The sequence below is a fragment of the Argentina anserina genome, chromosome 3 (genome assembly GCF_933775445.1).
Source record: "Argentina anserina chromosome 3, drPotAnse1.1, whole genome shotgun sequence".
NCBI classification, from domain to species: domain Eukaryota; kingdom Viridiplantae; phylum Streptophyta; class Magnoliopsida; order Rosales; family Rosaceae; genus Argentina; species Argentina anserina.
In genome coordinates, this window is record NC_065874.1 from 11,210,430 (window position 1) to 11,276,836 (window position 66,407).

The 66,407-nt window shown below is 38.0% G+C and overlaps 2 protein-coding genes and 2 pseudogenes across 4 annotated transcripts; all 4 read left to right on the plus strand.

Annotated features, from left to right (window-relative positions):
- Positions 1 to 3,115: 3,115 nt before the first annotated feature.
- On the plus strand, positions 3,116 to 4,856 carry LOC126788970 (F-box/kelch-repeat protein At3g23880-like; annotated as a pseudogene).
- Positions 4,857 to 19,845: 14,989 nt separating this feature from the next.
- LOC126788760 (F-box/kelch-repeat protein At3g23880-like) lies at positions 19,846 to 23,447 on the plus strand. 3 transcript variants are annotated; one of them, XM_050514772.1, is made up of 2 exons: positions 19,846 to 21,154; positions 23,301 to 23,447. In XM_050514772.1, exon 1 carries the CDS (start codon positions 19,846 to 19,848, stop codon positions 21,133 to 21,135), a length of 1,290 nt encoding a protein of 429 aa, XP_050370729.1. In that variant the 3' UTR covers positions 21,136 to 21,154; positions 23,301 to 23,447. The 3 variants fall into 3 exon arrangements, with proteins under 3 accessions (XP_050370729.1, XP_050370730.1, XP_050370731.1); XM_050514773.1 differs by having other exon boundaries at positions 19,846 to 21,149; XM_050514774.1 differs by lacking the exon at positions 23,301 to 23,447 and adding an exon at positions 21,355 to 21,443.
- A 1,163-nt stretch (positions 23,448 to 24,610) lies between these two features.
- On the plus strand, positions 24,611 to 37,228 carry LOC126787048 (F-box protein CPR1-like; annotated as a pseudogene).
- Positions 37,229 to 48,143: 10,915 nt separating this feature from the next.
- LOC126788581 (sodium/calcium exchanger NCL-like) lies at positions 48,144 to 57,416 on the plus strand. Its single transcript, XM_050514585.1, has 9 exons — positions 48,144 to 48,588; positions 50,216 to 50,416; positions 50,827 to 51,008; positions 51,132 to 51,277; positions 51,566 to 51,824; positions 55,646 to 55,791; positions 56,015 to 56,258; positions 56,735 to 57,037; positions 57,144 to 57,416. Exons 1-9 carry the CDS (start codon positions 48,144 to 48,146, stop codon positions 57,390 to 57,392), a joined length of 2,175 nt encoding a protein of 724 aa, XP_050370542.1. The 3' UTR covers positions 57,393 to 57,416.
- Positions 57,417 to 66,407: the final 8,991 nt, after the last annotated feature.

A 66,407-nucleotide genomic window follows, 5' to 3' on the forward strand; every position in this document is an offset into this window, starting at 1 on the left:
AGTACGCTGACAGATACTGGGCAACCCATCTGTTACCCAGTATCACACAAAAACATGGGTACTCATGAGACCCAGGCAACCCATCTGTTACCCCTCATGCAATACAACGGTAGACAGACTAGAGCTCTAACTGATCGTAACTGACATTCGGCCAAGGCTTGGTTCAGATTACTACCAACAACGTCCGAAGACCAGAAAAACGTTCTAACAAAACTCAATGTTAAAACCACGTACAATATAACAATCAATACATGTTTATTGTACTACAACTAAGCGACTCTTGCTCAATAATATAAATATAGTTGTCACAATACAAACTCATATAGAAATAAAAATAACATTATATAATATAGCAACTCATATATATATATATATATGTATCGTATTTACCATTTTTATACACATAGACAACCCACTATATTATATACATGTCATAGTTCAATCTTTATAAGAAATCGTAAATATGAGTCACCGCCAAGGGTAGACTTGTCATAGTGAGATTTACTCACTTTATTGCATGTGTGCAACTTCCACGACACCGAAAGTGTTTCTCTCAATCGTTTCGTCAGTTACCTAATAATATGATAAAGTGCATAGAAGAACGATACGTAAAATCCACAGGAGACAATTCATTACCATTAAAACATTGTTCATGAAGTTACTGTTCATAAAATACTATTAACTAGCTGCCGCAGATGACGGCGTGTGGGGCTCACGCGCCGCCCAAACTGGCGCGCGTGACCTAACACGCAGCCCCCAAACCCCGTAATTTCACTTCCTACATCGTCCTAGCTCGATAGCCTAGCCCCTACCGCCCTCACCTCCTCCCACGCACCGCCACAGACGGCGGCACGCGCTCTAGCACCACCTCTGCCCAAAACTCCTCAAATCAACAAACTTCCAACATGAAAGACGTAGATCACAAGGAGAGAGACACAACTATACCTTCATTTCGTCACAAGCCGGCCGGAATCGCCGTCGTAAGATCCCGGATTAGGAATTGGAGATCGGAATAACTACGGCTCAATTTGAGCCTCACCGCCGGTGGAATCGTGCTTAGGAGGAAGGAGGAAGACTCGTCGTCGTGGCCCTGAGCTCCAGCGTCGCCGGCAGCAACGATTCGTTGGAGATGCTGCTGCGTTTTCTCGGTGGCGACGCGTCACAGCGCGGGGCGGATCGCCATTACAATGGGTTGGAGCGTCTCGGCCGTGCAATTCCAACGACACCAGCGGTGTCGTGCACGGTGGCCAGAGGAAGGAGATCATCGGTTATGAAGGCGGCGAAGAAAAGTCGATCGGGGGAGAGGAGAGAGAGAGCTCGGGGAAAAATCTTATTTTTTTGGAAAGTTTCCAAAGAAAATCCTTTTATAACCTTCCAAAATTGGAAACCAACTTCCGGTGATAATAACTTTCACATACGATATCCAATTTAGGTGGGTCACGTGCTCACGAACGCATATCGATAAATTCTACAACTTCCATGAAGAAAGTTTACAGAAACGAGCGACATAATAAAGGCCGACTCTCAAGCCACTGAAAACATAATGTTTTCCATCTTAATTTTCCGAAGTCAGTGTCATTTCACACGACATCGACGAGAAGACATAAAAATGCGATTTTTTATTCAATTTACCAAGCTTAGTAGTTATAAGAATCATACGACTTAAACCCGAAAATTCGGGGTATTACACTTGGAATATGAATTTTCATATCTGCCTTGTGATGAAAATTTTGCTTACCAGCTTCCCAATGCTATATTCGTTACATTGATGTTGCCTATTAGTAATGTACTGTGTTTATCAGAACCATCTGTTTTGGTGTAAGAATTGATGCTCCTTCATTTTTCTTTTTATTTGCATGAAGTAACCTTATTCAGTTGTGATGACTATTAAGTTCTTTTGCCTAATTGGTTTTGTGAGTATCCATAAACTTGAGCAATTATTAGCAAACTATTACTGTACATTCCCCAACTTAACAGCTTAAAAAAATAAATACACAGCATCTAGTTGGGGAGTCTATTTCGTTTTTTTTTTAAAACAAAGGAGGGACTAATGCCAAAGAGACAAAGATTAAATGAGTAAATGGTATCAAGTTATCTCAAAATATCTTGACTACTACCACTACCATATTGTATGGGCTACTTCATTGCTGTGCAACATTGTTATTTTTTTTCCATCAGGTACAATCATATGCTAATCATGAACGAACTCTTCAACTGATTAGGTGATTAGGAATTGTTCTCTAACATTTAGAGGTAGAGGTGAAACGTAATTTGCCACACTTCAACATATATTGGTGGGAAGCTTTGATGGGGAATGCGGAAAAATAAGTTGTAGAATGGAAATCGAAATAACTCACAATCACAAGCAGAAAATAAAAATAATAGAGAACATCGAGATTTAACGTGATTCGGCAAAGTGTCTACGTTAACAGGGTAGCAACAATAAAAAACCTTTACTATACGAGAAAGGTTACACCGAGAGAAACACTACTTCAAGACTCATACTTGAAGGGATACACTCTCACACTCACTTTATTTTGCTACACACACAAAACTCTCTACTTAGAGTTTTCTCTCTATCTCTTACTCTTGATAACGCACAAGATGATCTCTCCGGATCCAGTATGGTATAACAATTGCACCACTTCTCATGCTTTTATATAGGCAAACCTTTTCATGAATTTCCCATGCAAATCCAATATGTTCATGCACAAGGAAGAGAATTCAAACTTCTTCCTTTTTTTCAAGCTTCAATGTTTGTATGCACCATTCATGCTTCTCCATGCATTCGTCAAACATTTCAGCCACCACCACTTTAAGGTTGTAACTTTGTTTCTTACCTTTAACAAAAGTTGCTCCAAGTTTCTTCAAAATCAACTCCATCCTATAGCTCTACTATATAGCTATAACTTCTTCAATTAATGGGTCACCAAAAAAATAGTTCCTCATGCTTTCTTCATGTGTAATTCACCACATGATTTCTCACCTCCGTTAAGGAGGGACTGACCCATCAAGCTTTGCAATTTTGAACAATCATTATCCTTAATTCTCTTCTGAATTCCACTGGGGCACTCTCTCTCTCTCTCTCTCTCTCTCTCACATTCTCATTTTCACGATGTGGGATGAATACTGCTTTGAAGGTAAGTCTTTGTTGAGCCCTGAATCCACCTCTAAGCTTAATTTGTCGATTTCTCATTTCATCACGAACTGGCTCAAACATTTCCCTCAAGAAATCATATTAAACATCCTCATCAGACTACCCATTAAATTAATCAAATTCACCTATGTCTGTGAACCTTGGAACTCCACCATCAAACACCCCAACTTTATTCACACCCACCTCACCCATAAGCTCAACTCCAATCACCTCATTCTCCTCCACACTGGGCTCAGAGAAAACCCCTTCTCTTTGTATTATGATAACAATGCTTTTACAGTGTATGGCCAGATTGAACTTCTAGTAGTTATTAGGGAAGAACTGATCAATGGGTGTTTTCGTGTTGCGGGCAATAAGGCGACACCGAGGCGTTGCCGATGTGCACTTTGGTGCGGGGCGGGAGGGAAAAGCCTCGCCGGGACGATCGCCGCCTCACTGTTGCAAAGGCGGCCGCCTCACTGTTGCAAAGGCGACCGCCAAGGCGTCGGGGCGGTGTTTTTTCTCAGAATGCGAAGCTTGGGGGCGGAGCTAGAGGTTGAAGACAACCGAATCTGATTTTATTTTCCACAAACGGCGTCGTTTTCTAATCTCACACGTGATGAACCCCTTTTTATGTTATTTGGACCCTTGGGCTTCACCGTATGGGTTTTTTGTTGGCCTTTGATTGGGCTGCTTTGATACTTAGAAAAGTACATCCTCTATTATAGTGAAAAAAAATTATTTATGTGTGTCTAATGTTGTTTAAGACTAATATATATATTTTTAATTAAATTAATATTTATTGGAAAGGCGATCGCCTTATCGCCTTATCGCTTCGTCTTAGCGAGGCGACCCTTAGTCGCTTTCGCCTTCGCTTTCGTCTTTGAAAACATTGATTGTGGGTACTTGTAATGGGTTGGTTTTGTTTACTGATGTTTTGAAGGATCATGGCTACAGTTTTGTTGTGTGGAACCTTAGTATAAGAAAGTATGTGACCCTTCCCAAGCCCAGTTTGATGTCTGGGTTGAATGAAACCTATGAGGCTACCATTGGTCTTGGTTATGATTCTGTTGGTAAGGACTATAAGGTTGTGAGAAATGCCACTCTTTTTTACCAGCCTAATTGGCCGGCTTTTGCTCAGGTTTATGCAATTGCATAGGGCTCTTGGGGAGACCTTATTCGTGCTCCTGAATGTCTTGTTGAATCTGTTGTTCAGGTTTTTGTCGATGGGGCACTTCACTGGGTGGCTCTCCATTACGGGAGTATGAGCTATTTTGTTTTGACATTTGATGTGGCTGATGAGTCATTTGGAGAGATAATGCTGCCCAAAAGCTTCAAATTTGAAGAGTCAGTGGACTTGACAATGTCATTGTCTGTTTCTCAAGATAGAAAATCTATTGCTTTGTTTGTGAGGCATGAGAAGCAGGGTGGTTGTTCTATTGAGATTTGGTTAATGGGAGAGTATAGTAAGGAGAATACATGGACAAAGTTGATGGTTCACACTCCACAAGGTCCTGAAATGAGTTTGCCCAAAGCATTGTTTTTTAGGAGGATTGGTCAAGTGTTGTTGGTACTTGAGGATAGCCATGAGCTGGTTTCACTTGACATAGTGAGTAAAGAGTTGAAACATTTGGGGATTTTCGGAGATCAGGGTTTCTCTGTTGACTTTTATCAAGAGAACCTTGTCTTGCTCTACAAGAAAGATGCATATTCGTACTGAGGGAAAGAATAGAGATGGTGGGTTTTCTAACACACAAATGACACAATCTTTCTGGTTTACTATTGTTCAGATGCCTCTGCCAATAATTTTTGCAACCTTTGTGTGCTTTTGTTGGACTACTTTTGCCTAGTGCTCCTTTGTTACAAAGTCATTATGTTCTTCGCTCAAGTTGTTATTGGTTTTATTGTCTTTTTTTCTATTTTAAAGTACGTCTTTTTGTCTTAGCTGACTGCTTTTCTTACTTCTGTTGTTACAATAGATTGATTTGATGGATGAAATCAAGTTATAACGAAAGAATAATAAAATCTTTGGATAGTGTAAATTTGGAAAGATACTCGTTAAAGACAAACAAACATAGTTAGGCTACTCGTAGTTTTATATTATGTTATTTGCTTGGTTTTACCTTACACACTTGACGGTCGAATTGGTCATGTTACTAACTTACTATAAATTTGTCACGGCTCACGAATTACTGTACACAAATCATTGTTCATACACCACCCTAGACCGCCGGGCGTGGGGGCTCACACGCCGCCTAAACAGTCGTACGTAACCTCACTTGCAGTCATCAAAACCAACCAATTTTGTTTCTACCACCGTTCTAGGGGCTAATACCCACTCTCTGCCACCGCACCTCCTCCCACGCGCCACCCTAGGTGGCGGCAGAACATCACAACCACCCCCACCGTCACCTAAACTTCAACAAATCACAAAACTTTCAACATAAAAAACGTAGATCACAAGGAGTAGATCGTAACCATACCTGCAGTTAGCTCTAATCCGCCCGGAAACGCCGTCACAAAAACCTAGATTGGAGGTTGAAAATTAGAGATGAAACAACTCGATTCGAGCCCCTCGTGCCCCAACCTCGACGGTGCCACAGTTGTGCTCTCTCAGTGGCGGATGAAACACGGCGCAGGGTATGGTGCCACTACCAGTGATCGAACACAACTGCCGGAGGAGGGAGATCGCCGGAGAAGAAGCTCGGTACAAAAATAGGGGTCCGGGAAAAAAGGAAAGTTGCGGGTCGGCAACCAAACTTTCGTTGTTAACAACTTTCAAACGCGATATCTTATTAAGGCTTGCCGCATGTTTACGAACTCGTAACGACGAGTTCTACGACTTTCATGAAGAAAGTTTTCAGAGATGAGCGACGGATTAAAAGTCAACTCTTGAGCCACTGAAAACGTAACGTTTTTCAACCTTAAATTTCTGAAATCACTTCCATTTCATAAAAATTTCGACGAGAAGGTGTAGAATTTGATTTTACCCGAATTACCAGGCATAATAATTTACAAGAAATTAAAAGAAATTAAACTCGAAAATTCGGATTATTACAAAACATAATGTTTTTCAACCTTTAATTTCCGAAATCACTTTCATTTCGTAATGACCACAAACGAGAAGGTGTAGAATGTGAAATTACTCAAAATACCAAGTCTAATAATTTACAAGAAATTATAAGAAATTAACTTGAAAATTCGGGTTATTACAAAGGTGCTTGTGCTTTTGTATTTATTTGCTGCTGTGGATAGGACTATAACATAGTTTCATAAACAAACAAAAAAGAAAAGAAAAGAAACCATAGCATAGTTCATGCAGTAGACTTTGTAGCCTTGATCTGTAAGATGGTCCATTTTCTTATAGCTTCATAACCCCCGTTGATGCTTAGCGTCAGTAGAAATTTACTTTCACCCTCCCAAGTCGTTGGAAAAGTTTGCTGAACTCTAATATTTTCTTATATAACCAATAACATTGTTGAGAAGTGTTTTTTTATATATATATATAATTGCTGTCTCTGCTTCAGGTGTTTGACATATGAAAAGGTTGTCTTCACGGTGCAACGAAGTTTTTTTTAGTCTTCTAGTCTATTGCTTTGAACTCAGGAACGGCACACATGGTACTGCATATTTAAGTAAAGTGAGGGATTATATCATACATTCCTACAACCTTAACTGGTCACATTCAGTGGCAGTTGATGATGTGTACTTGATAATTTCCCATTTGAGTAGGCATCACCATAATGTATGCTTATGTAGCAAATATTAGACCATAGAAGACCATTTTGTACTACAAAACTGCAACATCAGTTCTCTGATTGTAGAGCATAATAACGGTCACAAGTTATTATATTTCTGCAGATTGTTTTCATGGTTAAAATTGTTGGGTCGAAATGTCCTCATGCTACATAAGCCTTGGAAATTATGAGCAACTATTCATTCTACACATCTGCCTTCAACTGTAAAGCCCTCCCTTCAGTTTCTTTTGACATGCCATATCGATAGACTTGATGGAAAATAAAGTATTGAGGGTATCCTAGATCCAAATATATACATATCCAGTTCTGTGAAAAATTTATATCGTGGGATTTTGTATCCATTGGTTCATATACGCGCGCGCGCGCGTGTGGGCATACATCTTGCTAAAGCAATAATTGTTAAACTTCATTCATTCAACTTTTTGCAGGTGGGAGATATTGGCAAATGATTTTCATATGTTATGACTACTACATCTACCGTCTGAATTTTTGAAGTCAGTCTATCTAAATTTCCATGTAATATCTGTAGACATTGCTTTAAATATGAATTTTCTATGCCGCCTTGTGATGAATCTTCCCCCAGTAGATACGCAATGTTATCTTTGTTATATTGCTATTGCCTATTAGCCAGAAAGAACTGTGTTTACTGTTTATTAGAGGCTTATGTGTAGACTTTACATTATCAGTTTAGTGATTAGCTACAAGTGTAATAACCCGAATTTTCAATATTATTTGTTTAATGATAATTTAATTGAATTCACATTTTACGCCTTTTATTTTGTCGTTGTTCGAAGTAGAAATTGGTTTCGAGAGCCAAATGTGTGTTATTTGATTTAGTTCATTTGACCCAAGAGTTGACTTTTAATCCGTCACTCTTTTCAGAAAACTTCCTTCATGAAAGTCGTAGAGTTCGTCAATACGAATTCGAAATGCACAGCACGATTTAATCGGATGTTGTATGTGAAAGTTGTTAGCAACGGAAGTTTGGTTTCCGATTTTGGAATGAGTATAAAACGAAGAAGAGAAGATTAGAAATTAAAAAAATAAAATTTTCCCAAAATCAGCTCGGTTACTGTTCACCCGAGGAGAATCGACGATTTCTTTTTCTAGGTTCTGTGAATAGTGTCAATTTTATGTTCTTCGACGATTTGACTGTTTAGGCTTGGATTTAGACTTTGTTGTCAACTAGAAAGTTGTTGAAAATATTGTTTAAAGTGTCGTGGTAAATTTTGGTGATCATTGGTGGTCACCGGAACAATGGTAGTGCCGCCACTGTTGGCGGCGTGTAGCGGTGTGTTGGGTTATGTTTTAGAGTAATGGTTTACTCCATTGTGATGTGTTCGTCAATATAAGCGTTTACATAGGTCATTTGCATGTGTTAGGTTAATTCTTTAGTAAATTAGTTGTTGTTAAAGGTTTGGTGTTTTTAGGTTGAATTTGTTGTTGGTTGTTTCGGGAGTTAGACTATTCTCGGTTTGGTGGTTTACTGAGTGAGACTTGTGTCACTTAGGTACTTGGAGTTCGTTTAACCAAGTGAGTGAATCTTACTTGAGGTTGCAAGTTGCTAGCGGGAGCGAAAAGGTGAGTAAACCTCATGTTAAGCTAGTTACCCATGGCGGTAACTAGGCGTATTTAGTATGCGTTGATTGTTTGTATGTTATGAGATTTGTATATATATATATATATATATATATATAAATACCTCTAAGTGATAATGAAATCGTGCATATAATTCCATTGTTTATGTGTTGTTATATTTTATTTATCACATTGAGATATTGTGCGCGTTTTGTTAGATTATATTGATTGTGGAGGATGAGACCGAGAGAAAATAAAATGTACCTCTCGGTAAATTGGAGTTTTGTGGAGGATAATTGTAGTGTATGAGTGTTTTGTTAGCCGAAAGGGAAGAAAAATGTACATTCCGGTATTATTGATGTTTGAATGGAGTGGTGTGAGTAGTATTGATGTTGTGCTTTTGTGGTTTCGCCAAGTGACATGTGGTGAGTGTCAATGTGTTTTGCCTTTAGTGGCGGCCTTGATGGTAAAATATTGGTGAGTGTGTGTATCTCGCATAGTGGCGGCCCAAGGTTGAATGTTTTGACATTGTGTTAGTGTTGATGTACCTGTTAGTAGGGTTCTTGATCCACCAACCTTAAAATCGTTCTAAAAATATAATTATTTTGAAAATACATGGACTTAATCGTCAACGATCCATGGGTAAGTAAAAAAATGGAATTTTAGTAAAATAGTTTGAAAGGTTGTTGGATAGGAGGGTCATGTTAAAGGTGAGTTGTTTTATATTATTTGTTATTTGTAGTAGTAAGGGTGTTGACATAGTCTCAGGGCCATTAACCTAGTAAATCTTGATAAATATGTTTTGTTTTCAAGATATATAAACTTGATCGACTACGGTCCATGGGTAAGTAAACCATGATTTTATTATTATGGTTTTAAAAAGGGTTAATGGTTAAGAACTATGTTAAATGATTATGATGTATGATTCTTATTTCTTAGATTTGCCTGTTTGATAAGTGACTTCCTGAACTACGTTATTCTGCAGGAATCACTAATTGTTCTTATGTGCAGTGTAATCTCCTGAATTAAGTTATTATGCAGGGATTACACTTTTCTTATCTTATTTCTTCTTGTTATATGTGAATTCATGAACTATGCTTTCCTGCAGGATTCACTAATTGTTTTCTTATTTAGTGGTGTGCATATATATCATGCGTAGATTGATATATATTGTACGTGTTGTTTGTGGTGTGCATATATATCATGTATAGATTGATATATATTGTACGTAGTTTTAATATTGAGTCTTATTAAAACGTTTTCTGTTCTTCGGACGGTGATAGCATTTAAATCGGGAACCAAGCCTTTGGCCGGGTGTTGGTTACGATCAGTTAGAGCTCTAGTTTGTCTGCCTTGTACTGTATGAGGGGTAACCAGGTGAGCTGCCCGGGTCTCATGAGTACACATGTTTTAAAATAATATTTGGGTAGCCAGGTGGGCTGCCCAGGTCTCATGAGTACACATGTTAAGTGAAATGTTATTTGTTACATTTCCTTTGTTTGTATTTTGTTGTGTTTGTTGTTTGTTTACTTATCTCTTGTATCTTATTGTTTGTTAAGTGATTTCTGAACTAAGATATTATGCAAGAATCACTTATCTTCTTATGTGCTTTTCTTCTTATTATACGTGAATTCCTGAACTATGATTTCTTGCAGGATTCACTAATTATTTTCTCGTTTAGTGGTGTGTGTTGAACCTTGAGTAAGAGGTGGAGAGTGTTATAGGATGTGTATTTGTAATAACCCGAAAAAATCATATCTAATTTCCAATGAGCTCACGGATATTATTAAGTTGGTCATTGTCCAATTTTATTAGCCGAGAATGAAAACGAAAGAGTTTGAAATATTAATTGTTCGGAAACGTTTAATTTGACGAGTCTAAGAGTTGACTTTTGATTCATTGGGATTCTTAGGAAACTTCTTACATGAAAGTCGTAGAGCTCGTCGATACGAATTAGTGGACACGTGGCACACCTAAATCGGAGTTCGTATGAAGAAGTTACGAATCAAAAAATATTTGGACAATTTTGGAAAATAGTATAAATAGGGGAATTAAAGAGAAAAAGGGGAGAAAATCAGAAATACGGATTGGTACTGTTCACGGGTACTGTTCACCTCGAAAAAAAATCTAGAAATTTCTCTACCGAGCAGCCGACTTTGGGCCGCCGGATCTCCACCGTCCGGCCACCATAGAGCGGCGCACCGGTCACGTTTGAAAGGTTGCTGCATCCCCTGTCGATTGGTGGTAGCGTCACCCGCCATCTCGCCGCCATTTAGGAGCGGTGAAGCCCGGAAGTTCTCCCGAAAAGCATATTTCGCCGAATTTCAACTCGTCGGATCTCCCTCCTCTAGTAACAAATCAGTACGATTCTTGTTTCATTTTGAAAGTCTCATTCCATACTACAAACCCTCCAAAAGATTTAACCCCAATCGTTGTGTGCTAGGAGAATCGAAGAAAAGAAATTATAGGTTTTAAAATTGGGGTTTTTCGGTTCTTGTTAAATTGAAGTGTTTAGGCTCAGAATTAGACTTTGTGGTGAACTAGGAAGTTGTTAGGAATGTCATTTAAATTGTGGTGGTGAATTTTGGTGATCATTGGTGGCGGTCGGTGAACAGTGACGACGCATGAATAGTACTATGAACAGTGTTTTTAGTAAACAGTGTTTCAGTAAAACATTAACTGTGAACATTGCCATGGCAAAACAGTAAAATGTGAACAGTGTTTTAGTAAAAACATGAACAGTGTTCTGTGAACAATGTTTTATGAACAACATTTAGCTGTACTGAAATCGTCACATGATATTTTAAGTATCATTTTCTAAGCATTTATCATGCTATTAGGCGACTGACGAAACGAGTGAGGAAATTACTTTCAGTGTCGTGGAAGTTGCACGCAGGAAAGAAGGTGAGTAAAATCTCACTTGTTTACGAATCTACTCTTGCGGAGATTCAAGATTTTGCAAAATATTAAAAGAATGAAATATGACATGTATATAATATAGTGGTTTATATATATATTGTATAAATGGTAAATAGGTACAAATATATATAGGTTGCTATATTTTATACTGTTAGGATTTCATTCGGAAATTTGATCACAGTGGTGATGCGAATTATATATTGAGCATGTTGATGCGATTTGTACAAATAATGAGTAGATTATTGTACGTGGTTTTAATGTTCAGAATTGTTAAAACATTTGGTCTTCGGACGTGTTTATGAAATATGACATGTATATAATATAGTGGATTATATATATATTGTATAAATGGTAAATAGGTACATATATATACAGTTTGCTATATTATGTACTGTTAGGATTTCATTTGGGAATATGATCACAGTGGTGATGAGAATTATATATTGAGCATGTTGATGCGATTTGTACAAATAATGAGTAGATTATTGTACGTGGTTTTAATGTTGATAATTGTTAAAACGTTTTGTCTTCGGACGTGTTTATGAAATATGATATGTATATAATATAGTGGATTATATATATATTGTATAAATGGTAAATATGTACATATATATACAGTTTGCTATATTATATATTGTTAGGATTTCGTTTGTGAAGATGATCACAGTGGTGATGAGAATTATATATTGAGCATGTTGATGCAATTTGTACAAATAATGAGTATATTATTATACATGGACAAGGCCGAGGACGGACGAGAAGTCGCAGCCGAGGTAGGGTTGCAGGCCGAGTCCGCAATATGGAGAACCTTTACGAGAAGGCTGCTTCACGGGCAAAACAGGTTGACCCTACTGCTGTCATTAGAGACGATAGTCGTGTGTTAAGTTGATCAAGGACTTTAATGGTCTGTCAGCACCGATATTTCATGGAGGCTTGGATCATGTGGTAGCGGACCACTGGATCGAGAACATCGGAATCTACTTTGAGATGATTGAGTACTCTGAGAAAGAGAAGAAGATGATATCGACACTCTTTTATTGTTAGTTCTGTAGAGGAGATGTTAGGATTGATTCCTACATCTATGAGAAACTCTTTATGTGTCACTTCGCGTTTGGAGTGTTCCTCGAATTAGAGACAATGAAAGGCTTGTCCTATTGTGATTGGAGGTGGAGAAGTTCTCTGCTTATTTGATCGTGATTCTGGATCACACCTATGATGTGATCATAGGAATTGATTGGTTGAGTCCGCAATACGCGGTGATTGATTGTTTTGACATGGTGGGTTCATTCATAGACCCAAGAAACCAGTGTTTCGTTATCTTTGCCTCAAGTCGGATAATGCCATGAGAGCTTGAGTCTTGGGACATGTTGAGTCTGTGGATCTGGAAGTCGCTATCACAGACATTGTTGTGATATCCGAGTATAGTGAGACATTTCAGGAGATACTGAGTTTACCTTCTTGGAGGGTTGTCGATTTCTTTATTGACGATGTACTTGTTATAATATCTGTATCGAAGGCGCTGTATGGGATGGGACAGAATGAGCTTAAAGAATAGATGACTTGTGCGATCAGCTTAGAAGGGCTACAATACTCTCTGAGTTTGACATGAGGTCCAATTACCATCAATTCAGGGTGAAGAAGTTACTGGAATGTTAACTGGTTTGAGTATATACATTTCCATCAGGGCAGAGTCAAGAAGTCTTGATGGAGAGCGTTGTCCTTATATTGAGGGATATTCAGTGTTACAATGTTGAGGACTGGATTTTCGTTATGCGACTATTCTAAGTTGAAGTATTATGTTCAAGGTAAAGGGATGTAAAGACCATATGATGGAGGTAGTTTAACGAAAATTTTCGAGATTAGCATTTCTAACATTATTTGTAACAGAGTGGTAGGGTGAGTGATACATCCTTAAGGTGGTGATACAATTATCGAATTGAGATTCACATTACGTTGTTGTTGCGTTCCAAACTCGTTTTGTTTCGGACATTGACAATTGAAGTTACACAATGTTCTTGGCTGAGCAAGAAATCTAATGTGTTAGAGAAATTTCATTATGACGTCATGAATTAATTATTTTGCTAGATGAGCATTTAATTGAGAACACTGATCTTTCAGGATTTAATCATTTTGGTGTTGGGGATTGGAACTTCACAATACCACAAGTCCAAACGAGACGCAATGGCGGTGAAGTAACTCTATTGAAGGTAAGGTATGAGATGACCTTAGCTTAGTGGTGTTTTAACGAATTTGTCGTGACAAGCACCTTCCAACTGGTAAGGAAATGGTTGAGGACTAAATTTTCTTTTCAAGTGCAAGTGGTGTTAGTGTTGGAGACTTTGAGGTTCTTTTCCCTCTATGCATCAGATTGTTTATTGTTGGATAAGGCGAAGTTGACTGAAGTGTTCAACAAGGGATAAATTTTACGATAAAGAGTAATCAATTATATTGCTGCTTGCAGAGAAGTTATTTTGGCCGAATACGTTGGCCATGAGGGTTCTTAATGAAAGTAAAGAAACAACTGTTTAGAGTGGTGGTATACCGATCATTTTGGGTTAGTTTTGAGGAGATGGTGGACCTAATATCGGGTTCTGTTGAAGTAATTACTAAACTTATTAGTACTACAACGGTAGGGGGAAACCAATACTTTAGATGATGCCACTGGGGCGTTTGTGTGGGACCGTATGTCATGCATTTGAGGCATGTATGAACCAGGGGTAAAGTATATCTCAGTTGTGGTCATGTTGGACTTTGCGCTGTAAAGTTCACCTAATTTTCATGTTCCACCGTTGGGAGATAAATACCTTCTTTGTCTGAACCGCAAATTGTGGCATACCACTCATGGAAGCAGGAAGCTGTAATTAATTTTCGACGGTAAGTTTTAGTGAGGGTGGTAGGATGCGTGATGCGTCACTCTTGTGGTGGCGGTAGAGGTTCTCTACTGCCTTGTGCATATATTAGTCGATTCTCTGGTGAACTGTTTGAGAGTAATTCTTAATCCAAGGTGGTGTTCTGTGGTGGTTGTGAACTCAATGAGTTAAGATTTCTTTATCGTGTTGCCGATACAAATATGGTACTTGGGTGGGTATCATGCACGACAACTTTTTATAGTTATAATAAGATGATCATGAAAGGAGATTATTGTGTTGATTGGAAGGAATGGTAGGTTCGTTATTCTAGCGATGCATTGTGGTGAACTCATGAAGGTATTGTCGTGATAAAGCACGTTTATTTGAAAACCACTATGTGTGATGTAAGTAGTAGGCATGTGTTAACCATTAATTTGACTCATGTTAGATGTTGAAAGTTTTGACCATGCTTAGTGGTAGGAGCTAACCATGACATGAGGATAGCCTGTTAATCGCAAGGGATTGGTGAATTAGACAAAGGGGTATGTTGACGTCTCTATGTTGAGAGCATCATTAGATTTCGGGAGGATCATCTATCGATGGTCGGGTTCCATTACAAGCATGCTAACTTGGGTGGCTCACATGTGGCTATTAATGTTAGAACATGTGACATATTGTCTGTTTGGAAGAAGTTTGAGGTATGTGGTAGTTGAAAACTATAATGGTCCGAGAGACTTGGAAATGTTGGTTTCTAAGACTTGAAAGCGACACAGTGTAAAGAGAGATTATGTAGTGTCGATGTGGTAGACCACTTAACCTCGAAACCTCATTCTTAATAGCGTAGTGAGATCTGTCATAGAAGAGAAGTCACCTGTAAGATTCATTGAACAAGTTGGTGACATTCAAGACAACGATGTCTAGCTTGTCTCCTAATGCCCTACCGTGAAATATATTCATTTGAACTTATCCTGCCCTTAAGAGAAGACTATTAGATGGCGCCGTGTGATCATCTAGTTGAAGGGCTCACCTATAGTGGGGTGGTGAGAGTGGACAGGAAGAGAAGTTGACATCGAGGGTACGCTGGACTCTACGGGAGCAAGGTCATCTAGCAGGTTCATGTACATATGGTATGCTATGTGCCTACGCTAAGGTTGTACATAGGCACTCAATGTGTGTTATATAAGTAAATGCAGTTATGACCTATTGAAATTTGGTTGAATAGTGAAGTTCGTTTCTAAATTCGCCTTATAGCTTAAAGGTCTTGTTTTGCAGAACATCTTGTTTTGCATTTGATTAGGGATGTTCGAGTCGTGGTTTTTCCTGGATGGGTGTTATCATGCTCATTGTTAGATTTCATTGCAGACACATTGAAGTTATATAACACCATGATAGAAGAAAAATGAGCTGTGATCGCCTCATGGAGGCATCATAGAGAGGAAAATTATTGGGGAAGGTGAATTGAAGTTTTGGGAAGAAGTTGAGAATTAATGGTTGGGTAGTGCGCTTAAATTTTGGGACGAAATTTCTTTAAGGGGGGTAGAATGTAATAACCCGAAAAATTCATATCTAATTTCCAATGAGTTCACGGATATTATTAAGTTGGTCATTGTCCAATTTTATTAGCCGAGAATGAAAACGAAAGGGTTTGAAATATTAATTGTTCGGAAACGTTCAATTTGACGAGTCTAAGAGTTGACTTTTGACTCATTGGGATTCTTAGGAAACTTCTTACATGAAAGTCGTAGAGCTCGTCGATACGAATTAGTGGACACGTGGCACGCCTAAATCGGAGTTCGTATGAAGAAGTTACGAATCAAAAGATATTTGGACAATTTTAGAAAATAGTATAAATATGGGAATTAAAGAGAAAAAGGGGAGAAAAATCAGAAATACGGATTGGTACTGTTCACGGGTACTGTTCATCTCGAAAAAAATCCAGAAATTTCTCTCCCGAGCAGCCAACTTTGGGCCGCCGGATCTCCACCGTCCGGCCACCATAGAGCGGCGCACCGGTCACGTTTGAAAGGTTGCTGCATCCCCTGTCGATTGGTGGTAGCGTCACCCGCCATCTCGCCGCCGTTTAGGAGCGGTGAAGCCCGGAAGTTTTCCCGAAAAACATATTTCGCCGAATTTCAACTCGTCGGATCTCCCTCCTCCGGCAACAAATCGGTACGATTCTAGTTTCATTTTGAAGGTCTCCTTCCATACTACAAACCCTCTAAAAGATTTAACCCCAAGCGTTGTGTGCTAGGAGAATCGAAGAAAAGAAATTCTAGGTTTTTAAATTGGGGGTTTTCAGTTCTTATTAAATTGAAGTGTTTAGGCTCAGAATTAGATTTTGTGGTGAACTAGGAAGTTGTTAGGAATGTCATTTAGATTGTGGTGGTGAATTTTGGTGATCATTGGTGGCGGTCGGTGAACAGTGACGACGCATGAATAGTACTATGAACAGTGTTTTAGTAGACAGTGTTTCAGTAAAACATTAACTGTGAACAGTGTTTTAGTAAAAACATGAACAGTGTTCTGTGAACAACATTTAGCTGTACTGAAATCGTCACATGATATTTTAAGTATCATTTTCTAAACATTTATCATGCTATTAGGTGACTGACGAAACGAGTGAGAAAATTACTTTCAGTGTCGTGGAAGTTGCACGCAGAAAGAAGGTGAGTAAAATCTCACTTATTTACGAATCTACCCTTGAGGAGATTCAAGATTTTGCAAAATATTAAAAGAATGAAATATGACATGTATATAATATAGTGGTTTATATATATATTGTATAAATGGTAAATAGTTACATATATATATAGGTTGCTATATTTTATACTGTTAGGATTTCATTCGGGAATTTGATCACAGTGGTGATGCGAATTATATATTGATCATGTTGATGCGATTTGTACAAATAATGAGTAGATTATTGTACGTGGTTTTAATGTTGAGAATTGTTAAAACGTTTTGTCTTCGGACGTGTTTATGAAATATGACATGTATATAATATAGTGGATTATATATATATTGTATAAATGGTAAATAGGTACATATATATACAGTTTGCTATATTATGTACTGTTAGGATTTCATTTGGGAATATGATCACAGTGGTGATGAGAATTATATATTGAGCATGTTGATGCGATTTGTACAAATAATGAGTAGATTATTGTACGTGGTTTTAATGTTGAGAATTGTTAAAACGTTTTGTCTTCGGACGTGTTTATGAAATATGACATATATATAATATAGTGGATTATATATATATTGTATAAATGGTAAATAGGTACATATATATACAGTTTGCTATATTATATACTGTTAGGATTTCGTTTGTGAATATGATCACAGTGGTGATGAGAATTATATATTGAGCATGTTGATGCGATTTGTACAAATAATGAGTAGATTATTGTACGTGTTTATGTCTTCGGACCAGTCTTCGGACGTGTTTGGCATGTCGGAACCTAGCCTTTGGCCGGGTGTAAGTTAGATACAGTTAGAGCTCTAGTCTGTCTGCCAGAGTACTGCATGTGAGGTGACAGATGGGTTATCGGCTCATGAGTACTCATAGTTTTGGACGTCGGGTAGCGAGGAGGTTGCCCGATGTCGGACATTGGGTAGCGAGGAGGTTGCCCGATGTCGGGCGTTGTACTTCGTGAGGGGTAACAGAGGTGTAACAGCGCTCATTAGTACCCCTGTTATAAATGCATTTGGGTAAACAGAATGGTTGCCCAATTTCTCATGAGTACTTTCATTTTTATATTTTTGGGACAACCAGATGGGTCGTCCATTGACTCATGAGTGCATTTATATTTGTTGATTTGTGGATTTTCGTATATATTGATATGCGAGTTATATTTTCATTTTACTCATACAAGTTGTAAAGCTTACCGGGTTTGTGTTTACAATCCCGGTGCACCAATTTGATAGTGTAGGGGATAATTCCGCAGGTGTCGATTAGTGGAAATTGAGGGACGACTCTGAAGACTCGAAGTTGTTTATTATCCTGCTTGTGGTGAGGTTTCTATTGTGGATTTGTGTGAGAACTTGTGAGGATTTATTTGTGGGTTTTGTGAGAGATTGTGAGGATTATTACATTTCCATTTTTATGTAATATTGAATTATAAATTTGGTTTGTAATAATTGGTTCGTCTGAGTTGTATTGAGAACTCAGTAATGATCCGCTGTGGCATTTAAAATGATTTCGATTCATTGAGATTGTTTTGGTGTTTCACGACTTTGAAATTTTGAGTTTTTAAGCTCGAAATTTTGGGGTCGTTACAGTATTAGGTGTGATGTTATTGTTGTTGAGATGATAATGTTAAGTCGAGAATTTAATTTTGATTGAGATGTGATGCATTATCTATTGTCGTTGTTGCATGTTATTGTTGTTGTTTATATGTTGAGTAGTTATATTCAGTTTACTCATACCAGCTGTGAAGCTGACCGGGTTTGTATTTGCAATCTCGGTGTACCAATCAATGTTGCAGGGGGTAGTACCACAGGTTGTACGCAGTTGTAGTTGGTAAGTCGAGCAGCTGTCAACAATGTGTTGTTTGATTCAGTTTTTTAGTTTTAGTGAGTCTCACGTGAATCCTACAACTGTAATTTATACTTAATTGTAAACAATGCGTTTGGATTGAAATTGTAACTGAGTTTGTTATTTAAACTCAGGATAGATATTAAATAGTTGTATTGTAATTTCAATTATATTGAGATTATTGTAGAGTGTTAGCCTTCTAAATTTTAAAATTTTACTGTTCTGAATTTAGTTCGTTACATCAAGTATCCATATTCATCTGTTATGACTGTTAGAGTGGTATGCGTAAATGGTTCTGTTCGTATCCAGAAAATTTAAGCCAATTATGAGCAAACCATTTTGTCTCCCCAATCATCTTTAACAGGTTCTTTATTGCATAACATCTTGAAAATACACAGCATCTAGTTAGTTAGCCTTAGAGCCTACCTCTTATATAAGGAGGACGGACTACTGTCAAAGACTATATGGGGTAATCTCAGAAACGTTTTGACTACCTCTGCTGCTAGACTTGAACTGAAGTACTGGTTATACCAGAATTGCTATTTACGTACTGCAGATTTTCTTTCCTAAATGATTGCATCTACTATTCTCAAACAACCTATATCTTCCACGCTAAATCAGCATTTGATAGATTATCCAACCCTGCGTTTAGTCTCAGTAGCAAAACTCAAGTTAAACTCTAGAGTTATCAGTAATTAAGATAAGGTATTATTTGAGGCAAATAGTGAAACTCTTATCCCTCAAAATGGTGGAAGTATGAAACTATTAAGTATTAACCATGTCTTAGAGCGACTGCAACAACTTTCAAGCCAAACTTGAAACAACATCAGTATATCTCCTCAATAGGTTACAAATGCCACATTTGTGGTTGTTTACTTCTTCTTCTTTTTTGAAATACCATATTTCTTCCATTGCACACAATAAAAAATCCATCAATCATAACTTTTTACTGTTAAAGGATTCTGAAGTAAATAAATGTAACACCGGAGGCAGCCTTGCACAATCATATTCCCATTTCCCATTTCCAGGCAGCCAGAGCGCTGGGTCTCGGACTCTTTTTCAACCATGTGGGACGATTTTTGCCATGAAGGTAAGTCTCTGTTGAGCCCTGAATCCATCTCTAAGCTTTGTCTCTCCATTTCTCTTGTCTTCACAAATTGGGTCCAATCTCTCCCCCAAGAAATCATACCCAACATCCTCATCAGACTACCCATCAAATCCTTGATCAAGTTCACCTCTGTATGTAAATCTTGGAACTCCACAATCAAAGACCCAAGCTTCATCCTCACCCACCTCACACACAAGCTCAATATCAATGACCAAAACGCCACCCACCCTCTTCTCCTCCACACTGTTCACAGTGAAGGCACCTCTCCCAAGTCCTTTGGAAGAGTTAACATCTCTGGTTTCAAACAAGACTCTTACTCTCTGCATTATGATAACAACGATGCTGGGGGTGAGTATTGCAAGGTTGAATTCCCAGTAGTTCTTAAGGAAAAGCTGATCAATGGGTGTTTTCGTCTTGTGGGTACTTGTAATGGGCTGGTTTTGCTTGCTGATGATATGGGGGAGTATGGCTACACCTTTGTTATATGGAACCCTAGTGTCAGAAAGTACGTGACCCTTCCCAAACCATCTGTGAGGTTTTCGACTCACGGTGACTATGTTGCTTCCCTTGGTCTCTGTTATGATGCTACTAGTAATGACTATAAGGTTGTGAGACTCACCACTCTTTTGGATCCCCGTGATAAATACCCGAGAACTCTAGCTCAGGTTTATTCACTAGTTACAGGCTCTTGGGGAATGCTCAGTACGTTGCCTTCATGTGTTGTGCCGCATTCATGGGTCCAGGTTTTCGTCAATGGGGCACTTCACTGGCTAGCTATCCATTCAATAGATGGAGAAATTGCGTATTTTGTTTTGGCATTTGATGTGGCTAGTGAGACATTTGGGGAGATTGTGTTGCCCATGAGCTTCATTGTGGGGTTTCCAGTGGAGTTGAAGTTGTCTGTTTCTGGAGATCGGAAATTTATTGCACTGTTTGTGAAGTTTGAGAATGAGGGTGATCCTTTTGTTGATATTTGGGTAATGAAAGAATTTAGCGAGGAGAAGTCATGGACTATATTGAACATTCTCAGCCTCCTAGGTCCGAAAAGAAGTCTGACTGAGGCATTGTGTTTTAGGAGGAGTTGTGAGCTGGTGTTGGTATTGGGGGATAGCCGTGATTTAGTATTGCTTGACACTGTGAGTGGAGAGGTTAAACTTTTAGGGATTTCTGGAGGACAGGTTTGCTCTGCTGGCTCTTACGAAGAGAGCCTTGTCTTGCTTGACAGGGAAGATGCAGCTTCATACTGAGAGAGCAAGAATAAGTAAGGTGGATTATCTTTACTTTCAGATGTCTCTTTGCATCCTATTTTCTGTGTGCTGATTTATTTACTACTTTTGCCTAGTGGTCCTATGTTACGAATTCATTCTTAGCTCAAGTTGCTGTTTTGTAATGTGCTTTTACTTCTGTTTTTGGCGATGTGTTTCTGTCTTAGCTAACTGTTTTTCTTACGTTTGTTGTCTCAATAGGTTCCTTCATAACTAAACTGGACTCAGATAGATAATATATGTTTGATAAGAAAGTCATTGAAGGAAAAAAGGAAGGTTATGCTTCTTTTTTTACCCGCTCGCTGTCTCATTTTTTATGTTATAGTTACTTAATTAGTATTACCTTAGATAGTGGACCGTAGAATTATTGATCTTATGAAATTACTAATCTGTGCTTCAACTTTTGTATTCAGTTGTTGTTGTGGATAGAACTGACATTGTTTCAGACCACAATTAAAGAAGAAAAAACTATAGCATAGTTCATGCAGTAGACTATATAGCCTTGATTTGTAAGATGGTCCATTTTCTAATAGCCTCATTGATGCTTAGCATGAATAGAAAATTACTATCACACATTCAAACTCTTGTTTCTGGTGTTTTGTTGTGACTTGTGAACTTGCTTTTAGTATTGTTTGGTTTAAACTTATTCCTGCCTTAGCTGATTGTCTTCTTTGTTCTGTCGTTTCACAACTCAAAGTAGTAACTAAGTTGAATACAGATCAGACAAACCTACTCTGATAAACAAGAAGTTCAGAACAAAATATCAATATACCATAAGGTTGGCATACAAGAGGTAAAAGAGCAATTAGCATTAAGTCATTCACATGGTCAGATTGCCTCTGTTACCAGTCCTTCAGCTTCGTGTTTTTATATAGCATGGCCGTGGTATTACCTTAGACAGTGGACTGTGGTCTCTGTGGAACCATTGAAGCTAGTGCTTGCATGATACTTACTATGACATGCTTTCATTTGCTGTGTGTAGAAATACTGTAAAAAAATTGAGTTGATGGAGGGGATTTTTCTTGCAATAGAGCTTTGTTCTGAGGGATGGTTCATTTTACTTGTTACTTTCAATACTAATGTAGGCACAAAGCATGCTTTTTTCTTTTCCATTTGAACAGGCTCGTTTACCATTTGAGATGCTGAACTGTGGGAAACTCAAAGTACTACATATTTCTGCAGAGTTACTTTGTTTATCAATGTATAGACTGCATCTCCATGGTTTCTAGTTTTTTTTTTTTTTTTTTTCAGGTGACAATATGATCTTCTTAAGTGACTTAGATTTGATGGATGAAACCAAGATTTTAAGAAGTGTAATATTATCCCTACTGGTACATGTTAGGAAAGAAAGTCGTGAAAGACAAACATACATGGTTATGATGAGTAGCCTATCTTCTTGCGCTTTCATTTTATTTTACATGGATCTGGTGTTACCTTAGAATTTGCACAGATGAACCGTTGATATTACTCATTCAGTATAGTGTCCTTGAACTTTCTTATCACTTTATCAGTTGCTGGTATAGAGGAGCTATAGTATTATAACATATTTTCAGACTAAAAAGAACAACTACAGAGTGCAGGATAAGACTTCATAGCTTTGATTTATGAGATGCTTCTTTGTCTAGTAGCCACATAATGTTACTAGAAACCAATATTAGACCACCACGGCTTTACTTAGTACTTTAAAAACTGCTATGAGAGTACTCTGAAAGTTTGGACACAGGGTAATGGTCACAAGTCGCAACTTGTTTTTCTGGGGATTCTGTCGATTTTTTTTTAACTTGAATTTTTTTGTTAGCACAGTTACACTGTATGTCCATGGTTTCTTTATTGGGTGGATGTATCTCTATGCTGCATTATGCCTGCACATGAATTATGAGCAGCTATTCATTCTTCTTTTTCTTCTTCAACCGCAAAGTACAGATTCATTCTTCATTTTCTTCTACTGCAAAGTACATAAGTTCCCTTGACTTTGTCCTGCCATGCTGTGTCAGTAGACTGACTCAATGGGAAATAACTCTTGTGGGTTTCGGAATGCATGCAACCAACATTGATATTGGTCTATCTGTTTGTGAATGAGTGTGTGGTACATCTTTTTTGAGCAATAGTTGAATTGTTAACTTCATTATTCATTCAACTGTGTGCAGATTGGAGATATTAGCAAATGGCTTTTGAGACTGTTTTTTATAGCTATGAGAGTGTGAATTGCGAATCGATTTCAGCATGCTATTATGAGCACTACAGTACTGGTATAGTTGATGTGATTTTTGAAGAACTTTTCCTTTTGAGAAGGGATGTGAAGTTTACATGATCTCTTGTGTATTTAATGGGTAAAGTTTTTTAACGTATCCAAATGTTGGTTTTTGGAATATGGAGATATATCGGTGAAGTTTGTCTTTGCTACTTGTTATGAAAACTATGATTCTAATGTCTTTGCTCTACCATATGCTATTGAAAGGTTTTCTATGCTTATATATCTAAGAACGTTTCAACTTTTGCAACATGATTCCGCTTTGAACTACAGTATTCAACAATGTCATTCATATTGAGATTGATAAATGTATGCAAGTACAAAAATCTCGCTCAGCCTTGCAAATAAAGGTAAAAGATAAAGAAATCTCTCACAATATCTGTTGTATGATTATTTGTCATGTGGGGTAGAAGAATTTACTTTAAAGACTTACGGAACCCATGATATAGAAAATTTACATTAGTATATATGTCTATATGTCACTCTCCAAGATTATTTGATCATACCGACTAGACGGCGGTATCACGGTAGCTAAAGCCTTGTTTGTGCCTTTGTGGTGAACTGGTGACATTGGGGCGACTCGGATGTAATTTCAACCCACAAATAACTGTCGGAATGGCAAGGCACTGAGTTAACTCATTTTGTTCGTGCAAGGAATTGGAGTTCAATTGTCACTAATATATTGCTGTTGTGACTTATTAGTGACCTTCACTAATGAGCACCTCATAAGCTTCTCAGTCTGAGGATACTAAATGAAATGGGTGAAATTGTTAATACCTATTGAGGCGACTTTGATGTAAATTGTCCCCGCCGAAAACTGCCGGAATAGTTCGGACGAAAAACTGCCGGATTAGCAAGGCCTCGGGTAACACATATGCCAGACGTACAGGGTGGTTAAGTGACAAAGGTTGGTGTTCAATTCTCAGTTTCTCACTAAAGCTGTGATGACTGATGAGTGACCTTCAGCTCTTCACCAATGAACACCACAATGGGTGAAATTCCTCTGACCACAAAAAAAAAGAAGAAATAGGTGGAAATGTAATTCAGTACTTCAACCCCGGTATCCTTTTGGGCTTCGGCATATATAAGGGGCATTTCCTAGGGTTTTAGCCTTTAGGACCGAAAACATTTCCTTACAGGGTTTTAGAAATTAAGGCAAACGGCGCTCTCTCCCCACTCTCACTCTCAGTCTCAGTCCATTTCACAATGTGGAACGAGTGCTATGGAGTTAAGTCTGTGTTGAGCCCTCAATCCATCTCAAGCTTTGTCTGTCCATTTCTCATGTCTTCACAAATTGTCCAAAGAACTCATACTCGACATCCTCATCCGACTGCCAATCGAATCCTTGCCCACCATCAAGGACCGACCTTTATTCGAACCCACCTCACCCACACTCTCAAATCCAATCACCAAAACCTGCTGTTACTCCACAATGTCTCTGGTGAAGGCGCTTCCGAGTCTTCTTACGGAGAAGTTCCCATTTCCGGGTTTAAAGAAGAATCTTACCCTCTGCATTCTGATGACTCTGCTTTTACTGGGCATTGTAAGATTGAGTTCCCTGCTGCTCTTAAGGTAATGCTAATCCGTGTTTTCGAGTTGTGGGTAGTTGCAATGGGCTGGTTTTGCTTGATGATCATGTATGCCGTGAATGTTACAACTATGTTTTATGGAACCCTAGTATAAGAAAGTATGTCATCCTTCCTAAGCCCACTGTTAGGCTTTCCACATACGGTGAGTTTAAGGCTTGCATTGGTCTGGGTTATGATGCTGTGAAGAATGACTATAAGGTTGTGAGAGTGACTACACTTGTGGATCAACCTGATCATCGCCCCATGACTTTAATTCAGTACTATTCGCTGGCCACAGGCTCTTGGGGAATGCTTCGGGCTCTCCCGGAGAGTATAATGGTGACGAGCTCCCAGGTCTTGCTCTCAGCCAATGGGGCTCTCCATTTTATGGCTTTCCGTGGGATTAATAATCAATTGGAGTACATTGTTATGGGATTTGATGTGGGAAGTGAGTCATTGCGAGATATGCTGCTGCCCGAGAGCCTCAAGCTGGATGACTTATTGGAGTTAGATTTGAGTGCTTATGGGGATGGAAAGTCCATTGGTCTGTTTGTCAGGTGTAAGAGTGATACTAATTGTTACCTTGATATATGGGTCATGAAGGAGTATTGTGTTCAGAAGTCGTGGACCAAGTTGATGATTCTCACTCCACAAGGTCCGGAAAGAAGTCTGCCCAAGGGGAAGTGTTTTAGGAGGAACGGAGAAGTGGTGTTGATGCTTGAAGATGACCGTGGATTGGTTTCACTTGACATTGTGAGCAAACAGTTTAAAAGTCTCGGGATTTCTGCAGGTCTGGTTTGTTCACTTGATTCGTATGAGGAGAGCCTTGTCTTGCTTGATAGGAAAAATACAATTTCTTACCGAGGAGTGAGGAGACAGAACAGGTAAGGTGATAAGTTATAGGTCTTGCTTCTTGCTTAAATGCATTTGCGGCCAAGTTCAGTTTGACATATGACCATTGAAGTTTAGCTCAAAATTAAGCTCAATATTTTGTATGCTGTTTGATTAGTAGTCTCCTTGTTAAGTCTTAATTTTTCCTTGTATACTGTTGCTGTGGTCTTGGTTTTCTGGGCGTTTTGTTGTCAGCTTGCTTTTGATATTGTTAATTACTTATTAGACATATGTTCGTTTGTTAACATGTGTTAAATATAAGCTGTGTTCTGTTTCTGTGTTCTTAGATTTCTGGGTCTTTTGTCGTCAGCTTGCTTTGATATTGTTTATATAATTTGCATTCTTAGTGAGAAAGTTAGTAGATTGTATTTGTTGGTTAAGTCTGTAAATCTGTAACACATCTTTGTAGGTTGCACTAGTTTCATAAAATGATGCTATCCTACTCTTTGAAACAAGCTCAGAGATGTGTTCTATAAGCTGTGTTATGTTGCTGTATTTTTACATTTGTTTAAAAGGCTTCTTTATGCAAAGCATGAAAAGAAAGTTACACTTGCATTCTTGAGAGGTAATGGAAAAAAATAACTGAAGTATAGTACCAGCATTGACTTGGTGGTTTTTTTTCCCTTAGTTGATGTGTTTAATTACATTCTTTTGGTGCTTGGATACTGCGCAAAAGTTTAATATCATATGCTGATTTCTTAGCAGATTAATTATTAGGTTTGGTATTAGTTTAAATCGGAGAACACAAGAACTATAAAACTAAGTAATTAGTTTCTTGATGGTAGATTTTAGGCATACAAGGCTTCAGGAATAAAACAGTAAGAAACAAGGTTTGCTCCTTGTACAAGTGCTCGTTGGTTTGTGCTTTATTTATGTTTGCTGTGTCCTTAAACAGGGGACTGTGCAACTGTTTCTGCAATTGCAATAGTGCGATGGTATAATTGGTATAATTTGTTATTAGTTCTAATAGAAGCACAAGTATGTTTTCTACTTCATTCAGTTAATGCTACTTTCCTGTTTAGACTTACTATATACATCATTTAGTGATTTTACACTAGATGTCTGTATGTGAAGCATGATGAGAAAGTTATATGCATCAAATTTGCTTTATTGGACTGATTGACGTACTAGGTTTTTCATTTTTGTTTGTTTAGTGATAAGAACACTTTGTGTGACGTTCTTAACATGTTTTTACCTCCAGTTGTACTTTGCTTAGCTCTTATTGTTGTAGTATTGAGTCATTTAGTCGAGTTAGGAGTCTATGGTGGCGTTGGTTGCATTTTTGTGTTAAAACAGGTTGAAAACACAAAAATTATCGAGTCTTATATAAAGTATGATTCCTTGTGTAACTAAGAAACCTAGTTAAATTAGGAGTCTTCATTAATCGGCATTTTTATAACATTTGTGATATATTGAGAATTCTACTTGCATTACAAATTCTTTTTAGACTAACAAACGTAACATTTGGGAAAATCTTACTTGAATTTAAACTTTTATTCCGTAACTTTCCTAATTTTACTCATATTCTAGTAACTACTTGACATTTTTATATGAATTATCTTCTCTTTTTATTATTTTTAGATTTTAAAAGATGAGATTGTGTAGCTACAATGAAGGAAAAAATAGAGTAAAAGTCAAATAAAGGAGAAAAATAAAAAAAGAATGAAAGAAAAATGAAGATAATAAAAAAGAGTTTTTTTCACCAACAATCCCTCAACTCTGGTGTACCTACCAATGTGATACCTCAATTCTTAATCGTACCAATGTGATACCCAGACTCTAGTATTGCTATCATTGAAGTACTTCCGTCAGTTTTTTTTCAACTTTTCCGTCATCTTGGTGACGTGGCAAGTACGTGAGGCCCACAAAGAGGGGTAAAAGACAAAATTAACCCCATCTAAGAGGAGCAATGTTTTTCCCGCCCTTTACCTTGAGAAAGACACCCAACAATTCCAATTTTGGCGCCAATTTTCCCTCCCTACTCCTTAATTTGTGTCTCTTATCTAAACTAAAGAACTACCGCCAATCAGTCGACCACAATCTGATAAAACCTAGATCAATCTCATTTTCTATTTTTACCCTAGCACTTGTTAAACTAACAGAATAAATATAGAATTTTATATGGAACATCTCATTTCCACAATCTCATAAGAATATAGAAATACATAACTTAACGAAATTCAACTACATGTTTAAGTACCATTAGTTCTTACAAGCAAAAATCATGGCAGATCAACATAAAAGGTGGCAACTAATGGTACTTAAACATGTATTTGAATTTTGTTAAGTTATGTGTTTCTATATTCTTATGAGATTGTGGAAATGAGATGTTCCATATAAATTTCTATATTTATTCTGTTAGTTTAAGAAGTGCTAGAGTACAAATAGAAAATGAGATTGATTTAGGTTTTATCAGATTGTGGTCGACTGGTTGACAGTAGTTCTTTAGTTTAGATAAGAGACACAAATTAAGGAGTATGGAGGGAAAATTGGCGCCAAAATTGGAATTGTTTGGTGTCTTTCTCAAGGTAAAGGGCGGGAAAAACATTACTCCTCTCATATGGGGTTAATTTTGTCTTTTAACCCTCTTTGTGGGCCTCACGTACTTGCCACGTCACCAAGATGACGGAGAAGTTGAAAAAAACTGACGGAAGTACTTCAATGATAGCAATACTAGAGTCTGGGTATCACATTGGTACGATTAAGAGTTGAGGTATCACATTGGTAGGTACACTAGAGTTGAGGGACTGTTGGTGAAAAAAACTCAATAAAAAAAGATAATGTAAAAAAGAAAGAATGAGACCTAAAAATGAGAAAAAAAAGAATTTATCAAAAGAGATTGCACCCATTAATGACATAAATAAGTGAAAGAAATTGAGGAGAAAGAAAAATAAAAAGAGATAATTCTAGAGAGAAAGAACGTAACACTTACAAAAGAGAAAAAGAATGTATTTATCAAAGGAGATTGCACCCACTAATAACAAAAATAAGTGAAAGAAATTTAGGAGAAAAAGTCAAACCTATAATATTCAAGAAGTCAAAACTCTTCTATAAATAGCACATAATTCACAAAGAACAATCATCACTTTTCCTTAGCAATGAAAAGTTGGAATTCTACCAAAACACAACCATAAACTTCCCTCACAAATCAGCTAAGCCGTCCACCCTAAAACGATCATCATCTCCACCGAGTTTCACCTATTACAGCTGTATCTCTAAAGTTCCTACAACGTGTGATTCTCGCAACTCATCTCCATAGCTTTGTTTATTTGTGTTAATCTACAATTTTTTGTCTATAAACATTGTAGTTTGTTGTTTATGTGGAAGTATTTGTTTTAAAATTTTTAGATTGTATTTGATATGTTTTTGAGACTATGCTGAATCTATGTTCTTATAATTATTGAAGTTTGTATTTCTATTGTTGTGTTATACTCTTTTTTTACTTACTTTTAGATAATTTTCAGATATGTGCATACGAATTTAGTGCTTGAATGCAATTTCTAAGATTGTATTTGAGTGTTATTTTCATCATCCATATTGACACAAATTGAATCATGCCCTAAGTATGTTCGGTTTGTGTTAATTAAAGTGGGAAATTCTGGAAATTTACATGTACCCCATGGTGAGTGATGTCACCGTAAAACATGTCTCCAATAAGGATTTGATGTTTAAATATAATCTTATTTGATTTATATCCTAAGTATTGTTAAATTTGATTGCATGCTATTTAGGTGAGGCCCTAAGTTAACCTAAACGTCAATAGAAATATTGCATAATTAGATGTTCCCTTAATGGCTTAATTTTATTAATGTCTAAAAGTATGTGATCAAATGAATTAGAATGTATGATAGAACAAAACTTGTAATTATGTGGTGCATTAGTGAATTTGGGTTAGTTTGGTAAAAAAAAGTCGATAATGTAAATAGTAATTTAGGTTTTATTTTAATATTTAATAATTAATCTTAAACCCTTCATTATTTGTTAACACTAAAAGTTTAGAGTTCTTTTCAATTTCCCGAACTGAACGATTCCTGCTTTTTCTATACTAACGATAACATTTTACATTGTTTATTATAGACGTCTTAGAAAGCTCTATCATTTAGCATTTTCATCTATTGCAAATTTCAATACAGTTGAATCCTTTGTTGAAGGTTTTTAGACAAATGACTGGTAGGTACTTAAACTTAAACAGAGGTTGATTTTTATTTTAAAGATTCAATCACTTGATTTTGTATTTTTAGGATTGGTGCTAAAGTGGCATTTTCTAAAGCTTTTATCTGAATGAATCTAGTGAAGAAATAACAAATCAATAACCGGATTTATGCCAAAGAAATGCCTAAATTTTTACTTTTTATATATTTTTATTGATTTGTTAAGATACAGTGATTTGATTTGTTAACACACTCTTATCTTTTGTTAAATGTAGGGGACAAGTAACGAGTTGATCTACTATACATCAATGTATGTTATACATCTCATATCTGACAGTTGACAACGAATATTATTTTTCTGACCTCACTTACAAAACAATATCGACCGTCATATGTGGAATATATATCATACATTGATATATATTAGAATTCACGTTTTAGAGAGAGAGAGAGAGAGAGAGAGAGAGAGAGAGAGAGAGAGAGATGTTATGGGAGTGACATATAACAGAGAAGAGATCAGAGTTCACGTTTTGGAATTTGGGAAGAGACCAGAGTTCAAGTTTAGGTTCTTTCTTCTTCATTATTAGACTTGGTAATTCCACTAATTTCACATTATACACCTTCTCGTTTGTTGTCATTACGAAATAAAAGTGATTTCGGAAATTAAAGGTGAAAAGCATTATGTTTTCAGTGGCTCAAGAGTTGACTTTTAATCTATCTCTCATCTTTAAAAATTTCCTTCACGATAATCGTAGAGTTTGTCGATACGAATTTGTGGATACGCGACACGCCTTAATGGGATGCCGTATATGAAACTTGTGAGTCACAGAACTTTGGTTTATGATTTTGGAAGATTATAAAAGGACTTTTTGGAATATAAAAAAAAATCAAAAGGGAAACCAGAGCGGGCCGCCCGACCCTGACTCTATCTCAGCTCTGATTCTCCTCCTCTGGCCGCTGTGTTCGACACTGTTGTTGTCATTAGAATTGCACGGCCAGGCCGCTTCGACTAGTAGTGGCACCTCACCCCGCACCGCGTTTCAGCCGTACCTGAGGGCGCACAACTGCGGCACCGTCGAGCTCGACGTCGTTGGCGAGGTTAGGGTGTAATAACCCGGATTTGAGTTTAAATTCTTTTAATTCTCACAAATTATTATGCTTAGTAATTCGAGTAAAATCACTTCGACACTCTCTCGTCGATGTCTTTACGAAAAGAAAGTGATTTCGAAAATTTAAGGTTGAAAAATGTTACATTTTCACTGGCTTAAGAATCGACTTTTATTCCGTCGCTTCATGGAAGTTGTAGAGCTCGTTGATACGACTTTTTAAACACGTGGCACGCCTTAATCGGATGTCGTATGTAAAAGTTGTGAGCAACGGAATATTGGTTTCCGATTAGAGAAGGTTATAAAAGGACTTTTTTGGAAACTCAAAATTAGAAAACCAAAAATTAGAAACCCGAGCCGAGTTCCGTCACACCCCGAGCATCCTTTCTGACGATCTGTCACCTCTGGCCGCCGTTCTCGACACCGCCGGTGTCGTTGGAACCGTACGGCTGAGCCGCGTCGACCAGTGGTAGCAGCGACTCACCCGGTGCCGCGTCTCAGCCACCACCAAGGGAGCGCAGCTGCAGCACCAGCGAACTCGAAGTCGCCGGAGAGGATGGGGCACTAGGCGGCGATGGAAAGTCTTCCCTCCTTCTCCTAAAGTCTTCCCTCCTTCTCCTAGGCACGAATCCACTGGCGGTGAAGCTCGAATTGAGCCATTTCGTCTCTGATATGCAACCACCGATCCGGTTTCTTACGACGGTGATTCCGGCAGTCTCCGGCCAAATCGGAGCTATCTGCAAGTACGGTTACAATCTCCTTCTTGTGATCTACATTTTTTATGTTGGAAGTTTTGTGATTTGTGGAAGTTTGGGTGGAGATGGTGGTGGTGCGCGTGCCGCCGCCTAGGGCGGCGCGTGGGAGCAAGTTGGGCGGTGGTATGAGGATATTAGCCCTAGGACGGTTGTAGGAATAGAATTGGAAGGTTTTGATGGCGGTAGACGAGGACGCGGCTGTTTATGCGGCGCGTGAGCACAACGCGTAGCTGCTGAATGTGGCACGTAAGCACCATGCGCGGTTGGCGGTAGGCGGCGGGTGAACCCCACGCGCATGAACAATGTTTTCATGAGCAGTGTTTTCGTGAACATTGTTTCGTGAGTGGTGTTTATTGAATAGTGTTCTCGTGAACAGTGCTTACGTGAAAACAATGTTTTTACTTGTAATTAATATTCACATGTTGTTATGCGGGTCATTTTCTAAGCACATTGTTATGCTACTAGGTGACCGACGAAACGAGTGAGAGAATCTCTCTTGTTGAGTAAAAGTTGCACGCATGAAATAAGGTGAGTAAATCTCACTATGACAAATATATCATTGGCGGTGACTTATATTTATGAATTCTTTAAATAAGTGAATTGCGACGTTGATATAATATAGTGAGTTGTGTTTGTGTATAAAAATGGTTGATACAATACATATATTTGGTTTTCTATATAATATAACGTTACGGTTTTATTTAAATTATGAAATGATATTGTTGTCGGTTAATTGTGGTGGATGAGACCGGAATGGGAGATAATGTAGCTTCCGGTATAATGGATTATTGGGTGACTTGTTATATATATTGTTGTGCAAGAGTCGTTGGGTGGTAGTACATAAAAAGGCGTTGATTGTTATATTGTACTCGGTTTTAACATTGAGTCTTGTTAAAACGTTTTCTGGTCTTCAGACGGTGATGAGATGTAAATCGGAACCAAGCCTTAGCTGGGTGTTAGTTACGATCAGTTAGAGCTTTAGTGTGTATGTCTTGTATTCATGAGAGGTAACCATGTGAGATGCCCATCTCATGAGCACACATGTTTTAAAATGATATTCGGGCAACCAGTGGGCTCCCTGAGTCTCATTTGCACACATATTTTAATATGTTAATTGTTACCGGTAACCAGGTGGGCTGTCTAAGTCTCATTAGTACACATGCTTAGAAAATGTTAATTGTACATTTAATTTGTTGTGATGTATGTTTAAATGTGGGTGTACTCATATGGGCTGAAAAGTTTATCGGGTTTGTGTTCACAATCCCTGCGCAACAAATCGATGGTGTAGGGGATACTTTTTCAGGTGGGGATTAGCCAATGGTATGGTTATCGGCATCGTATCGGTTTTGTACAATAAGGATATAACGGAGATATATCGAGATATATCGGATTTATCGTTTTTGTTAATTTTTAATTTACATTTAATATATTTATAAACATAGACTTTAAAATATTCAAAATATACCAAATAATATTAACTACTAAGTACTAATTGAACAAAAATAGATGCACAAAAGATAGATTGAGATATTGATTATGCATTCATGCATTATAAACTCTCTCATCATCAGAATCAAAGTTAAACTCATCTTCTCCATTATCCTCATCCTCATCTTCCGAGATAATATCATCTTCATAAAACTCTCTTACCTCTCGGACTTCCCTAAAGGGTGGTATCTCACTACTCACTTCGGACACTTGTTCATCTATTGTCAAATCTTGTGCTTCCCTAGCTTCTTTGGCAAGTAGTACCTCTTTTCCCTTATCCTTCCTTCGGTTTTTGTTGATGATTTTGGCATTGAATTGAACATATACCAACTTGCTTATCCTTGCGGTATCTAGCATATTCCTCTTCTTTGTGTGTATCCCTTGAAATGTGCTCCAATTTCTCTCACACTCGGATGAGCTTGTGGTTGCGTTGAAAGATCTGAAGCTACGAAGGGCGAAGCAACGAATCCTTCTGCCTATTTGCGTTGAAATTCCTCAATATGACATCGTCTCCTTAAAAAAAAAAGTCACTGAAAAAAAAAGTCACTGAAAAAAAGTCACCGAAAAAAAAAAAAGTTCACCAAAATATCGGGTCAAACCGAGTTTGACCCGATATATCGCATGTTGACCCGATATTTTGAGTTGACTGATATATTGAGGCGATATGGTATTTATCCTATCGGTTTCTAAATATCAGCGATATCCCGATATTTAGAACATTGGGATTAGCAGACTTTGAGAGCTTACGCCGAGGACTATTGAGGGTTCCCCTATTCCGTTGTTTTTTTTTTGTGAGGATCGATTGAATATTACATTTTCAATTACTTTGATACTTGTGTATATAAATTGGTGATATAATTCATGTTGACTGAATCGTACTTTGAACTCAGTTTCGATACACTGTTGTTGTAAGCTGATTTCAATATATTGGGGATTATTTTAGAGTTTTCATGGCTTCGAATTAAAATTTTATCATTCGAAATTTCAAGGTTGTAACCGTTTGGATCATTCGAAATTTCAGGGTTGTAACCGACATCAGCAGATTATCATCATATGTTCTTCGGTATTGATACGCTACTGGGTATGCATGAGTATTAAGAGCTTCACCTTATGGTTTGGGCCTCTAAATAGAAGTGTTGTGATGATATTTCAAGTATTCTTCTCCCTTCTAAATGTGTTGGTTAATATGTTGGATCTATTTTATTTAGGTATAAGATTATACATGTATTGACTATGTGTTTAAATGTTTCAAGATGATGAATTTAGGCAGAGGCCGGGCGACAGGAAGAGGCCGGACGAGAGGCAAAGGCCGAGGCCGAGCTAGGGGTAGAAACCGAGTTCGCAACGTGGAGAACCTTTATGAGGAGAAGGCACCACCTGTCGAGCAGTTTGACCCAGAGGTTGTCGTTAGAGACGAGGGTCATATGCTTAAGCTGATCAGGGACACCAATAGTCTTTTAGCGCCATCATTGATGGGACGCGTGAGTGTCATACAATTAACCCTGTAAAATGTCATCTTAATATAGAATAAGCAGGGATCGTTCAGTCCGGAAAATTAAACAGAACTCTAAACTTTTAGTGTTAACAAATAATGGGGGGTTTGAGATTGATTATTAACTACTAAAATAAAACCTAAATTACTATTTACATGATCGACTTCTCTTTACCAAACTAAACCAAATTCACCAATGCACCACATAATTACAAGTTTGGTTCTATCATGCATTCTAATTCATCTGATTACATACTTTTAGACACCAATACAATTAGAGACTTAGAGGAACATCTAATCATGCAAGATTTATATTGACATTTAGGTTGAGTTAGGGCCTCACCTAAATTGCATGCAATCAAGTTTACCAACACTTAGGGTAGAAATCAAATAAGATTACATTTATGCACCAAATCTTTGTTGGAAACATGCTTCACGGTGGCGTCACTCACTATGGGATACATGTAAATTTCCATAATTTCCCACTTTAATTAACACAAATAGAAACTACTTAGGGATTGATTCGATTTGTGTCAATATGGATGATGAAGATAACACTCAAATACAATCTTAGAGACTGCATTCAAGCACTAAATTTGTATGCACATATCTGAAAATTATCTAAGAGCAAGCGAAAGAATAGTAGAACACAACAATAGAAATACAAACTTCAATAATTATAAGAATATAGATTCGGCATAATCTCAAAAACATATCAAATGCAATCTGAAAATTCTAAAACAAATAAACCAATACTTCCACATAAACAACAACTTACAATCTTCATAGACAAAGAATTGTAGATTAACACAATTAAACGAAGTCATGGAGATGAGTTGCGAGAATCACACGTTGTAGGAACCTTAGAGGTACGGCTGTAATGGGTGAAACTCAGTGGAGATGATGATGGTTTGGGGTGGACGGCTTGGCTGAATTGTGAGGGAAGTTTATGGTGGTGTTTTGGTAGAGTTTTGGCTCTTGTATACTAAGGAGAAGTGATGATTTTTCTTTGTGAATGATGTGCTATTTATAGAAGAGTTTTGGCTCTTTGAATATTATAGCTTGGACTTTTTCTCCTCAATTTCTTTCACTTATTTTTGTCATTGGTGGGTGCAATCTCCTTTGATAAATTCATTCTTTTTATCCTTTTTAGGTGTCACATTTTTTCTCTTTTGCATTATCTTTTTTATTTACTTAATCCCTCCTTTATCTCTTCTTTTTTTTCTTTCTCTCTTTGTTCTTTAACTTATTTTTGCATTGCTGGGTGCAATCTCTTTTGATAAATTACTTCTTTTTTCTCATTTTAAGGTGTCTCCTTTCTCTCTTGCATTATCTCTTCCTTTTTCTTTTTCTCTTTTAATTTCACTAATTTTGGTCATTGGTGGGTGTAATCTCCTTTGATAAATTCATTCTTTTTCTCCTTTTTAGGTGTCTTCTTCTTTCTTTATTTTCCTCCTTTGCTTCTTTTTCTCTATTTTGTTCTTCATTCTAGCTATACAATCTCATCTTTAAAATCTGAAAATAATAAAAGGCAAGAATAAAGACAAGTAAGTTACGAAGTAGGAAAGTACAATTAGGAAAGTTACGGAATAAGAGTTTCAGTTCAAATAGGATTTTCCCAAATGATACGTTTCATAGTCTAAAAATGATTCCTAATGTAAGTAGGATTCTTAATATATCACAAATGTTATAGAAATCCCGATTAATGAAGACTACTAATTTAACTATGTTTCCTAGTTACACAAGAAATCCTACTCTAAATAGAACTCTCGACAATTTCTGTGTTTTCAACCTGTTTTAACACCAAAATGCAACCAACGCCACCATAGACTCCTAACTAGACTAAATGACTCAATACTACAACAATAAAAACTAAGAAAAGTACAACTGGAGGTAAAAATATGTTAAGAACGTCGAACAAAGTGCTCATATCAATCATTTCATGGGGGTTTGGATCAGATGGTGGCAGATCATTGGATTGAGAGTATGGAGACCTACTTTGAGATGGTGATGTACTCTAAGATTGAGAAAAGGATGATAGCCACATTCTTCTTGAAGGATGATGCTATGGGTTGGGGGAAGAGCACATGGCGGACTATGAAGGTGTCCACTCTGACTTGGGAGGGTTTTGTGGAACTCTTTTGAGAGAAGCACTTTCCATCTACGGTAAAGGAGGAACTTGAGCTTGAGTTCCTTGCTCTAGTGCAGGGAGATATGACAATCAGGGAGTATGAGGCCCGTTTTTCCCAGTTCTATTGGCTTGTTAGGCCGATGGATGTAACCTCCTTGGCTCAGAAGTTCCTACGGGAACTTAAGCATGAGTACAAGACCATCATAACAACACTTTGTCTGATTACAAAGGAGATTATTTAGGAGAGTGCCCTGAATTTGGAACAGGTGAATAAGACTTGAGGAGGCGATGTGGAGTCTAGAGATGCTCGAGGAAAAGGGAAGGCAATCACTTCAGTTGGTGGGTTTACGGGACCGAAAGGTGGATCTTGGAAGAAGCTGAGTACCTATCACCAGACTCTTAGGGCTATACATGTCAGACAGTTGTTATCAATGAGGTGTTTCGCTTGCGGACTATGCCTCAGCTTGCTTGAAGCCAAGGAAACAATGATGTTTTAGGTGTGGGCATGCAGGACATATAGCTAGAGATTGCACCCGACCTCAACAGGGTGGACAAAAGCACCAGCAGAGGCAGTTACCTACGAGACAAGCTAGAGTGTTTGTAGTGGGTCAGCGGGACACAGGAATATAAGGTACCTTATCTATTTTTGACTACCTTGCTATAGTATTGTTTGATACGGGAGAATCACATTCTTTCATCGCTAGTTCGGTAGTAGAGGTGCTAGGTTTGATCCTTACATCTCTTGGAATCTCTTTATGTGTCACTTCACCACTTGGACTGTCTCTTGAGCTTTAGACGATCTGCAATGTTTGTCCTATTGTGATCGGAGGTAGAGAATTTTCTGCTTCCTTGATAGTGATTCCAGACCACACCTATGATGTGATCTTAGAAATTGATTGGTTGATGCCACATCATGCTTTGATTGATTGTTTTGACATAGTAGTGTTTTTCCCTGATCCCGATGAGCCAGTTTTTCGTTGTCGTTGCCTCAAGTCAGATAATACCATGAGGACTAGAGTCTTGGGACATGTTGAGTCTGTGGATAATGAGGTGGTTATCGCAGACATTGTTATGGTGTCTGAGTATAGTGAGGTGTTTCAAGAGATACCGGGTGTACCTCTTCAAAAAGTTATTCATTTCTGCATTGATGTTGTACCTGGTACTGCACCTGTGTTGAATGCACCTTATCGAATGGGGCAGAACAAACTTAAGGAATTGAAGGTGCAGATGGATGAGTTATTGGACCAAGGGTTCATTAGACCTAGTGTCTCTACTTGGGGTGCGCCGGTGTTGTTCGTGAAGAAGAAGGATGGTTAACTACGGTTGTATGTGGACTACAAAGAGTTGAATAAGGTGACCATCAAGAATAGGTATCATATGCCTAGGATTGATTACTTGTTTGATCAGCTTAGAAGGGCTATGATGTTCTCTATGATTGATCTGAGATTCGGTTACTATCAACTCAGGGTGAAGGAGGAGGATGTCCTTAAGACGGCTTTTAGGACCAGGTACGGACACTATGAGTTTGTTGTCATGCCTTTTGGTCTGACAAATGTTCCTGCAGTTTTTATGAGTTTGATGAACCAAATATTTAGCCAATACTTGGATGAGTTTGTGGTAGTGTTAGTTGATGATATCTTGATATACTCCAAGTCCCAAGAGGAGCATCTGATGCATTTGAGAATTGTGCTGCAAACTCTAAAGGAAGCAAGGTTGTATGCCAAGCTTGAGAAGTGTGAGTTTTGGAAGGAAGAAGTTAAGTTCCTTGTTGTTGAGCCCGTTTGTATCTTGGATAGGTCGACAAAGAAGCTTTGTAGGAAAGAGGTATAGTTGGTTAAGGTTTTGTGGAGTCACCATGATGAGGGTGATGCCTCTTTGGAGCTAGAGTTGGATATGAGGACAAGGTATCCGCATTTGTTTGTTGAGTAGAGTACTTGAATTTCGGGACGAAATTCCTTTAAGGGGGGTAGAATGTAATAACCCGAATTTTTGAGTTTAATTTCATATAATTTCTTGTAAATTATTAGGCTTGGTAATTCGATTCATTTCACATTATACACCTTCTCGTTTGTTGTCATACGAAATGAAAGTGATTTCAGAAATTAAAGGTGAAAAACGTTATGTTTTCAGAGATTCAAAAGTTGACTTTAATTCATCACTCATCCCTAAAACTTCATTCACGAAAGTCGTAGAGTCCGTCGATACGAGTTTGTGGACATGCGGCACGCTTTAATCGGATGTCGTATGTGAAAGTTGTTAGCGACAGAAGTTTGGTTTCCGATTTTTGAAGGTTATAAAATGACTTTTTGGAAACTCAAAAAAATCAAAATCAAAAGGGAAACCAGAGCGGGCCGCCTGACCCCGACTCTATCTCAGCTCCAATCCTTCTCCTCTGGTGATCTCCCTCCTCCGGGCGGTGTCATTGGAATGGCACAGCCAGGCCGTTTCGACTAGTGGTAGTGGCACCTCTCCCGCGCAGCGTTTCAGCCGCACCAGAGGGCGCACAGCTACGCACTATCAAGCTCGACGTCGCAGGCGAGGTTGGGGCACGAGGCAATTGTCACAAGTCTTCCCTCCTCCTTCTAGGCACGAATCCACTGACAAAGAGGTTCAAATCGAGATGTTTCACCTCTGATCTTCAACCTCCGATACGGGTTTCTTGCGGCGGCGTTTCCGGCGGTCTCCGGCCGGATTGGAGCTAGCTGGAGGCATGTTTTGACCTACTCCTTGTGATCTATGTTTTTGATGTTGGAAGTTTTGTGATTTGTTGAGGTTTGGGTGGAGGTGTTTGTGGTGCGGCAGCAGAGAGTAGGTATTAGGCTCTAGGATGGTTGTAGGAAGAAAATTGGTTGGTTTTGATGGCAGCAAGTGAGGCCATGCGCGGCTACTTTGGGCGGTACGTGAGCACCACACCGTCGAGGACGGTGCATGAATAGTGTTTTGTGAACTGTAATTATTATTCTCCTGTTTTTTTATGCAGGTCGTTTTCCTAAGCACGTTGTTATGCCACTAGGTGACCGACGAAACGAATGAGGGAATCTCTCTTGGTGTCGTAGAAGTTGGACGCAAGAAATAAGGTGAGTAAATCTCATTATGACAAGTCTACCATTGGCGGTGACTTGCATTTATGATAAGATACATTTAAGATTAATGAAATGATTTCTCTAGATGGAGTTAACTGTGACATCGATATAATATAGTGAGTTGTGTATGTGTAAAAAAATGATAAATACAAGACATATATATGGTTTGCTATATTATATGCGTTGCGATTTTTAAAAATTATGCAATTTTATTGTTTTCGATTAATTGTGGCGGATGAGACCGGAATGGAAGAAAATGTACCTTCTAGTATAATGGATGATTGGTGTGACTTGTTATATATTATTGTGTAAGAGTCGCTTGGTGCTAGTACATAAACATGTGTGGATTGTTATATTGTACGTGGTTTTAACATTGAGTCTTGTTAAAACGTTTTCTGGTCTTCGGACTTGGTTATGACATTTAAATCAGGAACCAAGCCTTGGTCGGGTGTTGGTTACGATCAATTAAATCTCTAGTCTGTCTACCGTTGTATGACATAAGGGGTGACCAAATGGGCTGCCCGGGTCTCATGAGTACACATGTTTTAAAAATGTTAATTGTTACATTTCCTTGTTTTTGTGATGTATGTTTAAATATTGGTTTACTCGTACGGGATGAAAATGTTACCGGATTTGTGTTTACAATTCTAGTGCACCAATCGATGGTGTACGAGATATTTCTGCAGGTGGGGATTAGCAGGCTTGGAGAGCTTACGCCGAGGACTACTGAGGGTTCCCCTCTTCCGTTTTTTTTTTGTGAGGATCGAGTAAATATTACATTTCCAATTGCTTTGATACTTGTATATATAAATTGGTGATGTATTATTCAAGTCAGCTGAGTCGTACATTGAATTCAGTTTTAATACACTATTGTTATAAGATGATTTTAATATATTTGAGATTATTTTAGAATTTTCATGGCTTCGAATTCGAATTTTATCATTCGAAATTTCGGAGTTCTGACACCATGCCTCTTCAGCTGGAAGTAAAACCCAGCATCAGAATATCTTCTACTTCTACAAAAAATAAAAACTCAATATTTTTTATTAATCTTTCTTGAATATTTTTTTCAAGATTTTAATCTCTGGTTGAATAATAGATTTCACTGATTGAATTGGTCCAGAAAACAAATACTCTTATTGCATACGTATTATTATCATAATACGGGAACAATATTCACAGTGGTTATATACTTGTATTGGTAAATCCGTAAATGGTAAATTAGATTGTTGGTTGTGCATGTTGAGAATATACATCACATATTGGGAATTGGGTCACTCCATCGATTGCCAATTGGTTTTGAATGTGAACCTCATATCACTTTATCATGGTATCAGAACAGGTTACCTACATCTGTGTGAAGCCCAAATGGTCACACGGGCTCTAAGTTACCTAAAATGTTGTCCAGGTATATGGCTTGAAAATTCGTCACACATACGGGGGTGTGTTGAGAATATATATCTCACATTAGAAATTTGGACTTATCCTATAGGTTTATAAGCGTTTGGGCCACTCCATCCATTATCAATTGGTTTTAGATATGAATCTCATATCACTTTATTAGTGCATATAGCCTATCTATCCTGACAAGTTAAACCAATCGTAGGAGTAACATTTATGCACCTCCTAATGGCCCTATGCATTGCCGATAAGGACTGAAGTGTATGAAATCAATTATATATTATGAAGTTAATTGTTTTGTATAATGCTAATTGCATTGAAAGTAAGAGTCATCATTTGGCCCGTGAGTAGCCCGTCCCAAGGCCCGGCTCAGCCCGGTCAAAGCCTGGTCCTATGGGTATAAGGCCGGGTGGAGGCCGAAAGTTCAAAGCCTCAGTCCGGCCCTCTGCCCAGCCCGTTGTAGTCCATAAGGCCAAAGCCCGGTCCGGTCCTAAAAAGCACGATTAAAATCCCGCCCAAATCCCGTTCATTTTTAAAATTAATAATTTTATATGTATTTATTTGTTGTATATGTTAATTAGTTAAATTATTTTGTAATATATTTAGTTAAATAATTACAATATCCTATTTTTTATTTAATTTTTAATAAAAAAATATACATTACACATAAAAATAATGGGCCCGGTCCGACCCGGAAAAACCCGTAAGGCCCAGGCCCGTAGGTAGCCGGTTGGAGGAACAGATTCTTCTGTGGGTAGCCCGTTGGAGGAACAGATTCTTCTGAGGACTGCAGCTTACTTTATGGTTTGTTTACATGCTCTTATACCATTTTGGGGAAACTCTTCTTGGTCTTGGGATATGTTCTTCTATATATAATTGGAGAATCTTATGTGGCTGCTGGCGGTGAGCTGATTTTTGAGGTTAATGGCTCTGTAGGAGCCAATTTGTTTCACCTCCTCGGTGCTATTCCAGATGCCATTATACTTCTAGGTACAATGCTTGCCTTGATCACTTACAATTATGGTCTACTTTTCTGCTTCGTTGCGTTGAAGGATTTTTTTTTTTGTTGAATCAGTAAGTGCTATATTCCTGATATCCTCAAGGGAACAGTGTCTTTAGAGGTAATGTGAAAGATACGGAATATATATGAATATATTAGAGTTCAATTTGGATGTTGAGTTATAATTCTTTTTCGTTTCCCTAATAATGTTTTAAAAAGCGAAGGCGTACCTCATGGGAATACTAACAACATTCAGCAGTAACCTTTTCCAATGATGCTTCAACTTATCCCATGATTGAGGGGAAGTCAAAATCCTTAACTTATCCCACGATTCATTCATGTTTTTAATATCAGTAACTGCTTGTGTCCATGATATATATTAAAAAGTAATTTCTAGTAATTTGATTGCAATTGCAGGTTCTGGTGTGAGTACAGAAATTTGGACTACATATGCTGCAAGGATCATGGTCATATCTCTTATCCCATTTGCTGTTTCTCAAATACCTCAAGTTCTCCACTTAAGCTCAGGTGGCCAAGACCTTACAGTTTTAATTGTACTCATTGTCTCTGGGATACTCACTATAGCTTATTTCTTCTACGAGGTAACTGGACAAGATGGAAATATGATTCTGTTGACAGCCTCTTATATAGTGAAGTATTGTTGATTCTTAGCAGTTTGCAATTTTTGGTGCAGTTCTACTGTGAACCTTTGTTACAGAGAAGCCGAATCAATTATGTAGAGCACAAGCAAGTGATGTCAAGACTCTTACTATATTTAGATTCTTGTGCACCTGGTGAGCTCCTAACCAGCAATGGGGAACCTAATAAAGATGTTCTCGAAAGGTTAGCCATTCAAAGAAAATTATTTTGTTCAGTATGTAGGTGCTTCATGAATCATGATTTATTCAACTCTATGTGATTTTGTATTGCCACTTTCCTCAGGTTGTTTAAGACCCTCGATACATTTTGTCGTTCTATTCGTTTCACCTGATGAAATGAGAACACTGGCAATCCAAATCCAATCTGCAAAGACCGGCTCGAGCAGGAATCATGAACACTTGGATACCATTATGAAAAAATTTGATAGGTCTGGTGATAAATGCATTGATCTTCCAGAGTTTATTGGGTACATATCAAAGTGGCTTGATAAGGCAAAGCGTCCGAAAAATGCTTTTCATGAGCCTAGTCGTCTCTCATTTAAGTACTCCTTCAAGGGCATACAACAGGTATAAGATTGTTAGAGTTCACGATAATAACTGCTCCTGTAGAGATTTGATCAATTATAATTGTATAACTAAGTTCACATGTACAGGTAATAAATCAAGAGCACTACATGTTGGTATCTGAGAAAAATAACAGGGAGGAGGATGTTAAAAGCCCCAAGTGAATATCCTTCAAAGCAGCAATGATGCTGTTTCTGGGAACTTGTCTGGCTATTGTAGTTGCTGAACCTCTGATAGATGCTGTTGATGATTTCTCAGAAGCCACCAGCATTCCAACCTTCTTCGTATCGTTCATGTTGTTGCCTTTAGCTACAAGATGTAGCGAAACATTGTCAGCAATCAAAATGGCTCGCCAGAAGACGCAGCGAAGTCTCATCAACATTGTCTGAGGTGCGTTTCCCACTATTCATCTGGCCTCAGCTTCATTGGTTCAAGAACCACGAATGTTACTAATCTTCTTATGATTACATGTTATGTCTGCAGTTATACGTGACGATAACGTTGAACAATCTACTCTGCCTATCAGTTTTCTTGGCCATAGTTTACATCAGGGGATTGGATTGGGACTTCGGATCTGAGGTGCTTGTTCTAGTTATTGTGTTCATTGTGATGGGTACTATCACCAGCTTGCGTACTATTTTGCCTCTTTGGACATCTGTACTATCTGCTTTATCCCCTGTCGCTCGCATTTCTTTCTTTGGCTGGTCATAGATCATCATTGAAATTTGAAATTTAGAAAGATGAAAGCAAGGCAGTTGTCACAGTCCCCGAATTTTGAATAATAAAATTTTGAATTCAAATCCATGAAAACTCTAAAACAATCTCAAATATATTAAAATCATCTTATAATAACAGTGTATCGAAACTGAGTCCACAACACGACTCAGTCGACTTGAATAATACATAACTAGTTTATACCTCAATTGAAATGTAAAATTCACTCAATCCTCACCACAAACAGAAGAAAAAAATCTTAAGAGTAAGCCCTTTGAATCTGCTAATCCCCACTTGCAGAACTATCCTCTACACCATCAAATTGGTGCACCAGGATTGTAAACACAAACCCGGTAAGTTTTTCAGCCTGTATGAGTAAACCAACAGTATAACATACATTGCATACCAAGGAAATATGACAGATAACATTTAAAGACAAATGTACGCATGTGACACTGGGCAACTCATCTATTACCCAATATCATTTAAAAATATGTGTAATCATGAGACACTAGGAAACTTATCTTTTATCCAAAATCATTTAAAAACATGGGTATTCATGAGACCCAGGTACCCATTTGTTACCCCTCATGCAATACACCGATAGACACTAACAACCCATCTGTTACCAAATATCACTCGAAAACATGGGTACTCATCAGACCCAAGCAACCCATCTAGTTACCCAAAATCATTTAAAACATGGGTACTCATGAGACCAATGTACTCATCTGTTACCCCTCATGTAGTACGCCGACAGACACTGGGCAGCCCATCTGTTGCCCAATATCACTCAAAAATATGGGTACTCATGAGACTCGGGCAACCCATATGTTACCCTTCCAGTACACCGACAGACAGACTAGAGCTCTAACTAAATTGTAACCGACACCCGGCCAAGGCTTGGTTCTGATTACTGCCAACAACGTCTGAAGACCAGAAAACGTTTTAGCAAGACTCAATGTTAAAACCACGTACAATAACAATCCACACTTGTTATTGTACTACAACCAAACGAATCTTGCACAACAATATGAATATAGTCACAACATTATAATCTCACATTTAAAACAAAACCAAAACATTATATAATTTAGCAACTCATATATATGTATCGTATTTACCATTTTCGTACACATATACAAACCACTATATTATATAAATGTCACAATTCACTTTTTTTAATAATTTAAAAATATAAGTCACCGCCAAGGGTAGACTTGTCATAGTGAGATTTACTCACATTCACCATAGTTCAAAATCACTAAAACCTTTTTATAATTATTTATTAAAATAGCGTTTCACTTACCCATGAACCGTACACGATCAAGTTCACGTAATTTAAACTAAAACATATTTTTAGAATAATTTTTATAAGCTAGTGATGCAATGACTATGTTAACAACTCAAACTAAATTCAATAATTATAACACTACTTCGATCATGATGATCATTGTGAGATTTACTCACCTTATTTCATGCGTACAACTTCCACGACACCGAGAGCGATTCCCTCACTCTTTTCGTCGTTTACCTAATAGCACGATAAAATACTTAGAAAACGATACGTAAAATCTCAGGTGACGATTTATTACAGGTGAACATTGTTCATGAAACACTATTCATGATTTACTGTTCACATAACCATGTTCATGATTACTGTTTACATAACCCGTAAATAGTACCCGATCTGAATTTCTGATTTTTCTTCCCCTTTTCTTTTTAATTCCCCTATTTATATTACTTTCCAAAAATGTCTAAATACATTTTTGATTCGTAACTTCTTCATACTAACTCTGATTTAGGCGTGCCGCGTGTCCACGAATTCGTATTGATGAACTCTACGACTTTTATGAACAAAGTTTTATGAGATTCTAACGGATAAAAAGTCAACTCTTGACCCCTCACGGTAACGTTTCCGAGTATAAATCCCTCGAACACTTTCGTTTTCTCCCTCATACTATATAATCGGATCACCACCAACTTAAATATCTCCGAACAATAATTAGAAAATAATTATAAATTTTCGGGATATTACAACAGGATTCTTTGGCTATGCTGGATAGCTAGAACAATATACTGCATTCTTGCTTCAGATAAAGTATATGCGTTTATCTAGCTTCACTAATGTTCACCTCAAAACCAACTAGTAATTCCGATGCTCTTTGGTTCTACTACCAAACATGACCTGGGCACCTGGCTAGCATTGCAATGTTGACCATAATTGGATATTGTTTTGGTTTTTTGGAAACATTTGGAAATTAACAAATGGTAACCAGTTGATATATACTCAGACCAAGAGTTCAAGACTAATTCAATTCCATATTTTCAGGCCACTTACCAACCAATAGGAGGACTAGCTACCAATATTCTTTGGATCGACTCTTTGTCTGAATTGAAATAATTCATATTAAAGTGAGTATATCCATATTATCTACACGAAGAAGTAGTAAAAAAAGATTTTAGTAAATAATTCACATTAGTAAATATATAATAAGGTCTGAAAGACAAAACAGAAGAAGTTAAACTCTGTATGTCCAATGTTATCTATACGAAGGAAATGAAAGCCACTGGCGGCTATCTCCAAAGAGAAAACACAGCAGCAGCCATGGCTACTAGGCCAATTTGAACGTAATCATCGTGTTCTATATATCGATTCACGATTATCTCTACTTTTGGCATGATATTGATCGCAGAAGTACTCTCATCATAGCTAATGTTCGGCGGCCAATCATCATACTAAAAACTAGAGTCAAAAGGGCATGCAAAATGATACGTAGGTTTGTATCAAAAAATATATGTGATACGTAGGTAAGAAAACTGTTGATTGGTTCTAAATAATGCACGTATGAAACAACGCGTTTGTAGTTCGAAACTTCGAATGGCATGCAAGTCATGTATCTTTTGACTCTGGATATATATGGCATTTGATTGAAACCTAAACTTCGTTAGGAAAATTAATGTGGAAAAGTTCCATTATTGATACTTGATAGAGACTGAAACAGTGTCACCTACGTATATGAAGTCAGATATAGCATCCATTAATTTTTTATATTAATTAGACACTACAACCCTTTCGATTTAAATAATTAACCTCTTATTAATATTTTTTTTGTCATAGTCTAATTCTGATACTTAACCATAGGGAAGACCCGAAGAAATCCATGTGCTTGAAGCATGAAAGCCAGTAAGGTCGGATCCATATGGTAGGACAATTATCAGACGCCCCAACAACTAAAGAAAATCATGTTGCTGTAATAAATCAACAAACTAGCTAACATGATCTGCTGCTAAACACGCTATCGATATTCTAATTATCCTATATAATTAACCAGACATCATATGAATGATGATGGAGCCTACTTAGGGTTTCTTTTACTCAAAATTCATCATTCCTAGTTTTCCCAAATTTTCTCATAATTATAACTACAAAAATTGAGTACGTACACGTTGTCAAAAACATGGCTGCTTGGGTGTTATTTTTTTAAATAAAGTTCCAAAATAATATACAAACCTAATCCACCAAGATCAACATAGGAACATTGACCTTATGTATGCGCGCTCTCACCTCCAATTCAATCTTCCCAATACTTTTCTAGAAATCACCAGGATATATATATATATATACACACACCATGCAGTAATGAACATATATTCAAATATGTAAATATATACATCCTTTTCCACCTCCTCCATTAGCAAAAGTCTTCTTGTTCATTTCAACTACAACGCGGGAATGAACAGACTCAGCAAAAATGATGCATATTTCATTTTTGTTCTATTTGCAATTTCATTAGTCCAAGTCGAAGGCCGTTCCTTTCGGTATATTGCTACTGTTACTTCAAGTGGTCAATCGGTTTCAGACGGTGTTGATCATCATCATCATCATTATCATCATGATGTTGGGTTCAACCAAAGTAATGGAACGATCAGAAGCTCCTTCCAGCATCTCAAAGCCGATTCCAACGAGACCTGCGAGCAACTGTACGGATTCTTGCCGTGCTCCGACAGTATTTACGGGCATGTGTTCTTGATGGCGGTGTATGAGTACTTGTTGTTCCAAGGAGAGTCGTACTTGGCCGCTGGAGGTAAGCAGATCTTCAAGATTCTGGGTCCTGGTGTTTTCGGTGCCAGTGCTTTCCATATCCTCGGCGCCCTGCCGGAGTCGTTGTTGCTTCTTGGTACGTATTCAGCAACCTCTGCCTCTTTATTAATTTCCGGCCATGCTCGCAGTTTTTTCTATTGCCAAATGAATCTTGTAATGTCATCAAGAGTGTCAATCTTAATTAGAGGATCGACAATTAATTATTTTCTGAAAATGAAAACTGACGGATATATAGTTCATTGATTATCAATCACTTCGTTTTCTTTCGTTCAGCAAAATAAGTCTGACAAATATCAAATACGGAAATACAGCTATCACAAATTAATTTGCTGGATATATATATCGATCGCGACCCCGAATATAGAGAATATATAGCTGCCATTACTGTAGTTTCTAGAATTCTCATGACCGAAAAAAATTAAATAAAAACATGTGGATTCAATCACCTACCTGTATGTGCACATGTATTAGACATCGGCGCCGATTAACTACTGGTCTCGTAGTGTTTTTTTAATAGTGGTGAAATTACATGCTAGAACAGAGTATTCACTTGTTGATGCATATATAATTAAGGTTTGGCAATAAGCCAATAAGCTTGCGCGGTTGTGCCTTGTATGAAAAGCAAGTGAAAAATGCAAAGACTTTCTTTTTCAAGTCAACTATTGTACATTTTTGAAGAATCAACGTAATTTTTCACTGTTTTGGACCTTTTTTTTCCCATGATTATTGTTAAAATATACCAAAATAATGTAGGGTTAAGCTCAAGATAACAACCTGATCGATCATCATCTTGCCTGGATCCCATTGAGGTTTGGTATTATAGATATATAGTAAAGAATTTGAAATTGAAATGGCAGGCAGGTGATGTGTATCAATTTAGTTTATAGGCTAGTGATGAGAAGAACAAATATTTTTGTACTTAGTAATCCGCGGCCATTAGAAAATTCGGTAATACGATATTGTTAGGGAATTAGGATCCTTTCCAACATGGCTCACAGAGTATACCGATAGAAAAATAAACAAACTATAAGAAAAGTAACAAGAGAACACCGAAATTAACAAGGTTCGTCATAAACCTATGCCTACATCTCTGCGAGACATCATGTTCTTTACTATGAGAAATATAATAGTACAAGTTACATTTGAGCTAAATCCCATAACCCAAAACCCATAACTTATGTACAACCACACTCATAGAATTTCCTAAGAACACACATTCATTCAAGAGTTATCCTCACCCTTGACATCTCTGCTCCCTTACACAAGAGATATACACTTGGATCCTTTGTTGATGTCTACATCCACCTTACCGTGATGGTCACGCCATAATGACCACATCCACAAACTAAGTCATGAGAGCCACACCTTGGTTAACTAACTATGTCTCCTATATATAGGTCCACTAATTACAATCCAATTGGTCATTGGAAAAGCAAAACCTTTTCATACTAGAAAAAAACATATTCCTAAAAAGAATAAACTTTAACATAATCATGTCTAATTAGGAAGAGTAACCAAATACAACTAAGATTTACTTTCCTAATCAAATTCTCATCACATCCTAACAAATATTTGCTGTGGATACGACGTAAATTTTCCATGATGTACAAAATATATGTATATGGGCTTCCAACATAGATCGAGTGTGTACACATAGGATGCATTTCTTTGACTAATTTTGTATGTTGAATAACTTCTCACAGCTTCTGGGTTCTTTAACACCAAGGAAATTGCTGAAGATTATGTGTACACTGGAGTCGGGTTGCTGGCTGGAACTTCAATTATGCTCCTAACAGTACTTTGGGGAACTTGTGTGATTGTTGGCCGGCAACACTTCACAAGTTGTAATGATACAAATTCGTCGACAGCTTTGTCGTGGGCAAGAACACCTGCATTATTGACAAGTCAGTTTTCTTAATCTCTTCTCAAATTACAAGTTCTAAACCTATCTACACTGCCAACATTAGTTATGTGCGACATACAATACCGATTAAGATCGAGCATATCACGTGATACGTTTTACATGTACCAACAATCCATGTGCGTGATAAACTTTAAATAGGTTTGTAGCACGCTCACTAAACCAAAGTAAATAATTAAGTAACCTGCATGCTCACATTCATTTACTCTTACAGTTAGTAGATTTTTTAACCTAAAATTAGGACCTCTTTAATCTCCTACTTTTAATTATTAGTTTACCCAGCTAGCTAGTTAGCTCTCATAATTTGGCAATTAATTTAGTTTTAATTAATTAGAAGCTTAATTAACATTGGCTCATTTGTTTTTGTCAATCATTTTTGTCCTTGAATTACAGATTGTGGTATCACAATCGATTTGGAGACCAGCGTCCTCGCAAGAATTATGATCTTCTCAGTGATTCCATTTCTTATAATGCAAATCGCGAACATCTTCCACTCCACTTATGTTGAAAACATTTTCATCTTGGTTGCTCTCGGCATTTCTATCGTATTCCTATTGTTGTACTTCATCTATCAGGTATACACACATTCACGACTAATTTGTCAATGAACTCACCGTATTCTTTTACTATTACAAATGTCTGTGAAGTACGTACTCATGCATAACCTCCATTATCTTTACAATGTTTTTTAAGTACAGGTCTTCCGGCCCTGGGTTCAAAAGAGAAGATTAGAATTTGTGAAACATGGAAATTTAGTATCAGACATTTTACAACATGTGCAAAAACATGCACTAGGGAGAATCCTCACAGTCCAAGGAGCACCTAATGTACGTGCCATACGAAGGTACTAAACTACTAATTAAGGGTTCCTTTTTTATTTCTCCTCCCTTAAGTACTGTGAAAGATCAACGAAAGATCAGCATATATGTCGTTGTGTAGCCCGGTTGGTGTCTGGTAAGTTTGAGTGTTTCACCACCAATGCACAGTTTTGCACCAAATCACTGCATGCATACATGTCGATATTCTTTTTAACTTAATCCGCATTATGCCATTGATTAGGGTATGAGATATTTTGCAAATATACTTCAATTTTGGTATGTATACCAACTAATCGATAACGAATATGTTTCAGGCTGTTTGAGGAAATGGATGAAGATGCTGACGATCATATATCAGTTCCTGAAGTCAAAAAGCTTCTTCAAGAAATAAAATTCACATCAATGGCAAATGATGAGGACAAAGGAATAGCAGAAGTGATGAAAAAGTTTGACATCGATAATAATGGAAAAATTAATAAAGATGAATTTGTGAATGGCTTCACAAAATGGGTTGATGAGTACAAATTACTGCATAAAGAGAATACTGAAAGATCGCTGGAGGACATATATCAGGTAATATTCTACCATTCTATGATTTTACAATCTTTTTCCGGTAAGGACATCCTATATATGTGTATATATATATATATATATATATATATATATATATATATATATATTCAGGTGCAGACGTCTACACCATGCGGATTCTGCGATTTCGGTGACCGACGACACGCAATTACAATGCGAATGGTGCTAGCCGTGCTCCCCCTCCCAGCGCTCCTGTCTGTATCGGCCCATGGCGGCCGAAATCTTAAAATTTCTGCAATGCTGAGAAACTCGAAATTTTCCAGAAATTTCGAGATTCCAGCCACCGTGTGCCAGCGTTGCAGCTCCAGCCAGCACAGACAAGAGCGCCGGGAGGGGGAGTGCGGTTGGCACCTTCCGCACTGTTGTCGATCACTACTGGTCACCGGAATTGCCAAACCCGTTGTAACGACCCCAAAATTTCGAGGTTAAAAAAAACTCAAAATTCTAAAGTCGTTAAACACAAAATAATCTCAAATAAATCGAAATCATTTAAGTGTAACAGCGGATCAATTCTGAGTTCTCAATACAACTCAGACAACCAATTATTACAACCCAAATTTATAATCCATACACAAAATGGAAATGTAGTAATCCTCACAAATCACTCACAAATCTCACAAATGAAATTACACAAATCCTCACACACAAATCCATGCTAAAACCTCACCACAAGTAGGATCCGAACGACTTCGAGCCTCTGTAGTCGACACTCAACCTCCACTAAACAGCACCTGCGGAATTATCCCCTACACTATCGAATTGGTGCACCGGGATTGTAAACACAAACCCGGTAAGCTTATAGCTCGTATGAGTAAAATCAAAATATAATTCGCATATCAAAATATACGAAAGATCACAAACAACAAATATAAATGCCCTCATGAGTCATTGGTCAGCCCATCTGGTTGACCCAAAGAAATATGAAATGAAACGCTCATGAGAAAATTAAGTAACCCTTCTGGTTACCCAATGCATTTATAATACGGGTACCAAGAACGCTGGTACACATCTGTTACCCCTCTCGTAATACACCGCTGATATTGGATAGCCACCCGCTACCCAACATCCTAAATAAACTGAGTACCCATGAGCAGATAACCACCCGTTACCTCACATGCAGTACTAAGGCAGACAGACTAGAGCTCTAACTGTATCGTAACTTTCGCCCGGCCAAAGGCTAGGTTCCGACTTGCCAAACACGTACAATAATCTCACATCATATTGTACCAAAAATCAGGTCCGAAGACAATTCACATTTTAACAATCTCAATGTTAAAAATCACGTACAATAATCACACATCATATTGTACCACACATCACGTCCGAAGACAAATCACAATTTTTAACATTCTCCGTGATAAAATCATGTACAATAATCACTCCTCATATTGTACGTTTTAAAACTTTCACGATATCACCACAATAAAAATCATAACAGTATATTATATAGCAAACTATATATATTCGTATTTATTACCATTTATACAATATATACATAGTCCACTATATCATATACATGTCATATTTCATAAACACCTGAAGAATTACGTACAATATTCTCACATCATATTGTACCATTTAAATCACATACTCATGCACAATTTTCCGTCACCGAAATGACTATTGTTAATGAATTAATAACAGTACGTAATTTAATGAAATATATATATATATATATATATACTTATTACCATTATACTGTATATATGTAGTCCACTAAATTATATACATGTTGTAATTCATTTGATAAACACACTTGCAAAAATGTTGAATCACCACGAGGGTAGATTCGTAATTCAGTGAGATTTTACTCACCTTATCGACTCGAGCGTAATTCACAATTCCCGATGATAATTCATTTCCTCGATTTAACGATCACCTTGAAAAGACAAGAAAAGAATTTAGAATAGTTTCGTAAACCTTTAAATGCCGAAACAGTAATAATCGGTTACTGTTCAGCAATTTTCGATTTTACGAAATTACTGTTCGGTGTTACTGTTCACTGTTACTATTCCCGGATACTGTACATTTATGCAATTAATACGTATTTCTGTACGTATAAATATTATATACGTATTTCTATACGTATAAATAGTAATACATATTTCTGTACGTATAAATATTAATACGTATTTCTGTACGTATAAATATTAATACGTATTTATGTACATATAAATATTAATACGTATTTCTGTACATATAAATATTAATACGTATTTCTGTACGTATAAATATTAATACGTATTTCTGTACGTATACGTACTGTTTAAATGTAAATACAATTCAGTAAATAAAATTTACTAAATTACCCTTTTACAAATTACTTTTTACATTTACCGAAAGTAATTTATATTTATATTTACCGTAGGTAAAAATTTAATTACATTTACCGTAGTAAATAAAATTTACATTTACATTTTAGTAAATTACCAAAATACCCTTCTGGTATAATAATCGCAGACCGCTGCACGTGGCGGCGCGTGGGGTGCACGCACCACCCGCCGGCAGGCCGCGCGTGGCACTCACGCGCCACTCACTGTGGCAGCGCGTGTGATGCCACCGCTGCCGCGATTCTCTCCTCCTCCTCCTCCTCTTCCTTCCCACCACCACAGACCCCTCCTAAACTAACCCACGCGCTCCCACGCGCCGCCTCTAGGTGGCGGTAACCATCTCCATCAACCACCTCCGATCTGCCCAAATCTCCATCCAACTACTCCAAAATTCAACATCAAACATTCATAACCAATAAACACATCCATAAATACCTTGATCAAAGCTGGACCCCCCCCCCCCCCCCCCCCCCCCCGATTTGGCCTCGGAATGGCTTGAATCGCTGATGAACTTGAAATCCTTGGGGAGAACTCGGATTCGATGAAGTTTGGCCTCCAAGTCGAAGGCAGAGAGCACCAAGGCTAGGACCGGCGTAGGGAAGCCCTCTTCCGTGCTCGTGCGTCGCTGGAGGTGATGGCTCGATCGGACCGACTGCGTTCGGTCCCTGTGGATCGCGCCGAGCTTCACGGCGTCGCTGGAGACCGTGCCTTGCTCGGAGGATGTTTGCGTCGTGGTCGTGAGGCTGCTGAGGTCGGCGGTGAGGAGCACCTCCCTCGGAGGAGGAAGATCGGATGCAAGCCGAGAGGGAGGAGAAAGGGTCGGGAGAGAGAGAGAACCGAGAGAGAGAGAGAGAGAGAGAGAAAGAGGGAGGCGGAGAGAGTGAGGGTTTCCAAAAGTGGAAAACCCTAATCACAAAACATTCTATTTATACTAGTTTCCAAATCGGAAACTAACTTCCGACGTTAATAACTTTCACGTCCGACGTCCGATTCGAACGTGTCACATGTCCACGCACTCGTATCGACGAGCTCTACAACTTTCGTGAAGAAAGTTTTTGAATTCGAGCGACGGAATAAAAGTCGATACAATCGTTCGGAAACGTAACGTTTTTCTTATTAAACGTTCCGAAAACGTTTCCGTTTATCTTTTCAAAACATCGCAAACAATCACGTTCTTTTTAATCGAACTTCACAACTTAATAGAATTTAAATTAACCCAATATTGTTTGGAAAATTAGGGTTATTACACCCATATGGTGCAAACGTCCGCACCTAAAATGACTTTATATATATATATATATGTGCCAACATTGAGAATTTGAGATCATGCACGTATATCATTGAGTGTGAACAATTAGAAGATTTTTCGTATGTCCCAATCTCCTCGTTTTTCTGCCAATGGTCCTAATAATTCATTATTGAAGTGATCATCAATGTACTCATATATAACCTCCTTTAATTGTTGCTGCGCAGGTTTTTCAACCTTGGATTGAAAATAGAAGAAAAGAACGTGAAATGAAGAAGAATTTGATGTCAGAAGTATTAAGCCACTTCCAAAGCAATTCTCTTGGAGCGATTCTCACAGAGAATGGCATGCCTCATATGGACAATATTAGACGGTAAGAAAACATGAAAGAATCGAAACTCCTTAAATTTACACCTTAAGTACCACCGGTAGACAGATTGTGGATAACATTGCTTGCTAATTAAATATCCTTGAGAGATGGGATGAGCAATGTAATCCATACATATATACGTACGTACAGGTAACAGGTTGTTCGACCTATATGTTTTTTTGTATATGGTTTACTAATTACCAACTCGTTCTGCATAAAACAACAGCTTGTTTGAACAGATTGATCGAGATGGAAACAATAATATTTCAGAAACAGAACTAAGAGAACTAATCATGAGCATCAAGTCCGGTAACATCCCACTCGAAGTGGATGAAGCAGTTAACAAGTTGGTAGAGGAACTGGACACAAGTGGAGACCATATGATTAATGAGGAAGAATTTGTTACAGGATTAACAAAATGGATGAATAAATCTCATGGTACCGAAGAGTTGGAGGACGATCTCTACCAAGTAAGTAAACATATAATTAACTAAAGCATCAATTTTTCTCCAAAATTATAAAGGAAACTTCTACGTGCGCATTAGCCAGGTAGTAACGTACACCAATCACTTGATCGAACTACTAGCTAGCTAACTATGTCTTAATGGCTAGCCAGGATATTGTAAATCCACATCGATCAGTTAGGTACCATTATCATCATCCCTTATTTAATTTGATCGAGTGCACCTTATACGTGCAATCAAACTAATGTTTCTCGATCGAGAGAAATGTATTAGCTGCTTTATTCTCGCCATACATGATATATAAGATGCATGACTCAAAGAATCCTATCCCGATCCGGCCAAGCATGCATATTAAACAAACCTAGACCAAAAAAAAAGCTATTAAGGACTAAACTAGTAAAATTCATTAGATCAGGCCATGCCAACACGTTCGACTATAATAGTTTGGAAGTTTACTTCTTCGAAAATTGATGATTTTGCAGAGAACTTGGGATGCAACAGATAAGCTGGTGGATGAAGAGACTAAAAGAGGTGGACCTGTTGACAAGTCATTATGGAGTTGGTTCAAGGCCATTTCACATATGGTGTTAGGGTTTGTTGTACTAGCAGTTCTAGCAGAACCTCTCATAGATAATGTTCAGGACTTCTCCACAGCTGTAGGCATACCTTCTTTCTTCGTAGCTTTTGTGCTTGTTCCGTTAGCAACCAATGCTAGACAAGCAGCTTCAGCCATTAGTGCAGCAAGTCGCCAAACACCAAGAACCACTGATTTGACATTTTCGGAGGTAATATTTGGTGTCAAAGATCTCACCTGTTAATCTGTTATTCTCATTCGATTCTTAGTTTGTCGTTCTGATATGACTACGATTGATTGATTTTCTTTGCATGCAGATCTATGGTGGGGTTTTTATGAACAATGTGCTGGGATTTTCTGTGCTTCTGACCATAATTTATGCTCGCGAAATGACATGGGAATTTTCTGCAGAAGTGTTAGTAGTTCTAATAGTCTGCCTTGTGGTAGGTCTCATTGCAAGTTTGAAATCAACCTTTCCTCTGTGGACGGCAATAGTTGCCTTCTTGCTCTATCCACTATCCTTGCTTCTAGTCTATATTCTCAATGACGTCATCGGTTATACCTAAATACTGATACTCTAAAGTGAAGAAGTTTTTTTTTTTTTTTTGTACTTAGTAGGCACATTTGGCTACAATTTTACCTTCTTCTTTTTTTGTAAGACTAGATTCAATACATAAAGTGCTTCAATATAGTACCATTCTCAAATATCCCACCCCATATATATTGTAACGACCCTAAAATTTCGAGCAGAAACTCAAATTTTCAAAGCCGAGAAACACCAAAACAATCTCAACGAATCGAAATCGTTTTAAATGCACAGCGGATCATTACTGAGTTCACATTACAACTCAGACAACCAATTATTACAAACCAAATTTATAATTCAACATTACATAAAATGGAAATGTAATAATCCTCACAATCTCTCATAAAACTCACAAACAAATCCTCACGAGTTCTCGCACACAAATCCGCACTAGAAACCTCACCACAAGCAGGATAATGAACAACTTCGAGTCTCCGGAGTCGTCTCTCAATCTTCACTAATCAACACCTGCGGAATTATCCCATACACCATCGAATTGGTGCACCGGGATTGTAAACACAAACCCGGTAAGCTTATAGCTCGTAAGAGTAAAATGAAAATATAACTCGCATATCAATATATACGAAAATCCACAAATCAACAAATATAAATGCACTCATGAGTCAATGGACGGCCCATCTGGTTGTCCCAAAAATATATGAAATGAAGGTGCTCATGAGAAATCGGGCAACCCTTCTGGTTACCCAAATACATTTATAATACGGGTACTAATGAACGCTGGTACACATCTGTTATCCCTCACGTAGTACACCGCCGATATTGGGCAACCACCTACTACCCAACATCAAAACAATATGAGTACTCATGAGCCGATAACCACCTGTTACCTCACATGCAGTACTCCGGGAGATATACTAGAGCTCTAACGGTATCGTAACTTTCGCCCGGCAAAGCCTAGGTTCCGACTTGCCAAACACGTACAATAATCACACCTCATATTGTACAAAAATCAAGTCCGAAGACAAATCAACATTTTAACAATCTCCATGTTAAAATCACGTACAATAATCACACCTCATATTGTACAAATCAAAATCACATACTCGATATATAAATCTTGTCATCAAATGACATCATCACGATAAAATCATAACATTATATTATATAACAAACTATATATATATGTACCTATTTACCATTTATACAATATATATATAATCCGTTATATCATATACATGTCATATTTCATAAACATGTCCGAAGACAAAACGTTTAACAAACACCATGTTAAAACCACGTACAATAATCACACCTCATATTGTACAAATTAAATCACTTGCTCAATATATAATTCTCGTCATCGAAATGACCAATTCATATTGAATTCATAACAATATATAATATAGCGAACTATATATATGTACTTATTACCATTTATACAGTATATATGTAATCCACTATATCGTATACATGTCGTAATTCAATATTAGAAACTCTTGCAAAATCTTGAATCTCCGCAAGGGTAGATTCGTAAATATGTGAGATTTTACTCACCTTATCAACTCGAGCGTAATTCCACAATTTCCGAAGATAATTCATTTTCTTGATTCATCGATCACCTTAAAAAGATAAGAAAAGAATTTTAGAAACGTTTCGTAAACCTTTAAATGCCGTAACAGTAATAATCTGTTACTGTTCAGCAAATTTCTGGTTTTACGAATTACTGTTCATTGAGTACTATTCACTATATACTATTCATGTATTACTGTACACATACACATCCATTACGTATTCATGTACGAGTACCGGCGGTGAGGCTCGAATCGAGCTGCAGCTACTCTGATCTCCAAATCTCAATCTGGGATCTTACGGCGGTGATTCAGGCGGTTTCCGACCAGCGTGGGGTGAATTAAAGGTATGGTTGTGATCTCCTCCTCATGCTCTTCATCTTTGATGTTGAATGTTTGTTGATTTGAAGAGTTTTGGTTGGAGGTGGTGGTGGAGCGCGTGCCGCCGTCTGTGGCGGCGCATGGGAGATGGTGAGGGAGGTAGGGTAGCTACCGATCTAGGACGGCGTAGGAAGTGAAATTGCGAGGTTTGGTAGCTGCGTGTGTGGTCAGGCACGCCGCTATTGTGGGTGGCACATGAGCCCCACGCTCTACTACTGTAGATGGCGCGTGAACAGTAAAAGTCACGAACAATAATTTCGTGAATAGTGATTATGAACAGTACAATATGAACAATGTTTTGGCCTGTTTTGGCCTTTCCATGTATTGCCACTCCCTACCATTTGGTTTGCCCGTGAACTTCTTGCAGTATTCTTCTTTTGGGTGAAGAAGTCTTTGTTTCTCCTCAAGTCGTTTGCCCTTCTTGCTTCGAACCTTTCCCATATCTTCCAAGGATCTTGGTCACCGTAAAGATCGATCCAACTCATAGATAACGGCTTCGTTGCCGGGAACCTCCATCCCGTTCACCTTGGGCTTAAGGTAGAACATGAGTAGCTTGGCAAAACCTTTCGCCTGGAAGAAGCATACAACCAGACTCCATGAATGAAAGATTGAGCTCGCGAGCGATTATTATGCTGCTAAAAGATCGCCGAATAGTTTTGCCCTAAACGGTACGTGAAGATATCGAGTGCTGCTAGTGTTACGTTTTTAGAAACAAATATATGTAATTGACTGGGGTTTGGGAATGGAATGATGGATTTATTAAAATTAATTGCGTAGAGAGCAGCAAGCATGCAGAACCTAGTTACTTGGGGTTTCCTAGCTAGAGATTTATAATAGTTAGATTAATTTTTCTATTTCTTGATCATGAAGTAAACAAATTAATTAAGGCTGTTTTCGCCCTCCTTCCTTTCGGTATCACTTGGATATATTTCTTGTTATTTTGCTCTCTTTGCTAACAGTTGGACCAAGTGTTCGAAGATCGATACAACTAAAAGTTAAACGTACTTATGATGACTAGAAAATGCATGAATGCATCTAATTAAGTAGATCAAATAGAGTCCTAGTCCAAAACTTTTGTTGGGTGGTTGTCTAGGCAAACAAATTTCAATCAATAAAGTTGGAGCTTTATGAAGACTCATATTTCTTGAGAGGATATATTAAGCAGCAGTGCGCTAGGTGCGAGCGGCGTACATGTGAAATTCAAAGAAATGGATTGCATGTTTTCAATTATTCATCTACAATTACTTTTGTTATCAGTCATGCACTCATTTTTATTTTATTTTTTGGAACATAAAATTCAATAAAAGATAGGAAATAATACAGAAGAAACTAAAAGCAAAAAGATAGAAAAACTAACAAACAGCTAAAGAAAGAAACTAGGGAGGAGGAGAAGCAGCATCAAACAAGAGAATACGCATTAGGGAGGAAAGAGGATTAGAGATCCAATCTTCCGGAAACACCCTGCGCAAGGATTCTGAGGCAACCCAGTTGGCTGCCTCATTTCCCTTTCTACTGGACCAGTTCTAGTTAACACAATGGAAACACGAAAGTCGCTTACGGATTTCTGCTAAAATGGACGTTGTTGTCCAATCCACCGCATAAAAAGGATTCTTCAGAGCCGAAATAAGAGAGAGGGAATTAGACTCCAGAGTGAAAGAAGGGAGAGAGATGGAAGTTGCCAAGGAAAGACCGAGCTCTATAGCTTTTGCTTCAACGACAATGGGGGAGGATGCAAAGTCTCTAGTAGTAGCACAATTCACCACTACACCATTTTTATCTCTAAGAATGGCAGCCAAACCACATGAATGCAAAGAAGAATCCCAAGCTGCATCCGTATTTAGCTTCAGGATACCCTCCGCTGGAGCAGCCTACCCACATTGGAGATCCACATCCTCAGAATGCACAAAATGAGAAGGTGTTAGAATATTAGATGGAATCTGAAGAAATTCTTTTGCCGCCAAGTTTGCTGAGGAAGCAGTCTGAAAAGGGTTCGGATCAATATGGTTGAAAACTGACGAACACCTAGATTTCCAAATGAACCACAGCTGAAAAGCGAGTAACATTGCTTTCTTTGATCTGGCCCAAAAAGTCATAGCATCGTTGCATAATATATCCTCCAACCATTTTTGAAACAAAGAGAATTGTTGATGGTTAACTAAGTAAGCCAAGGGATGCACAAACTAAGATTTTGAGGCCCAAGGACATAGAAAGAGAGAGTGCTCCACCGTTTTCAGAAAATTCCTCACATAAGGGACATAGAGAGGAAATGGCCAAGTGTCGCCTAAACCGATTGAAGTTAGTTGCCAAGGCATTAGAAGCAGCCCTCCAAATAAAATTTTTTACTCTAGGGGGCATGCAAATTCCAGATCCATTTCCATACTCCTTCAGAGATAACATGAGAATAATTAGGGGCATCAGAAGATGCTTATGGGTGAGAGTGAACAGCCGATCGATATCTGGATTTTACTAAGTAGGTCCCTGACAATACTTCCAAACCAGAGAATCATTTTCCTTCATATTACCAAAGGTAGTAGCTCGGATTGCATTCACCGTCTCCATTGGGAGCAAATTTTCCACCGGAGAAAGATCCCAAATATTTGAGTTTCTATCAATGAAGTTCGAGACAGAGATAAAGTGAGAGTTCAACGGCTGGAAAGCACTCAAATTGCCTTATGGGAAATTTTGAATCCAACAATCATTCCATAAATAAATTTTCGAGCCTACACCAATTTTCCAAGAAAGGCCCATATTTAGAAGTTTGTGTCCTTCAAGGAGACTGGCCCAAACCCATGAGGGGGAAGACCCTCTAGTTTCTGATAGAAAAATTGAATTTGGGAAATACCGGGCTTTGATGACTCGAGCCCAAAGAGCATTTGGATTGCAGAGAAGGCGCCAACATTGTTTTGCTAACATAACATTGTTAAAATCAGAAGATATTCCAGAAATTCATGTCTCCCTCTTCTTTTGGAGCACTCAGACTAGACCAATTCTTCTAAAGAATTCCATTTGAGGAAGAAGAACTCCACCAGAAATTTGCCAGTGCCGAGTCAATGTTTTTGCATGATGATTTAGGAAAGTTACAAATAGACATGGGATAAGTCGAAACAGCTGAGGCAACCGATTTAATCATGATCTCTTTACCAGCTTGGGAAATTGTAGATTGGTTCCAACACAGAATCTTGCTCATGATGCGGTCCTTCAAATAGTTCAGAGCTTTCACTTTAGATCGACCCCAGATCGTGGGGAGGGCCAAATATATACCTGCGTTCGGAACTGCTTTCATATTCATAACCGTGCTTAGCAGATCCACAATTTCATTCCGAGTATTCGGGCTAAAATAGAGTTAAGACTTTTGAAGATTGATGAGTTGGCCCAAAGCAGCACAAAAATGATGAAGAGTGTCAGACAAAGTCTCACAATTATAAAGACTTGCTTTTAGGAAAAACAATGAGTTGTCTGCGAAGAAGAGATGACTAATTGGAGGACCATTTTGGCTTATTCTGATAGCATCTAATAATCCTTCAAAGCACAACTTCCTGATCATGAGAGAGCACATCATTAACAAAAAGGAACAAGAACGGGGACATTGGATCACCCTGTCGAAGGCCCCTGGTAGGTTTGAATCTCATACCCAGAGAACCATTAAAAATAACAGCCATAGAAACTGAGGTGACACAAGACATCACCAAACGAATCTAGTTAGGAGCAAAACCCACCTTGGTAAGAACTTTTTCCAAGATAGACTAGTCAATTCTATCATATGTCTTGTTCATATCCAACTTCAAAGCAAATTCCTCCTTAGAACCAGATTTTTGGAGCTTTAAATAATGAAAACATTCATGAGTAACCAGAATATTATCCTGGATTTGTTTCCCCGAGACAAAGGCAGATTGATTTTCAGAGATAAGCAATGGCATTATGGACTGAAGTCTGGAAGAGATGACCTTTGTTAGGATCTTGTAAGCAAAATTACAAAGAGCAATTGGTCTGAACTCAAAAGCTTGTTCTGGATTCTCAACCTTAGGAATCAGAGCAATGAACATTTCATTATATTTTTCAAAAGAAGATTGAAGATCCAAAGAAGCAGAGGTAGCTGCAAGAATTAGGTCCTTGAAAATACTCCAATGGTTTTGGTAAAAAGTGCCAAAGAATTCATCAGGACCTGGAGATTTCAAAGCTCCAAGATCAAACACAACCTTCTTAACCTCATCATGAGTAACCTCAGCAAGAAGTGAATAGTTCATTTCCGGTGTAACCACTATCAACAAAACCAAGGACTAGGTCCTGATGTTGAGTAGAACTAGCTGAGTACATATTCTGAAAGTAGAGATTAAGATGAGAACAAATCTCACTCTCTTTCTCGAGGCAGACACCATTTTCATCTTTGAGCCGAAGGATCTTGCTTCTTCGTCTATTCATCAAAATGGTTTGATGGAAGAAACAAGTATTACGATCTCCATGAGCTAACCATGATAGTCTAGACCTTTGCCTCCAATACAACTCCTCTTGAGTCCAGAGATCATGAATAGACTGAGTTGAGTCTTGAATCTCATCAAAAATATCGACATTTCCGGAATCAATGAGACCCTGAATCTTATGAGTGCTTTGCTCAACTTGTTTGCCAATATTTGGAAAAGTTTCTTTTGCCCAAAATGACAGCCGAATGACATCTGTCTAGATTTGAGCTCCATTGTTCCTCGAAACCAAATGTGGATGTGGACCAGTTATCCTTGATTATCTTTGAGCAATTTGGATGAAAGTTTCAGAGTTATTCATACCGAAACAACCTAGCAGACTTTACTTCAATAGGGAGAATATCCATAAGGATGGGCCTATGATCTGATCCGATTTTCGACAGATGGAATAACTGGAAACTTGGAAAACTAGAAATCCAGGAAGCATTGGCTAGAGCTCTGTCAAGTCTTTCCTTTATAACAAGTTTCCTATCCTGGAAACAAAACCACGTATATTCTGGACCCTAAAACATTAGGTCCTGAAGAGAAGTTCGAACCATGAAATCTCGAGAAAGATTAAGCCTCTAGTATGGCTGGGGAAGCCCTCCCCATTTCTCATGTTGCCATAGGATGTCATTGAAATCTCCTAGGCAAAGCCAAGGCAGCAATCTCGGATTAAAAGCCGAGTACAAAGAACGCTAGAAGCGGCTTTTTTCATTCACATTAGGAATACCATACATCCAAGAAACATTACAAGAGGAAGCATCCGAGGAGAAGGTCACACAAGTGTTGAAAAAATTCTCCGAATTTGAAATACTAGAAATTATAACTTAATTGTCCCACAACATAGCTAAACCATCGGCACCCGACTCTGTCGGATTCACCACAAACAAGTGATCATGCCCTAACGAGGATTTCCAAGAGCTGAGAAACGGTTTCTGTTAGTGAGTATCCATTAGAAAAAGCATAGAGGGGCGATGGCGTTTTATAAGCCATTTCAAAGATTTCCTAGTCAAGTCCACCCCCAGACCTTGACAATTCCAAGCCATAAACCTCATGCAGAACCCGTAGCTGCATCAGGCTAGCTACCGGTGCCTTGATCAGGGTACAGATCAGCTTAAAAAAAACACATTTAGTCCTCCCACACCCCTACTTTTATTTGTGTTGAAGATAAGAGCATGCAGCTCAATTTGGTGATCAACTTCATCTCCATCCCAGATTGATTGAAGAGGTAACACATTTGGCTCAGGGCACTCACACTGGGGCAGAGGGAGGGATGTAGTGGCTTGAGCAAGAGAGGAAGCAGAGATCATAGTGGAAGTTAGAAGATCCTGAAAAGACAAAGAGTTAATATCTAGCTCAGTTCCTTTAGGGAAAGCCTCGGCCAAAACCAAGTTCATAGATTTTAGCCCGTCCTCTAGATCCACAGTTTGGATCAGTGTTGTGTCAGAGGGAGTAGCTTCAGAGAAAAGCACAACATGATCCTTTACTTGACCATGACCTCTTCCTCTTCTTGGCTTGCCATGAAGTCTGGCCTTACCTTTGTCAGCCTTTGAACCATGAGAGAACACACATTGCTCTGGAACATCAGTGAGAAAGAAATTGTTGTTCTCTAGCTTATGGCTTGAAGAAGAGTAACCTCCCTTGAAACGCTTGTTGATTGGAAGATGTTGCACATAAAAGTCAATCTCTATAGCTCTTTTCTTTTTTAGTCTTTTCATGAAAGAAACCGGATCATTGAGAACAAAACCTTCCGAAAAAGTAGAGCCAAAGTCAGGACTAATTCCTAAATTTCCTACTTCAGGGAGCACATCGGTTTTATTCTCATTGAAATTATCATTAGAAAATGGATCAGTCTTCTCATTCTGTAGACACAAAGAAGAGAGTGGGTTGGTGATTTGAGTTACCTCCTCAAGTGGGAAGGAAGCCACTCGTCCAAATAGAGAATCTGGAATACGGCTGGGGAAAGGTGGAAGAGTTTCAGAAAGTGCTTTTTTGCTCAAGGTTTGTGCAGCAACACAGGGGAGGTTCTCTTGATAAGAAAAAATTGGTGAAAAGTTCTCATGAACCTGAAATTGTTTGGTTGGTTTTGGCTTTATGGACCATATGGATAAGTTTGGAGCATAACAATGATGTGTAGGTGGGTAGATGTTGGGCTCATCATGATTTGGGTTTGTTGTAGTATAAGTCCTATTGCTCAGAGGTGAAATAAAGGGTAGGTCGGTTGAGGATTTGGGAATAAATCTTAATGCCTCAGGATTGTAGTAATTGTATCCGGGACTTTGAGCAGCAATGTAATTCGGAATTTCTTGGTACACGCACTTTGCAGGAACAAAGTCCCCAGAACCTCTATCAAAAAGCAGCATAGCAGGGCCTCAAAACATTTTTTCATGCAAAAATGGGTTAGATTCATTAAGTGAGTTTGGTCCAATCTCAGTTGTTGTTCGGGATGGCCCCTCATCCGGAGACTGCACTTGAGGGACTTGTACCACTTCTTTTCCTTTTGACCGAATAGTGGTCTGAGCTCGGCCAGTAGAAGCATCTTGTAGACGGTTAGCGGTTTCCAAAATCCCCCTAGAGGATTGTGTTGAGGGGCCAGCCGGGACCAGAATAGTACTAATATTGATAGAG

Coding starts and splice junctions, on each gene's coding strand:
- LOC126788760 (XM_050514772.1), top strand. CDS start 19,846: ATGTGGGACGATTTTTGCCATGAAGGTAAGTCTCTGTTGAGCCCTGAA.
- LOC126788581 (XM_050514585.1), top strand. CDS start 48,144: ATGAACAGACTCAGCAAAAATGATGCATATTTCATTTTTGTTCTATTT. Junction 51,009..51,131: donor TGTTGTACTTCATCTATCAG/GTATACACACAT, acceptor TTTTAAGTACAG/GTCTTCCGGCCCTGGGTTCA. Junction 51,825..55,645: donor CGCTGGAGGACATATATCAG/GTAATATTCTAC, acceptor GTTGCTGCGCAG/GTTTTTCAACCTTGGATTGA.